Source organism: Arvicanthis niloticus, chromosome Y (genome assembly GCF_011762505.2).
Source record: "Arvicanthis niloticus isolate mArvNil1 chromosome Y, mArvNil1.pat.X, whole genome shotgun sequence".
Lineage (NCBI taxonomy): Eukaryota > Metazoa > Chordata > Mammalia > Rodentia > Muridae > Arvicanthis > Arvicanthis niloticus.
Window position 1 is genome coordinate 9,954,513 of NC_133431.1, and position 72,089 is coordinate 10,026,601.

The 72,089-nt window shown below is 40.4% G+C and overlaps 1 protein-coding gene and 1 pseudogene across 1 annotated transcript; one reads left to right on the forward strand and one right to left on the reverse strand.

Moving 5' to 3' along the window:
* Nucleotides 1-3,239: 3,239 nt before the first annotated feature.
* LOC143437297 (uncharacterized) lies at nt 3,240-56,595 on the reverse strand. Its single transcript, XM_076922105.1, has 6 exons — nt 56,377-56,595; nt 36,716-36,811; nt 34,738-34,864; nt 34,492-34,555; nt 32,770-33,371; nt 3,240-4,144 (listed from the first exon to the last, which is right to left on the reverse strand). Exons 1-6 carry the CDS (start codon nt 56,593-56,595, stop codon nt 3,240-3,242), a joined length of 2,013 nt encoding a protein of 670 aa, XP_076778220.1.
* On the forward strand, nt 6,902-7,239 carry LOC143437331 (translation machinery-associated protein 7 pseudogene; annotated as a pseudogene).
* Nucleotides 56,596-72,089: the final 15,494 nt, after the last annotated feature.

The following is a 72,089-nucleotide window of genomic DNA, read 5'->3' on the forward strand; positions in this document are numbered from 1 at the left end:
CTCATAAATGTTAAAAGTCCAAAGTTCAAAGTCTCTTCTGAGGCCATTCCAATCATGTAACTACAATCCCCTATACTTTCAAAAATAAAGCACATAATATCCATCCAAATTCACAGGATATAGGTCACCATTCCTAATCACCATTGTGAGGAAATACTGGGCCAAAGAAGACAAAAAGCCAGTAAGGCAATCTCCAAACTCTGCATCTCCATGTCTGATGAAAAAGTGTTCTTCAGATCTCCAACTCCTTTCTGCTCTGCTCACTGCAGCACTATTCGTTCTCTTTGGCTGATTATATTTTCTGAAAGTAGTTTTCCTGAGAAAGTATCCCACAGTTCTGTAAACTAAAACTCTTGGGGTCTGCAAAATAACTTCAAATTACAGCTTCTTGTTTCAGTATCTGGGATCCACAGACGATCTTCTGTGCTCCTCAATAGAAGCTGGGTCTCGTCTCCAGTTCTTCCCTCTATCGTACACTAGGTTCTGCTTGACTCCACTCAACTCCTGCTGCTGTTCTTTCTGCTCATCCCACGGGACTTACATCTTCAACATGCTGAGTTCTTCTGTGACAAACTGTCTTCACTATGTTCCTCTCATGCTCCCTTCATGGTGCCAAGCCTTAGCTGCACTGCATGAAACATTCATGCCTTAAAACCAGTGCCACCTGGGTGAGTCTTACACAGGACTGAGTCAAGCTGCACCACAAGGGACAACCTTGGCTACCTCTGGAATACAACTCCTTTCTCCTCTCAGAAAACACTTACCAGAAGATGTCACCTCAGTGATTCTGGTTTCTTCTTCATCCCCACTAATTTTTTTAACTACAGCCAACCAGCTTCAGTTGTCTCAGTTGCCCCTTCTGTTTTTGCCTCTTAAAGCAGAGTCACATGGACAAACCAGCTGAGTTCCTCTGCTTGCTGGGGCTGTAACATGGCCCATTCTATTGCTTCATCACCAGCTTTCTATTTTTCAACAACTTCACTGCCTAAGCTCAGCTGTCCTTGAACTTGCTCTGTAGATGAACCTTGAACTCAGATCTGCATGGCTCTGTCTTCTGTATGTTGAGTAATACATGTGTAACACTTTGCCCTTACTTAAGCTTTTCATTACCTAAAACTTTTTCTGTACTAGGTGACTTGAATCAGAGATCTGCTTGATGTTCATCTCCTGGGATTTAAGGTGTGTACCACCATTCCTGGACCTAAGTATATCCTATATCCTTTTAGACTTTAAATTGAAAACCCAGTATAGTAATCATTATCCGTCAATTGTCAATTTGACACATACTTGTATTTCCTTATGTCCACATAAAAACAATAAACCAGTTAATAATAATGCATAACATTATACAGTTCTCATCCACACAATTTCACATCCATATGTGTAGGTGGATGGAATCTTGCCATAATATCACTATTTCTTTAATACCATTGTGTATCTTTGAACACAGGATTTAGCTTCATTCAACTTCCTGGTGAGATTTTCTCTTTGAAGCTAACATTTCATATTTTTCCTTTCTAAGATTACTAAGCATGAGCAAAACAATCACCATGAGAGTAAACACAGGCCAAAGGCTATGATTGGCTTTCCTGAGACTTCCTTTGTCAATGCAATTAACAAAATAAACCTCTTTATTTTCAGATGAGAGCAAAAGACAACAACATTCTTCAGCAAAGCATTAAAAAACTATATACAAAGTTCAAACCAACCTTAGTACATATGTGTTCGAATAGCATGGCCCATGAAGTTCCACTTAGTGCATGTACAAATCAAAAGTCTAAAAATCCACATTGCTTCCAACAAAAGTATGGTCAGTTCTACCAATAAAAATAGTTAAGTCTGGGGTACCAACTTCTTTCTCAGATAGAATATCTATTGCTAAGAAGAGACATTGTGACCAAGACAACTGTTTTAAAGGCAAATAGTTAATTGGGTCTGTCTTACACTTTCAAGTATTTAGTTCATGACCAACATAGCAGGAAGAATGTCAGCATGCAGGCAGCCATGATGCTGGAGAAGGAGCTGAGAGTTCTGCATTTTAATGAGAGGGCAGTCAGGAAGAGACTGTCTTCCAGCTGAGTGTTTGGAGAGTCTGTTTTTTACTGGCCAGAGCTCCAAAGACCACCACCCTAGGAGTTCACTTCCTTCAAAACAGTAACATCTACTCTCACAAGGCCAAACACACTAACATTGTCACTTCTTAGAGACAAGCATATTCAAATCACCACCGTTCATTCTTACTATACATTCTTTCATGCATTTAAATACGATTAGGACATGCAGATGCTTTACCACTGATTACTTTCAGAAGGTTTTTCTCTAGTATGTGTTGACGTTTGTATTCAGAGAATACTGTGGCAAGTAAAGGACTTTCCAACTTGAGGACATTCACAAGATTTCTGTCCAATTTGTGGTCTTTTATGTCTTTGGAGACTACAGTGATAGGCAAAGGCTTCTCCACCTTTGTCACATTCATAAGGTTTCTCTAAAAACAGTGTTACTTGAAGTATTTGGAGAGAACATTGTCATGCAAAGACTTTTCCACATTCATGGCATTCATTCAATTTCTCTGCAGTTTGTGTTCTTTTATGTATCAGGCGATACATGTGATGCATGTGATGCAAGGGCTTAACACCTTGATGACACTGAGTCACTCTCTTGAATGTGTTCCATTATGCATCACAGATAAAAGTGAATTGTCAGTTTTTCCACAGTGATTACATTAATGAGGCTTCTCTCCAGTGTGATTAATTTGTGTATGTGTAAAGATCTATGACATGCAAAGGCTTTACCACATTGTGAATATTCAAGCAGTTTTCTCTCTGGTATGTGATCTCTCCTGTCACTGCAGATGACTGTGACTTGCAAATGCTTTACAACACTGATTACATTCATGAGGGTCCTCCCCTGTTCCTGTTCTTTTATAATAATTTAGATGCTAAAGTTGTGAAAAGTCTTTACCACGTGGCTCACATTCATGTGGTTTCTTCCAATATGGGATCTTTTATGTTTTTGAGACTAGTGGGACATGCAAAGGCTTTAGCACAATGAATACATTCATAGTTCTGTCCAATATGGGTTCTTTTATGTTTTGTTGTGTAAAGCCTTTACCACATTGATTACAGTCATAATGTTTATCTCCAATGTGTGTTCTTTTATGTTTTTGGAGACTACTGTCACATGAAAAGGTGTTACCACACTGACCACATTTATAAGGTCTCTGTCTGGTATGTGTTCTTTTATGATATTAGAGATGACTCGATATTGCCACATTGATTGCATTCATAAGGTTTCTCTCCAGTATGTGTTCTTTTATGGATTTGGAGATTACTGTGATCTGAAAAGGCTTTACCACATTGATTACATTCATAAGGTTTCTCTCCAGTATGTGTTCTTTTATGTCTTTGGAGATTACTGTGATCTGAAAAGGCTTTACCACATTGATTACATTCATAAGGTTTCTCTCCAATATGTGTTCTTTTATGGATTTTGAGGGAACTTTGTTGTGTAAAGCCTTTACCACATTGATTGCATTCATAAGGTTTCTCTCCAGTATGTGTTCTTTTATGGATTTGGAGGGAACTTTGTTGTGTAAAACCTTTACCACATTGATTACATTCATAAGGTTTCTCTCCAGTATGTGTTCCTTCATGGATTTGGAGGGAACTTTGTTGTGTAAAGCCTTTACCACATTGATTGCATTCATAAGGTTTCTCTCCAGTATGTGTTCTTTTATGGATTTGGAGATTACTGTGATCTGAAAAGGCTTTACCACATTGATTGCATTCATAAGGTTTCTCTCTAGTATGTGTTCTTTTATGGATTTGGAGATGACTTTGTTGTGTAAAGCCTTTACCACATTGATTACATTCATAAGGTTTCTCTCCAGTATGTGTTCTTTTATGGATTTGGAGGGAACTTTGTTGTGTAAAGCCTTTACCACATTGATTGCATTCATACGGTTTCTCTCCAGTATGTGTTCTTTTATGGATTTGGAGATGACTTTGTTGTGTAAAGCCTTTACCACATTGATTACATTCATAAGGTTTCTCTCCAGTATGTGTTCTTTTATGGATTTGGAGACAACTGTGAAATGAAAAGGTTTTACCACATTGATTGCATTCATAAGGTTTCTCTCCAGTATGTGTTATTTTATGTCTTTGGAGATGATTGTGACTTGAAAATGGTTTTCCACTTTGGTTACATTCATATGGTTTCTTTCCCGTATAACTTCTTTCATGTCTGCAACAGGAATGGGCACATGTGAAAGGTTTACCAGATTCATTAGCCTGATCAATCATTTTAGAATATGAATAAATTTTACAGTTTATCTAATAATAAAAAACACTCAAATCTTAAGGTTTTATTGCTTTGATGTTCATGGATGTACTTTCTCACTGCGGGTTGCTTTACCTCTTTGAAAATTCTTGTGATGATGGGAACATTTATTACATGGCTCACATTTATAACATCATTTTTCTATATGAGATTTCTTTATGTTGTTTTAACATGTCATAAGAAATATGGGACAACTCAGAGCATTAAAACACTGATTGCATTCTTAGTTTTTCCTGTAGTGTGCATCACACAACAGTAGCACTGTGAACCAAGGTTTAACAAAAGAATTTACATATTTCTCGTACCCACAGAGATTTTCTGAAGTGTGACGTTGGGGATATTCCCAGTAAAGTCAGGTAACCAATTAATTGCAAACATTTATCATATTCAGAAAGTCTACCAAAGGCAGAATATTACATATCATCTCATTGTTCTGTACTAGGTAGGGGTACGTTGTTTCTTTTAGTATCTCTATGCTCACAGGGTTTCATTCATTCTGACAACTGATACACCCATTAAAAAGGAAGAACAAATGAACGTTTTCCACATTGAATTCACACACATTGACTTTTTGTTCATTGCAGACATGATTAATGTTTCTCCAGGACAACTTTCTTGACCTCATCATAAACTAAAAAGTTTCACTACAAGAACATGAGTATCACCAACTTTATCATGGAGTATTTGCTTATTAGAAGGTTATGGATACATGTTTCTCACTATTCATAGTGCAACATCTAAATGTTATGAGACTATACAAATTGATAGTTCCACAACATAGTTCTAATGGAGATACAAATCAAATAAAGGAATCACTTAAGGCATTGTTTCCTTCTCTTCTTTCTTATGGAACTGCCTTGGAAACAGCAATCAGATAACTGACATTAAGGAACATAGTTTTTGGAGAATATTATAATCATAGCTACAATAAAAGGACTGATATTTTACACACTTGCTTTTCTTTGAAGCTTCCAGATCATAGTAAAATTTTCTCACAGGCGTATTTGTATTAGCTTAAATATTAAAATTACCTTTCATGACTTCTAGAAGTTTGATGTAGTTGTTCTTCAGTATGATGGTCTTCCAAATTATAGCCTGAAACCAAGTTACCAGAAAATAAATAATATGGTATTGGAATTAGGCAAAATTCAAGTTACACTGAATTTTCACAGCAATGAACCTGATTTATTCAACTCAATATTACTTGTTCTCTATTGAAATAAGAAACAATCATCAATAACTCAGAAACATTTCTTTTATATTGAAAAGCAAATGAAAATTCAGTCTTACCAATAGCAGTGAGGTTCCAGTAGGTCTCAAGCATCACATCTTTGTAGAGTTTCTTCTGGGAAGGATCCAGCAAATTCCACTCTTCCTCAGTGAAGTTCACGTGCACATCATCGAAACTCACTGTTTCCTAAAATATCACATACATGTGTACAACACAAAGCCTGATACAGACATTATTGCAAAGTAAAGGTATGCTTCCTAGACAATATAATCTTATAATTTACATGAATCCTCCACTTATTTGCTGACACACAAATTATACTCACCATGTCAGTTTAGAAGAAACTTGAAACATTGACACCTGTATCACTCCTGAACCCTTTGAATAGGATATAGCCTTGCAACACAAATGGCAATTGATAGCGATATGCAGGGGGAAACAGATCAACTATACTGAGCACACATCTGAAAAGCTGTATGAACAATTACTAACTACAAATGTGATGGAAAGCTGTGTGTTTTTGTTCATGTCTTTAATCACAGAGGTACAGGCAGGTGTATGTCATTGAGCTGAATGCCAGCTCGGTCTATGCAATGAGTTTCAGAACAGCAAAAGTTACATGTTAAGAACCTCACTCTGCTACAAAAATAAAGCAGGAAACAAAAATGATAGAATGAACTCACAGTTCTTTACTGAAGTTACTGCAAAGAATTATGCATTCACTGCAGTTCTGTATTCATTTTGCATAAGCATAAATTGATCCAGTTTAAACAGCAACATAAATTAAATTTTACTAAAAGGAAATGCGTTTTAACAGTTAAAAATGAACAGATGAAAATATTAGTATATTTTTTTGTATATGTTTTTGTTTTTGGGGTTTTTTTGTTTTGTTTTGTTTTGATGTTTTCCAAGACAGGGTTTTTCTGTGTAGCCCTGGCTGTCCCGAAACTCACTTTTTAGACCAGGCTGGCCTCAAACTCAGAAATCCACATGCCTCCACCTCTTAAGTGCAGAGATTAAAGTCGTCCACCACCACTGCCTGTCAACAATGACACATCTTAACAGGCAACCTTTCAACCCTTCAGCTGGGATTCCTGAGGGTTTCAGGGTTCCAGTCCATGCACCAAGATATTGTGCCCAAGTCACTGGCATCCCAGAGACCACAAAGAACCTATTGCAATGCAAATACACAAAGGTCTGTACTATGAGCTCGGAAACAAGAATTCACACCAGTCAATCTCACATCAGGTCCAAACTGAGAGACCAAGTCTAAGGGTGCTGAGTATTTATTGCAGCTACAGCAAGCTTGCGGCATTAACATACAGGTCAGCAACTTACTTTTTAAGAAATTGTATGAGGGGCTGGTGAAGGGGCCGGAGACGCCATGTTGGGCCGGGAAGGTAGCAAAAAGAAGCCCCTGAAACAGCCCAAGAAGCAAGCCAAGGAGATGGACGAGGAAGATAAAGCTTTCAAGCAGAAACAAAAGGAGGAACAGAAGAAACTTGAGGAGCTAAAAGCCAAGGCCGCGGGGAAAGACCCCCTGGCCACAGGTGGAATTAAGAAATCTGGCAAAAAGTAAGCTGTTCCTCACATCAGAGGTGATGGTGACCCTCCTCTATCATTCCTATGTAAACATCTGGATTCCCTGCCATAACATCTTTGCCACTACAGCTATAGTGAAATGTTACCCTGTAACCTGTCAAACATCTGGATTCCCTGCCATAACATCTTTGCCACCTAATAGCTAGAATGAAGTGTTACCCTGGAGCCTGTTGTTATACATTGTAATAAACTTTAAAAAAAAAAAAACAATGAATAAAGTGAACAATACAATGTATCATTGTCTCTAGTGTTCAGCTGTTCCTACCTCAGCTGTGAATTTAAAGTGAACCCAGTCTAGAATCCCAGCAGAGCCTACTGTTCCATCATCATTGTATTCTGAATTCTGTACCACTTTGGATTAAACCATCTCATTTAAAGGCAAAAAAAAAAAAAAAAAAAAAAAAAAAAAAAAAAAAAAAAAAAAAAAAAAAACTAAAAAAAAAAGAAATTGTATATCTGGCATAATTGGCAATAAAAAACCAGGGGATAAAACCATATGACAACTATGATGGGTAGGCTAACCTTTTTTTTCCTCTTTAAGATTTATTAATCTATATGTAGCTAAACCTTGCTATTGTACCTTGACTGGCTGTTGATAAGAGGGTTTTGTCATAGGATGTCTGCTCAAGTGGACCTTGTGCAATCTCAAAAACAGAGTTGTTTGGACTTCATAATCTCATCTTTTTGACTAAGCCCCTTATTAACAAAAGATACTACTGTTTACCTGCAAGCCATGCCTGAGAGTAAAACAAGTACGTTATCCAAAGACGTACTTCATTGTCTGTTACTGCAAACCATAATATCAGTTGCCCTTACAACTGGCACAGAATACAAGTGGCCCTCACCATTGGAAAAGAATACTAGTGGAAATTACCTCTCCCCTTGTGCCAGCCTCTTAAAGATACTGCAGACAATCCCCACTTGCCCTTCCTTTCCTGCCTCATCCCTGTATCATAGCCCCCACTTAGGCAGTTAGTTCCTGTTCACCAACATGTCATGCCTAAAAGGACACAAAATAACTTTTCCATAGATCTACCACAATATTTTTTATCCTAAATTCAATTTTCACAGTTGCCTCTAGTACTGTACTAAACACCAGAAGCAGCCTAACCTCACTGATGACAAAGTCTTCTTGTAGATTACTAAGATCATCTCTTCCTGCCCACCTCTTCTCCCTCCCAGCTTTCAACATTAGCAAGCATTCCCTCTAGAACATAACAAACAAACAGGTCAGTAAAAGAGGCAACACTCAGCCAAGGCTCTCTGCAAATCCACACATTAAACAGTAACCCAGGAACAAAACTCCCACCCAAACAAGACAAATCCAAAAATAAGTACATAAATCAATAATCACTTCAAACCCAGAGGCCTAGACACCGACATTGAAATATAATAAATAACAACCAGGAAAGTAAGTCACCAAGAAATCCAAGCTGTCCTATCACTGCAGGTCCTGAGAAATTAAATCATGCAACAGATAAGGTACAAAAGATGTTGTTTGGGGGAAGGGATAGAGGCACAGAAGAGGACCTGCAGACAGGCAGACAGACAGGGAGCAGAGAGACAGACCTGAGAGTAGAGAAAGAGAATAGAGGGGCATGTGCAGAGAACAGAGACAGGGAACAAACAGAGAGAGCTGTGTAGCTGGTGGTCCATGTATATAAAGTACACCTGACAACAGCAGCAGGTGATGGAGGCAGGGAATGACTTAAGCAGTTGCTAAGTCCCTGAGAGCAGAGCATTGAAATTGCCTGGGCACTGACAACTACAGAGACAAGGTACTGTTCTGTGGACAGGAAAGGAAGAGAGAGTCTCAGACATTAAAGGTGAATAAAACAAAATAGATACATCAGTCAAAAAATGTGGATACTAAAAGTTTTCTTGCCCTAAACAACCCGGAATTCTGCAACATATAAGAAGGAAAAAATTACAGATGACTGGAATAAAGAAAAGTGACTATCAACCCAAACGTCTAGAAAAGAGTTTCAATGAAATCATAAAGGAAACTTTTCCTAAACCAAAGAAGATGCCTGTTAATGTACAAGAAGCATCCAAAAAACCCAATGGATTGGGAAAAAAGTCCCTTTACCACATAATAAAGAAAAAGAAACACTAAACATAAAAAATAAAGCAACATAAAAAACTGAAACAGAAAAAAAATAACAAAAATTAAACAAAGCAAGAACAAGTAATGGATGAAAGCAGATCTGTTAGATTCATGCCTGTCTTCATTAAAAACAGTTTTGCTTGTTTGTGTGTTTGTTTGTTTTTGAGACAAGGTTTCTCTGTGTAGCCCTGGCTGTCCTGAAACTCACTCTGTAGACCAGGCTTGGTTCAAACTCAGAAATCTGCATGCCTTTGCCACCCAAGTGCTGGGATTAAAGGCATGAACCACCACTGTGCAGCTATGCTTGTCTTCCTAATGTATACTATAAAAGACAAAAGGGTTTGGACATATGTGCTTCAGAGTCAGAGAAATCACTCATTTCTACAAGAAAGTAACTGGTCCACATGTTTTGGGCAGATTCAGAATCAGCCATGACAGTGAAGTTACTCAGAGGTCTCCTCCTGATCTAACACATGGGGAGCATCACCAGGGACCTCACAGGTGGTCACATATGGCTAACTGTTTCCATGCAGCCCCAGAGAGGACCCAACACATCAACTCCCACTGCTCACCCACCTGCCCCTACCCATTGTGGGCAGTGATCCTGTGCTCACCATGACTCGATTTCAGAGATTCCCTGAGGTCTCCACACAGCACCCACAGCAGAGTTCAGAGCAGGACACAGAGAGCCACTTAAGACTGCACAGGAACAGTGAACTTGCAGACTGGCATCCAGAACAATCCGCCTCCTTGTCTGATTGGCAGGTCTGCATGGAAGCATTGATTGGCCAGTGAGTCTTACCACTCCTCAAGGTTAAAGTGTGCTTTTGAACATGAAAGAGAACATTCAAACAAAGAAACAAAAGCAGACAATTAACACACGTGAGCAGCAAGTAACAAAATAAAACCAGAGAGTTGAATTCAGGCTCACTTATTTCTTGCCGTATTTTTATTAACATGATTTACCTTTCCCGATGCAGCAGATTCCAGTGGTGATCACCTTCATTTCACTTCTGAATTTTTGGAAGATCCTTCTTCCAGCAATGTCCCTCACTGGGTCTCTCTTCTTCTCTCCAAATCCCAAGTCCTAAGTTCCTAGTCCTTAGTGCCTCCAAGTTCCAAGTTATTTCTTCCAAGTTCTCTTCCAAGTGCCTGATACCTAATGTGTAATTCCTATTCCAAGTTGTGCTCCAAGTTGTACCCTCTGAAGTGTCTGATTCTCTGCCACCTTCCTCTGCCTTTTATGTCTCACTTCTAAGCCATGCCTCTAAGTCATGCCTTTAATCCTGCCCTTAGGTCTTGTCTCTAAATCTGATCTCAAATTCACACTCTTAAGTCACACACCTTTAATCTCACACACCTTTAATCTAACACACCTTTAATCTCACACACCCAAGGAAAGTCCTGGGTATCCAAAGCAAGATGTTATCAGAGTGTGCTCAGCTGTTTTAGGCTATCGTAATACAAGTCTCATGCCAGGGTATATGGCTCAAGATGGCTGCAAAGCTTTCTTTCTAACCCCATCATGAGGCATTTTTTATTCTCCCAGAAGAACTGCAACCTGAGTTTTCATCACTAAAAAGCATCAGTGTTGTAGTCATAGTGAAAATTCAGATTTTTTTTTTTTGTTTTCGAGACAGGGTTTCTCTGTGTAGGCCTGGCTGTCCTGCAACTCACTCTGTAGACCAGCCAGCCTCGAACTCAGAAATCCACCTGCCTCTGCCTCCCAAGTGCTGGGATTAAAGGTGTGCACCACCACCGCCTGGCTTGAAAATTCAGATTTTTAATCATTGAGCTTCCAACCTTTTTTGGGATTGGATTGATCACTTAGAGTTTTGCTTTTTTATGTTGAAGTCCTGCATTTTTCTGAAATCTCACCAAAATTATTGGGATTTAGACCCCTGGGCTATTAGACTGGAGTCCCTAAATTAGTCCCTTACTCCCACACATTTTATAATAGTCTCCCAAGCCATAGTCTGACTGCAACTTCTTTTGGTTTTGTTCCCTGAGACTGGTAAACTCGCCCAGGAGCCTGTTTCCAAAGAAACACACCTATTTACTTAAATTTTGCTCAATTGGCTTATCCCTTTGTCGGAGAAAAAAAACGGGAATCATCTTGATGCAGAAATACAGGAAAAGTTGAGTCCCTGACAGGTGGCCCGGATCCTTCCTGGTCACATGAGGATCAATTCCCCCACCCCTCTTTTTTCTTAACTGAAAACATCAAATTCTGGACTTGATAAGTAACCTGTCCTTAGCTACTGCTTAATTCTGGGTCCAGGACCTCACTGGCTCTCCTGCTGAGTCTCCGGAGTCTGCCAGAGTTAACCCTCATCAGAACAAAGACTAAGTCTTTGTTTTGGGGAACCTCTTATAAGATGTATTGAGGTTACTTCCCCTGCATAAACAGTCCTTTCTAGCACAGGTTATCAATTGGGACCCCAATCTCAGTCTCGAGATCTCCAGCAAACTCTGGGAAGATGGGTACTACGGGATCCAAAATTGATACCTCTTGGATGTCTGCTGTGAAAATTATCTAAACTGGGGTCCTCTCAGAACTTGCCCTCCTAAACGATGCCTATTTTCATCTTTGGCTTGGTCCTAATGGACTGTAGATCATTGATCTACGTGGCCACCAGAGGGCACTTTAAACTTTAATGCTCAGCAGGTTTTTTTGTTTGTTTGTTTGTTTGTTTGTTTGAACTGTGCTCCTGCCCCTTCCTCTGTAGTTGGTGCTCAATGGCTCAATTCTTGTTGGCCAGGGTTACAACACCTGTGAATCCTCTTTTATCTGGGGATTTGGACCTGGAGTCATCTGCATGACTGAACCACAGGAGTCATTGCCCCACCCCTTCCTTGATCCCAATCTACTTCTGTCTTCTGAGACACAGGCCAAGGACCAGCCTCTGCCCCCTTACCCTCCTCCTCTGTCTCTCTTCTCACTGTCTCTCCCTCTTCCTCACTGCTACAGGTTTCATTTGATAATCAACTGCCTCCTCTTTACCCATTATCTTCCTATCCTCTTCCCTCCTCAATGCACACTCTGCCCTCTTCCTCTTCTACAACCCTACAACTCACACCCTGGTCTCTGTCCACACATTGGCTTGTCCCACAAGAATTCTCTCCTGTGGTGTCTCACATGCAGGCCTCTGGTCTTCTCTGCTCACTGTCTTCCAGGTGGCAAGAGCTGAGGGGCTTGTTCGAGTCCACATTCCTTTCTCCATGTAGGACCTCTCTCACATTGAAAAATGGCTAGGTTCCTTCTCTGCCAAAACATCCCCCTATACTAAAGAGTTCTGCTACCTTTGCCAAGCCTATAACCTAACTTGGCATGACCTTTATGCCATACAAGCTTCTGCCCTGAGTCCTGAGGAATGTGGATGGGTTCAGGCAGCCACCAGGCAGTATGCAGACCAGACCCATCTGGTGGACAATACAGCCCCTGTGGGTAATGTGGCAGTGCCCATGAGAGAACACAACAGGAATTACCAGCCAGATCAAAATGGCAACCGCAAGGTCTGCTGCCTCCTTCAAGGTGTTGAATCAGTCCCAAAGAAAGTTGTTGACTTTAATAAGCTCTGTGAAATCACACAAGCAGATGAATATCCAGTCATGTTTCTAAATTGATTATGGGAGACTATGATCCGATATACCTACCTGGACTTTGTCTCTTCCTCAGTGGAAGCCACAGTTCTTGTTACTCCTTTTATTTCTCAGCCATGGTCAGATATTCGAAAAAAGCTAAAATAGGCTGAGGGTGGTCTCCAACCTCCCATGCAGGAGTTGGTGAAAATGGATTTTAAACTCTTTAGCCCCTGGCTGAGTCTTCCCAACATGATGGGCTACAGCAGAAGGCCATGCCCCAAGCACAAGCCTTAGCAGCCACCCTGAGGCCAACAGAGGGAACTAGGGAGGTCTGCATGCCCAATCCTTCTAGGGTCAAGCCTAAGTCAACACTGCCAGGGATGTGTTTTAAGAGCAGCCGAGACGGACATTGGTATCTCAGCTGATCAACCCAAGGCAGCCCACCAAGTCATGCCCTGCCTGCTGGCAGCCTGGCTACTGGAAGTCAGAGTGCCCAGGTTTGGCTTGTCCTCTTTGCCCAGCCATGGTGGCCTAGCCCCATCCCAGCGTAACACAACAGGTAGCTGGTAAGTCCATCTCACTCCTGGTGCACTGTGGGACTACCTTCTCTGTTTTAACTCTCCATTCAGGTCCCATGATCCCATCACCAAATCTGTCATGGGGCGGGGTGGCAGGGTGTTGATGGAACCCCCTCATTTCCACCTAAGACCCTGCCATCCCCGTCTTCTTCTTTTTTTTTTTTTTTTTCGTTTTTCGAGACAGGGTTTCTCTATATAGCCCAGGCTGTCCTGAAACTCACTCTGTAGACCAGGCTGGCCTGAAACACAGAAATCCACCTGCCTCTGCCTCCCAAGTGCTGGGATTCAAGGTGTGTGTCATCAGTTATTTATCATTATTGGTTATCAATTAGTATTTCTAATTATTGATTACCATTTATTGATTATTGGTTATTGGTCGGCATTGATTATTGATTGTTATCCCATCAGCGTCATCCCCCTGCCTCTGCCTCTCGAGTGCTGGGATTAAAGGCATGCACCACCACCGCCGGCTAGTTTTGTTTTGTTTTGTTTTGTTTTGTTTTTGTCTTTTGTCATCCAAACAACTAGACCCCACCATATATGAATAGCAGCCATGTTTGGGACCCCTAGCATCATCAACAATTGAACTCACCCAGGAGGCCCTCAAGATCACCCTGTTCCAGCCCATCATGATATACTCTATCCATTGCCTTTCTGACCTGAGTCATTCCTCTCTTTCCCTCTTTTGACCCTTGAGAGTCCACATTTACTGTTCTTGGAAAACTCCCAAATCACATTGGCCTCCAAACCTGCCCTCAGCCTGGCAACCTCCCTGCATGTCCCATCATCCTCTGATACCCCTTCTCATTTCTGCCTAGGGGCAGTAGAGACACTGAGCCTACCTCAGCCCAGTCTTCTAAAGCAACCTCTCACAGACCCCCTCCCCCCAACTCACCCTCTTTATGAACTCGAGCTCTCTCATAGACAATGATCATTGCCACTAAAACAGTTGAGGCAAACCACCTCCCTGTGGTGGCCTCTTCCCAAAAGGCTGAGTTAATTGCTTTAACCAGGGTACTGCAAACAGCCAAAAACCCAACGGGCTAACATGTGTGCCTTCTTAATAGTTTATACGCACTACTTTATTTTTTTTTATTTTATATTTTATTTTTATTTTTTCATTTCTTAATTTATATTTATATTTACATTATATTTTATATTTTGTTTTACACTTATTTTATTTGTTTATTTTATATTTTTATTTTATTTTATTTTATTTTATTTTTTGGTTTTTCGAGACAGGGTTTCTCTGTGTAGCCCTGGCTGTCATGGAACTTACTCTGTAGACCAGGCTGGCCTCGAACTCAGAAATCTGCCTGCCTCTGTCTCCCAAGTGCTGGGATTAAAGGCGTGCACCACCACCATCCGGCTATATTTTATTTTATAATTTATATTATTTTCTATTTTAATTTACTTTTATTTTTATATTTTACATTTTATATTTGATGTATTTTATATTTTATTTTATCTCTATTTTATATTTTTTTCTCACCACCAAGGACACACCCATTGTCAATTCTTCCCTTATAGCAAAAACTTTGAAGGCTCTCCAACTCCCAAAGGAGGTGGTCATAATTCACTGCCAAAGGCGCCAGACCTCTCCAGACCCAGTGGCTTTGGGTTATGCCAGAACTGATTCAGTCACCCCAGGTTTGGCTTCCAGCTCCTCTACATCGAAATGCACATCCTCTTTCTGACATATTCCTACAAACCTCAATACATCAATTGTAAGTGGGCATGAATTAGGTGACTCAATGTACCAAATTTTCTACAATTTGGGAGAAAAATTGGAAAATGATGTTGTTGACTTGTGCTCTTAGTATTTCTGGAAAAATTGTTGGAGGAAAAGAATGAGTTGTATGATAAAACTGAATGGCTGCAAATGCAAATAAACATTCTAAAGGTTTCTAAGTGTGCCCTTGAAGAGAATCTTCTCTCCTGTAGTCATAGAGCTCCAGTTGCAGGAAATCAGGCTGAAGCCATCACTTTACATTTTGCTGAATTACATGGAAAATTCAAGTCTCAGCCTCAGAGGGTGTCAGCAGTGAAAGAAAGTTAAAGAAAGCAAGGGCATTAATTGGCAAAGACTGAGATCCTACAATGTGGGATGTGGATGTGTGGGTGGACCCTGTTGAAGCTGAGAACTTTGAATCTTCAGATTTTCAAGGTTTTACCTCACCTGAGGAAGTAGTACCCTCAGCCCCACCTAACCCATGCCTGTTTCACATGAGAAATTTAATCCCTCAGAGTCTGATAAACCAGCAGTGATTTTCTCTGAAGAAAATGTCAGACAAGACAATACTGATGTTCCTCAAGGCCCACCAATAGTTCCTATAACCAGACTCAAGGCAAAACAGGCCCCTACAGGGAGGTTCGGTTGGGGGGGTAGAAAGTGTAGTCCATGAGGAAATGTGCTATTCTACTAAGGAGGTTAATGAGTTTGCTGATTCATTCAAGCAGAAGTCTGGGGAATATGTGTGGGATAATAGTGGAAGGCAGATAAAACTAGATCAGGCTGAGTTTATTGACCTGGGCCCTCTGAGTGAAGATTCTAGGTTTAATATGGAAGCTCACACACTTAAAAAAGAAAGAAAGAAAATGTGTCAGAAGTTTGTTTGAATGGTTGACTGAAATATTGATCAGAAGATGGCCTACTGAAAAGGAGTTGGACACACCTGATTTGCCTTGGCTTAGTGTCGAGAAAGGGATTTTGAGGTTCAGGGAAATTGCAATGCTAGAGCAGATACATTGTGGAAAACTTATTTCTCTACATTGGAAAAGCCTGAAATATGCCCTTCTCGAATCCTATAAGGAAAAAACTGGTGAGAGGGGCACCAACACATTTGAAGTGTTTTGTTCTTGCCTTTTTCCTTGTGCCAGACCCTAGGTTTGGAGATACTGCTGTTCAATTAGATTAATTAAATGCAGTGGGCTTAATGGAGCTCTGAGATAGCAAGGACCAGGTGGCAGCAATGAATCACTAGAGACAATGCCCCGGCCTTGGGGATTCGATGAGATCCTAGGGAAGGTGGCGAAATAATGATAGAACAAGAGACATGAAGAAGAAGCACAGGTCTGAATGTCTGATCAAGTCCTTGAATTTTATTGTTCAGGCTGCATTTAAAAAGGCAAGCAGGCAGGAGGGTCATCTGACAGTCAAGGTCCAGCATCATCCGTAATTGCAGACTTCTCCAAGCCCACAAGAATTCCTACCCCAAATTACTTATCTAAATATTTTCTCACAAGCAAGAAGGCAATTAAAACATTTCTAAGCTCGAGTTGCTTATCTAATTAATATTTTCTCTCTGACAGAGCAAAATGAAGTATTCCTTAACTCAAGTTATTTACCTAACTGACATTTGCTTCCAGGCAGAAGGGAATCTTGACTCCCGGCAAGACAAGGTGATCGTAATTATCAGAATGAACAGCTTAGACAAAACGACGTTTATAATGACCTAGTCCATAATGGTCAGCACAGGAGAGGTGAAATTTATTTATTTATTTATTTATTTATTTATTTAATGTATGTGTGTGCCCTGTCACTCTCTTCAAATGCACCAGAAGAGGGGATCGAATCCCATCACAGATGGTTGTGAGCCACCATGTGGTAGCTGAAATCAGGACCTCTGGAAGAGCAGTCAGTGCTCTTAACCTCTCAGTCCTCTCTCCAGCCCCTGAGAGGTGAAATTTATAATGGCATGACTCATATGGAACTTTGGTACTGGTTAATCAGTCATGGTAAGCTCAGGTTGATCCAGTCCACTGCTGCTGCTGTTCTTGGTGATCATCTCATGGTACCAGCAGTTCCAATACACTGGGGTTTTCCGCTGCAAACTAGGCTTCACCAATAGCCTCTCATAGGCTCTCTTCATGGTGCCAAGGCTCAACTCATTTGCATGACCCCTTCAGTCCTGGACAATCAACTGCAACTGAGGCTGCACCTTCACCAGTGTTCATCCCCCACCCCTGCCTCACATGGTCACTTGCAGTCATCACCCCTCCTCACATGGTCACTCGCGGTCACAGCTTCTCTGTGCTCTCAGAAAACACTTCCCAGAAGACTTCAGACATCAGTGATGCTGGTCTCTTCTTAATCACCAATTTCTTAGCTCCAGCTAACCAGTATCAATTGTCCCTGTAAAACCTTCTATTCTGGACTCTAAAGCCAGAGCCACATGGCCCAAGCTGCCAAGTTCTACTGCTTGCTGGGGCTGTAACTTCTCCACACCCCCTTATTCTATTACCAGCTTTCTGTTTTCTGACTCCCTCTCTGCCTAAGATTGGCTTTCCTGGAACTCACTCTGTAGCTTGACCTTGAACTCTGAGATCTGTAGGTGTTTCTCCAGAGCACTAGGGCTAAAGGTGTGGTCCACCAAGGTTGGATTTAAGTAGTGGACTAATTGTAACCAGGAACTCTCATTAAAGGAAATCAGAAAATCCACAGATTGGGAGGTGAAATTCATAGTGTACATAATTACATAAAATCAACATTCAGAAAATACAAGTGCTTTGTAAGTCAGGAAGAAAGATCTAGATAACTCATAAATTAGCAAAACAATAGTAGACAACACAGAATAAGAAACCAACTAATGCACAAAATCTGTCTGGCTGAAATCAGAGGAAGGCAAAGGAAAACAGTAAGGCCCGTTACATGCCTCAGGGTGCAAATAGGCAAAGCCCACTGGCATTAGATCTCAAATATAGAGCTCTAATCTCATCTGCAGCAGGATAAAAACTGAAGTGACTAGTTTCACTATTATTGTGTTGTAGTTAATTGTGATTCCAAATCTAGCAGTGGGGAGCAGGAGAGATGGTCTAGTGATAAGAGCATGCCAATCAATAATCACTGCTAATCAATGACCAATAATGATCAATAATTGATGCCACATGCCTTTAATCCCAGCACTTGGGAGTCATAGGCAGAGGGATGACAATGAAGAAATAATGATCAATAAACAATACTAATCAATAATCAATAAACAATTCTAATCAGTAATCAATAATCAATACTAATGAATGACCCATGATCAAGCTTGATCAATAATCAAAAATCAATAATAATCAACAATCAATACTAATTAATGACTAATAATGATGCATGTCTTAGGGTTTGTATTGCTGTGGTGAAATACCATGGCAAAAGCAACTTGGGGAGGAAAAAGGTTCATTCAGCTGACATTTCCATATCACTGTTCATCGTTAAAACCAGTCGGGACAGGAACTCATGCAGAGCAGGATCCTGGAGACAGAAGCAGACGCAGAGGCAGTGGAGGGATGCTGCTCACTGGCTTGCTCCCCATGGCTTCCTCAGCCTGCTTTCTTATAGAGCCCAGGACCACCAGCGCAGGGATCCCAGCACTCCCAATGGGCTGGGCCCTCCTCCATCAATCTCTGATTAAGAAAATGAACTACAGGCTTTGTAAGAAAGAATTTTTAATTTTTTAATTGATGACGCATGCCTTTAATCTAAGCACTTGGGAGGCACAGACAAGGGGACGATAGTGATGGGATAATAATCAATAGTCAATGCTAACCAATAATCAACCAATGGTAATCAATAATTTATAAACAATAATAATTAATAACCAATAATGACTCCTGACTCCTCAATTTCCCAGCTGTGTGCTGATAAAAAATTCACTTGTTCTTGCACAGGACCCAGGTTCATTTCCCAGCATCCGCAATAGTGGCCCACAACCATCTGCCGCTGCCATTCCAAAGGATCTAATGCCTTTTTCTGTCCTTTCTGGGAGCAATGTGTGCATGTGGCGCACATATGTACGTCCAGGCAAAACTTCATACACGTAACACAATAAACACTAAGAATGGTGATAGGCTACAGGATGTAGATGACAGGTTTTGGTAAATTCCTGTATAAATAGGCCCAAGGGCTACAAGTAATTCACTGACTTTGTTGCTGTTGTTTAATGATGTTGCTATTCAAATTCAAGACTCTTGAGATTCTCAAGACTGCTGGGCGGTGGTGGCGCACGCCTTTAATCTCAGCACTCACGAGACACAGGCAGGGGGATGACAGTGATGGAAGAATAATCAATAATCAATGCTAATCAATAATCGATAAGTGGTAATGCTTAATAATCAACACTAATCTATAAACAATAATGATCAACAATTGATGGCACACACCTTTAATCCCAGCACTCGGGAGGCAGAGGCAGGGGGATGTTGATGATGGCACAACGATCAATAATCAATGCTAATCAATAATAAATGGTGATCAATAATTAATAATCAACACTAATCAATAATGATCAATAATTGATGGTGCATACCTTTAATCCCAGCCCTCGGGCGGCAGAGGCAGGCAGGACTTGAGACTAGAGACGGAACATAGTTTGAGGCCAGCCTGGTCTACACGGGAAGTCTCAGGCTAGTCAAAGCCACAGAGTGAGACCTTGTCTCACAAAAAAAGAAAGACAGGAAGGAAATTAAAAAAATAAATGTCCCAAATTGCATTGGAAGTATATCCCAGAGTTAAGCCACGAGGTTGGTACAGGGAGACTGGGAGAAAGAATATGAATATTTGTAGGACTCACTAGCAGGGGAGTCCCACAGCAGTCGGGTCCCACACACACACAGAGTCCTTGCACTACACGCCTTTAATTGTAGCACTTGGGAGGCAGAGGCAGAGGGACGACAATGAAGAAATAATGATCAATAAACAATACTAATAGCAGGGCACTGGTGGCACATGCCTTTAATCCCAGCACTTGGGAGGCAGAGGCAGGGGGATTTTTGAGTTAGAGGCCAGCCTGGTCTACAGAGTGAGTTCCAGGACAGCCAGGGCTACACAGAGAAACCCTGTCATGAAAACAAAACCGAAAAGAAAAAGAAATAAACAATACTAATCAATAATCAATAAACAATCCTAATCAGTAATCAATAATCAATACTAATGAATGATCCATGATCAAGCCTAATCAATAATCAAAAAATCAATAATAATCAACAATCAATAATCAATACTAAGCAATGACCAATAATGACTAGTTTCACTGTTATTGTGTTGTAGTAAATCCATGATTCTAAATCTAATAGTGGGGAGCAGAAGAGATTATCCAGTGATAAGAGCATGCCAATCAATAATCAATACTAGTCAATGACATTCAATCAATACTAATCAATGATCAATAACCGATGTCAATAAATGATCAATACTAATAAATGACTAATAATGGTCAATAATTGAGCACGGGGAAGTCCTCCACACTGGTCACACACTGGGTTCCAATAACATGAGAAAGTCCGGTTCCAAAAGGGATTTCAGAAGCTTTATTGCTCATGGTGTGGAGGATGGGTCTGGATGGTTCATGGCCCCTCAAAAGCCAGGGGAAGGCTGGCTTAAACAGGGAGGGGGGAAGACGGGAGGGGATAACTTAATTAGCCACGCCTGCAGGCAATTAGCCACGCCCCAGGCCTTTAGATTTAAATCTCTTGAAGTGGAGACCTGTTAGTCACGACCTCCACCTGTGTGTCCTACGTGACTGAACTGGAAGGTAAAATGGAGTTTACAACACGTGTCAGGGTCCTGAGTTCTGGGGGCGTGGCCAAACACCTGCTGTCTTGGGGTCCCACACCAACCAAGAACCAGTATACCCTTTCATGACCCAACATTGATTATTGATTAGTATTCATTATGGTTTTTGATTGGTATTGATTATTGGTTATTGATTGATTAGTATTGCTTATCAATCATTGATCACTGTTAATTGATTGTTGGTTAGTATTGATTATTTATTCGTATTGGTCGTTGATTATTGATTAGTATTTCTTATAAATTATTGATTGCCATTAATTGATTATTGATTAGCATTGGTTATTGATCATTATCCCATCACCATCATACCCCTTGCCTTGCCTCCCAAGTGCTGGGCTTAAAGGGATGCATCATCAATTTTTATCAATATTGGTTATTGATTAGTATTGACTATTGATTACTCATTAGCATTGCATGCTGCACAGATGGGTAGGAGCCAAGCAGTGATTTTTAAAAGCCTCAGTTCACTCATAAAATGAAGACAGTACTCAAGGATGCCGATGTCATAGGCTTGTGATAGACGGTGAACATAAAATACCTAACGCATGTGCTTAATAAGCGACTTTCTTCCCTTCCTTTCTTTTCTTATCTTTTTTCTTTCAGAAAGGGTTTACCTGTGTCCCCCTGGCCGATCATTATTGGTTTTTGATTAGTGCTGATTATTAATCATTGATTAGCATTTATTGATTATTGATTAGCATTGATTATTGCTCATTACTCCATCACTGTCATTACCCTGCCTGTGTCCTGGAACTCACTCCTTAAACCAGGCTGGCCTTGAACTCACAGAAGTCTGTCTCCCTCTGTCTCCTGAATGATGGAATTAGACGTACGTCACCGCCACCTGGCAATAAACAATCATTTCTACATTATTTCTTGTTATATGAAGCTGATGCTTTGATATTTAGAGACTTTGTCTCACAGATTTCTACGTCATATTTTACTCTCACTCGATCAGGACGTTTTCATTTTTTTCTCTTTTCCCTCTCAACTCTTTTTTTCCTTTTCCTCTTTTATTAGATATTTTCTTTATTTACATTTCAGATGTTATCCCCTTTCCTGATTTCTCCCACAGAAACTCTCTATCCCCTCCCCTCCCCTCCCCCTGCTTCTGTGAGGGTGTCACCCACCCACCCACTCCTGCCTCCCCGCCCTTGAGAAGAGGCCCTTGGTCCATTTTTTCTTTTTAAACTTTGTTGAGTAAGAAAAAGACGTTTTATATATTGTTATAATCATATTTTACCTTCCTTTATTTTTATAATCTGTTACCCTCGGCTTTAATATTTTATATTTATTTATTTATTTATTTATTTATTTATTTATGGTTTTTTTGAGACAGGATTTCTCTGTGTAACCCTGGCTGTCCTGGAACTCACTCTGTAGACCAGGCTGGCCTCGAACTCAGAAATCCTCCCGCCTCTGCCTCCCGAGTACTGGGATGGGCATGCACAACCACCTTATTGGTTATCAATTAGTATTGATAATTAATTATTAATTACCATTTATTGATTATTGATTAGCATTGATTATTGATCGCTATTCCATTACTGTCATCCCCCTGCCTGTGTCTCCCGAGTGCTGGGATTAAAGGTGTGTGCTATCAATTATTGATCATTATTGGTTATCAATTAGTATTGAAAGTTAATTATTGATCACCACTTATTATTGATTAGCATTGATTATTTATCATGATTCCATCATCATCATCCCCCTGCCTCTGCCTCCCAAGTGCTGGGATTAAAGGTATGCATCACCACTGCTCTGTGGCTTTAAAACTTTAAACACTATCATGTCTTCACATTCCTCCCTCTTCTCCAATCGCCTTTAAACCTACCAATCTAAATTGCTACCATTTAGGAAAGTCCGCCCCCTCGCGGTCATCTTAAGTAAATACAGTAAAACATGCTTCCATTTCTGTGTTCTGCTTCAAGCTGCCTTTTCTTCCTTCCTTCTTTTTCTCCCTCCCTCTCTCCTCTCTCTCTTCTCTCTGTTCTCTTCCTCTTCTTCAATTTATTTATTTTCATGTGTGTAAATGTTTTGCCAGAATGCATACATGCATGTGCCTGGTGTCCACAGAGGTCAGAGTAGTGGGCAGATTCCTAGCTAAGGGCTAAGCCAGAACTCTAGTGTCTGTTCTAAGCTTTAAAGTGGAAACTCCTGAGTTTTGGAGCCCAGACAAGTTAACAATATAAAATATCTATTATAAGATGATGTTATTAACAAACTTTCCAAAGTACCGACACAGTTAACATTCCTTATATACCACCCCACTTAAATGCATTTGTGCACAGGAGTCATCGTTAACACAGAGACTTTCCCTATAAAAAAGTCACAAGATTTGGAGTCCTGGGATGTAGGCCTTCATCTCCACAATCACTGCATGGGTTTATCCAGCCACTTCCAAGGAGCAAGGGTTACAAAGCATTGCTCTTAGGACTTGTCTGAGACCCTGCAATGCTGATGTATATTCTGAATTTACATGCAGTGGTGACTCAGGCTGGAGAGATGGCTCAGCAGTTAAGAACACCAACTGCTCTTTCAGAGGTCCTAAGTTCAATTCCCAGGAACCAGCAACCACATGGTAGCTCACAACCATCTGTGAGACTGGTGCTCTCTTCTGGTGTGTCTGAAGAGAACAATTGTGGTATACTCATATCAGATAATATATATATATATATATATATATATATATATATATATATATTATATGTATTATATATATTATACATTATTATATATTGTATATTATATATTTTAAACCTTTAAATGAAAGAAGTGATTCTAGCCTCTTAAGACCAGTTTGTGTCAGACCCATCTTCCAGTATCCTGCAACACTACAGTATTCCATTGAATATTGTTGAAAAAGCTGGTCTGTGGCACCAGTAAATTTGGTAAGTATTTTTACATCCTCTCATTGCATTGAAACAAACATCTCTCATTGAAACAACCCATTGACAGACTTTCTTCTGTTACCTTCAAGCTGAGTATGAGAGCATAGCTCACCTAAAGTCAGAAAGTACTGGAGTGAGGGCAGAGCCAATAGTTAGGGTGAATGTGGGAAAATTTTGTTCAAACTCATATACTGTTGAGGGAAAGTCTCCAAAATTCACTGTGTGGCTGTGACCTTAGTGTGTTTGGTGGGGGGATGCCGTGGTGTACATGTGATGGCCAGAGGGCAAGCTGCAGATGTCAGTTCCACTTCTACCCTGTGGAACCTGGAAATTGGTCAAACCCAGGTCATCAAGCTTGGCAACAGATGCTTCATTTATCTCTCAACAGACCTTAGTTTTTGAAATATTTATTTTTCACCCCTCACATAGAATTTTACTGTATTGTCATATAAAATCTTTTTTCAAAAATGAACCTTTGAGCTGGACAGTGGTGGCTCAAGCCTTTAATCCCAGCACTTGGGAGGCAGAGACAGTCAGATTTCTGAGTTCAAGTCCAGCCTGGTCTACAGAGTGAGTTCCAGGACAGCCAGGGCTATACAGAGAAACCCTGTCTCAAAAAACAAATAAACAAAAAAAAAGAAAGAAAGAAAGAAAGAAATTTTGTCTTCATTTGTGATTTCTCTTGGACCTCTCTTTCTTCGTCTCTTATGACCATTTTTTCTTACTGAAGTGTCAGAACACTGAGACTAATACCTGATGTGATCTGGCATGTACACGCTGGAACAAAAAACAGACCCCAGTTCTGCCAATACTCTTGTTCTTTCCATTTTGAGTCTGGGAAGAAAAGGTTATTTTAGAAAGAATATGTGGTACTCTGACACATCTTCACCTGCATCCCAGAGGTTGGGACACACTGCCTGGTTTGTGATCACAACTGTACTGCTTTACATCTGAAATCTTATGCGGTTCTTTGTTCCTCCACTTTCTCAACAGAAAAAAAAAATAGTACGACAATAGTAGTTACTCTTAGAGTTGTTGTAAGGCTTAATTGACACATCCAAAACACCAGAGCTTACAATCATAGCTGATGAGAGAAAAGACATGAAATAACGCTGCTGTGAACACAGCAGTAAACACTGCTGACCATGATGGTAGAGAAGGATGGGAGTATCGCAACTACATTTGGCAGTTGTGGTGTCCTTATCTGCCTCAACTGCAAAACAAACCATCTAAGTTGAGTGACAGATCCTGGTGTTGAGAAGGCAGTCACTCACTTCCTGGATGAATAAGCAGCTAAGACAAACTTGAGAGCATAGGACAAAATGGCGGTGGCAGGGCCATGGGGCACATGGCAAAGTTTGCCTCATCACTTGGTTTCCTTCCATATCTAGCATCCTGTTCCAAAATGTTTCTTTTTTCATTTATCCTATTTTACCTTCTACATGAAGCTTTAAGACAGACGTTGGGGCACGATTAACTATTTCATGCCATTTATGGGTCTTTTTCTCTTTCTCTATTTCTCTTTTTATAGGAAAGAACAACTGGAAGCAGCAGCCAGGTACATTTATTTTATTATGAATACCCTCCCCATTTCACCATTGTTTTGCGGGGAGGATTCAGTCCTGCATGGTGGAAAGCTGCTAGGTAGCCATGTTGGTCACAAGTTAGTCTTTGGGGCTCACTCTGTTGCTGACCTTCAATTCCTCTGTCATTTTCATGTGAATTTAGTCAAGGACAACTTTATATGGATAATAGAAACAGCTATGATGTACTGAATATCTATCTCCTCAGAGCTAAGCTCCATAAAGGTTATCACAGCTGATCTGCACAGTCACCATGTAAGAGAAGTCCTAGTATCCTCCTTTGTGTATAAGGAGACCAAGGCTCAGAATGGTTCCTCTACCCCTTCTAAATTCTCACAGGAATTAAGTAGCAAAATGAAAAATCAAAGTCAGACCTGAATGTTAAAAGAATGTTTACCATTGTACATTTTTCTGTTTGTTCATTGGGCTCCTAGATGGCATTTCTGAAAGCAAATCCTGAATGCAATTCATGATCCCCATATACTTGAGGCTTTTCAATAAATTATAAACACTGCAGACTGCTGCAGACGCAAGAAGAGGTTCAGGCAAGTGTATGACTACTTTTCTCAGCTTCCTATCCTGATGTCAAAAGTGCCCAAGGTCTGGACCCTATTCTAGTTTATAAAGCAAGATGGATGATTCGTTTTGACAAAACAGTGTGAGGTGATAAGTGGTGACAACATACAGTATTGATTTAAACTTATGGAGTGTTTTCTGGAAGTTTCCATGTAGCATTGTTGGATTAGAGCTGATACACACACACACAAACATACACACAGACACACATACACACAGAAATACACACACATACACAAACACACACACACAATTTTCTGAAGTGGATTATAGTTGCAAGTAAATGAAACCATGGATAAGTGTACTAAATATTATTCCAAATATGCCTTAAAATTTCTGATTCTGGTTCAATTGGTAACCAAACTAAACTCTGCTCCTCTGCAAGAGTAGCAAGTACTCTTAACAATTGTGCCATCTCTTTGCCCTAGATTATTCTGAAAGTAGAACTTAATAGATCCCTTGCCCTTTCCCCCTAAATAACAAATAAAACAACTCAAGTGTTAGACACTCCACAGGTTACCTCACTAAGTAATACTAAGATTGTCTAAGTGAAATTGCCCTTTACTGGTTAACTGATTGATAATTCTAATGGCTAATTTAGATGGCTTTTTTCTTCAGATACCATTGCATGCCAGCAGAGGGCATCAGATCCATTTGTCATGAGCCACCATGTCTTTGCTGGGACTTGAACACTGGTTTTCTGAGCCATCTCACCAGTATCTGTTTACTGGTTAACTGTTCAAAAAGCAAGGACTTAAAAATTGGATCAACTAGTTAATCAAAAAATAGTTGAACAAGTGACATGGCAAGACCACATTTTTGTGAGGAATAGGTTGCAGAGTGCTTTCTACATGATCCTGAATCATTTAGGTTTGGGCTCCTCTGGAATGTTCCACTATTTTTATGTTATATATCCTTGACAACCCCTCGTATACACACCCCCTTCTCACTCCCCTGATTTATGGTTTTCACTTTTTCAAAAGCCCCTCAGCTTGCTGGTCTTTTGTCAAACTCTACTCCTGGGAAAGTGAGCTGTTTGACTGTTGGTTGCCAACTCTCCTCCCTAATAAACGTCTGCTGATGGCATCCTGGTATGGTGTCTTGTGAGTTTGTGGGTGGCCATTACTTCCCGAGACTAGAGTAAGGGTTTCCCAAGTTTGGGGGGTCCTCATTCCTAACAATAAACTCTGCTATTTATGTTTTATTTCTCAAAATAGAATGCATGTTCCTAACCACAAAAGAACAAATGGCTGTGATAATGTTGACCATACAGCCTACATTCTTTATCATATGACATAAAGTGACAACAACAACAAAAAAATGTGATTGGGAGAAAAATGTAGCTGCAACTTGGCACAGGACTTTGTGGTTTTGACTTTTGGAAGCTATATAACTTTCTGGTTCAGAGTGGGGCTGAGGCTGGGGTATTGCAGCTAAGCTTCTGAGTATAATTTTGTGGCTCTGATTTATCAGTAATGACTTGATTACAATAAATTCTTATCATTGCCCTTGTCCTGTGGTTGAGTTGTGATGGATCTCAATGGACCCTGTGATGTAAAGGCAGTATGTAACCACTGTCCAGTATGAATAGTTCATAATGATGAAGACTACAGAGGTGTGCAAAGGCTTCATTATACTAAACATGTCCATTAGGACTCTGTGGGTGTGTCCTGAGTCACAGAAGGTGTATTTAAGACTCAAGGGTGTGTCCTGTGACACAGGGGGATGTGTGTAAAACTCAGTTAACATGTCCTGAGTCACAGGGTGCATGTTTAGCACTCAGAAGGCGAGTCCCGAGTCATAGGGGCCATGCTTAAGACTCAGGGGCATGTCCAGAGTCACAGAAGGTATGTTTAAGATTGAGGGGGCATGTCCTGAGTCACAGTGTGTATGCTTAAAACTCAGGGGGTGTGTCCTGATACACAGGGGGTGTGCTTAAGTCTCAGGAGGTGTGTTCTGAGTCACAGAGGGTGTGTCCTGAGTCACAGTGGGGCAAGCTTAAGAATCAGGGTGCTTGTCCAGAGTCACAGAGAGTTTGCTTAAGACTCAGGGGAGTGTGTCCTGTGACACAGGAAGCTTGTTTAGAACTCTGCCCAGAGCCACAGGGGGTGTGGTTAAGACTCAGGAAGAATGTCCTGAGTAACTGGAGGAATGTCCTGAGTCACAGGGAACATGTTCAGGGCATGTTTAAGACTCAGGAGGCATGTCCTGTGTCACTGGAGTCATGTCCTCTGTCACAGGGGGCGTGCTTAGACTCTAGCATGTAGTCTTTCATGAGAATCAAGACTAGAGAATTGTGCAAAGGCTTGACCATATTAAATACACTCACAGGGTTTCTATCTTAGTGTTTCCATTGCTATGAAGAGAAATCATGAACAAGGAAACTCCTATAAAAGCAACAGTTTAATTGGGACTGGCTTACAGTTTCAGAGATTTAGTCCTTTTTCATCATAGCAGGAAGCAAGGCAGGTATGCAAGAAAACATGATGCTTGGGAAGAAGCTGAGAGTTCTGCATCTTGATCCAAAGGCAGCGAGGAAGAGACTGTCTGCCAGGGAGCTAGTAGGAGGGTCCATTGTGGGCTGGGTCAAACTTCAAAGGCCAACCTCACAGTGATGCACTTCCTCCAACAAGGCCACATCTCATAATAACTTCCTCCCACTCCCTTAGACAAGCATATTTATACTACCACATTCCACTGCCTGGCCCACATATGATTGTGCAAACACATGATTGTATAGGGACCATATTTAAAAATAGCATAGTATTGTAGAGTGAAAAATTATAAAGGCCATTTTATGAAATATGTGTAGATTTTTTGCCTTACAGAACTGAAAATAAGATTTCAGGCCTTCACATTCCAGGTGAAGGACACTTGCTGGATTACATTCCTCAAGCCTCGCCCAAGGCAGGAAGACATTCCTGATTACAGATAAAGATGCTACCACCTAGGTGGGGCCCTAGCCCTATAGCCGGAAAAAGTAAAGATAGCAATCTGAAATGGCCGGATAGGGCACAATGGCATGGTAAAAACCACATTTTTGAGAAGAATGCAGGGCGATTTCCACATGACACTAATCATTTAGAGTGAATACCTCTGAATTGTTCCACTGTTTTCATGTTTTGTATCTTTAACAACCCCATCCCACTCCCCTGGTTTGTGGTTTTTCCCTTTAAAACCCTCCAAGGACTGGCCAAGGGGGTCGGACCTTGACTCCAGCGCGAGTACCTGGTCAGACCGCTGGCTGCCAGCTCTTTCCCTAATAAACCTCTGCTGATTGCATCCAGGTATGGTTTCTTGTGATCTTTGAGTGGTCGCGATTCCGGAGGCTTGAGGAAGGGTCTCCCGAGTATGGGGGTCTTCAATATAAAATATGAGAGGTTTAAATTAAAAGGTTCCATCATCTATACCAGTCTCATAAATGTTAAAAATCCAAAGTTCAAAGTCTCTTCTGAGGCCATTCCAATCATGTAACTACAATCCCCTATACTTTCAAAAATAAAGCACATAATATCCATCCAAATTCACAGGATATAGTTCACCATTCCTAATCACCATTGTGAGGAAATACTGGGACAAAGAAGACAAAAAGCCAGCAAGGCAATCTCCAAACTCTGCATCTCCATGTCTGATGAAAAAGTGTTATTCAGATCTCCAACTCCTTTCTGCTCTGCTCACTGCAACACAATTCGTTCTCTTTGGCTGATTATATTTTCTGAAAGTAGTTTTCCTGAGAAAGTATCCCACAGTTCTGTAACCTAAAACTCTTGGGGTCTGCAAAATAACTTCAAAATTACAGCTTCTTGTTTCAGTATCTGGGATCCACAGATGATCTTCTGCCCTCCTCAAAAGAAGCTGGGTCTCGTCTCCAGTTCTTCCCTCTATCGTACACTAGGTTCTGCTTGACTCCATTCAACTCCCGCTGCTGTTCTTTCTGCTCATCCCACAGGACTTACATCTTCAACATGCTGGGTTCTTCTGTGACAAACAGTCTTCACTATGTTCCTCTCATGCTCTCTTCATGGTGCCAAGCCTTAGCTGCACTGCATGAAACATTCATGACTTAAAACTAGTGCCACCTGGGTGAGTCTTACATAGGACTGAGTCAAGCTGCACCACAAGGGACAACCTTGGCTACCTCTGGAATACAACTTCTTTCTCCTCTCAGAAAACACTTACCAGAAGATGTCACCTCAGTGATTCTGGTTTCTTCTTCATCCCCACTAATTCTTTTTAACTACAGCCAACCAGCTTCAGTTGTCTCAGTTGTCCCTTCTGTTTTTGCCTCTTAAAGCAGAGCCACATGGACAAACCAGCTGAGTTCCTCTGCTTGCTGGGGCTGTAACATAGCCCCTTCTATTGCTTCATCACCAGCTTTCTATTTTTCAACAACTTCACTGCCTAAGCTCAGCTGTCCTTGAACTTGCTCTGTAGATGAACCTTGAACTCAGATCTGCATGGCTCTGTCTTCTGTATGTTGAGTAATACGTGTGTAACACTTTGCCCATACCTAAGCTTTTCATTACCTAAAACTTGTTCTGTACTAGGGTGACTTGAATCACAGATCTGCTTGATGTTCATCTCCTGGGATTTAAGGTGTGTATCACCATTCCTGGACCTAAGTATATCCTATATCCTTTTAGACTTTAAATTGAAAACCCAGTATAGTAATCACAATCCATCAATTCTCAATTTGACACATACTTGTATTTCCTTATGTCCACATAAAAACAATAAACCAGTTAATAATAATGCATAACATTATACAGTTCTCATCCACACAATTTCACATCCATATGTGTAGATGGATGGAATCTTGCCATAATATCAACATTTCTTTAATACCATTGTGTATCTTTGATCACAGGATTTAGCTTCATTCAACTTCCTGGTGAGATTTTCTCTTTGAAGCTAACATTTCATATTTTTCCTTTCTAAGATTACTAAGCATGATCAAAACAATCACCATGAGAGTAAACACAGGCCAAAGGCTATGATTGGCTTTCCTGAGACTTCCTTTGTCAATGCAATTAACAAAATAAACCTCTTTATTTTCAGATGAGAGCAAAAGACAACAACATTCTTCAGCAAAGCATTAAAAAACTATATACAAAGTTCAAACCACCCTTAGTACATATGTGTTCGAATAGCATGGCCCATGAAGTTCCACTTAGTACATGTACAAATCAAAAGTCTAAAAATCCACATTGCTTCCAACAAAAGCATGGTCAGGCCTACCAATAAAAATAGTTAAATCTGGGGTACCAACTTCTTTCTCAGATAGAATATCTATTGCTAAGAAGAGACATTGTGACCAAGACAACTGTTTTAAAGGCAAATAGTTAACTGGGTCTGTCTTACACTTTCAAGTATTTAGTTCATGACCAACATAGCAGGAAGAATGTCAGCATGCAGGCAGCCATGATGCTGGAGAAGGAGCTGAGAGTTCTGCATTTTAATGAGAGGGCAGTCACGAAGAGACTGTCTTCCAGCTGAGTGTTTGGAGAGTCTGTTTTTTACTGGCCAGAGCTCCAAAGACCACCACCATAGGAGTTCACTTCCTTCAAAACAGTAATATCTACTCTCACAAGGCCAAACACACTAACATTGTCACTTCTTAGAGACAAGCATATTCAAATCACCACCGTTCATTCTTACTATACATTCTTTCATGCCTTTAAATACGATTAGGACATGCAGATGCTTTACCACTGATTACTTTCAGAAGGTTTCTCTCTAGTATGTGTTGACTTTTGTATTCAGAGAATACTGTGGCATGTAAAGGACTTTCCAACTTGAGGACATTCACAAGATTTCTGTCCAATTTGTGGTCTTTTATGTCTTTGGAGACTACAGTGATAGGCACAGGCTTCTCCACCTTTGTCACATTCATAAGGTTTCTCTAAAAACAGTGTTACTTGAAGTATTTGAAGAGAACATTGTCATGCATAGACTTTTCCTCATTCATGTCATTCATTCAATTTCTCTGCAGTTTGTGTTCTTTTATGTATCAGGCGATACATGTGATGCATGTGATGCAAGGGCTTAACACCTTGATGACACTGAGTCATTCTCTTGAATGTGTTCCATTATGCATCGCAGATAAAAGTGAATTGTCAGTTTTTCCACAGTGATTACATTAATGAGGCTTCTCTCCAGTGTGATTCATTTGTGTATGTGTAAAGATCTATGACATGCAAAGGCTTTACCACATTGTGAGTATTCAAGCAGTTTTCTTTCTGGTATGTGATCTCTCCTGTCACTGCAGATGACTGTGACTTGCAAATGCTTTACAACACTGATTACATTCATGAGGTTCCCCCCTGTTCCTGTTCTTTTATAATAATAGAGATGCTAAAGTTGTGAAAAGTCTTTACCACGTGGATCACATTCATGTGGTTTCTTCCAATATGGGATCTTTTATGTTTTTGAGACTAGTGGGACATGCAAAGGCTTTAGCACAATGATTACATTCATAGTTCGGTCCAATATGGGTTCTTTTATGTTTTGTTTTGTAAAGCCTTTACCACATTGATTACAGTCATAATGTTTATCTCCAATGTGTGTTCTTTTATGTTTTTGGAGACTACTGTCACATGAAAAGGCGTTATCACACTGACCACATTCATAAGGTCTCTCTCTGGTATGTGTTCTGTTATGATATTAGAGATGACTCGATAGTGCCACATTGATTGCATTCATAAGGTTTCTCTCCAGTATGTGTTCTTTTATGTCTTTTGAGATTACTGTGATCTGAAAAGGCTTTACCACACTGATTACATTCATAAGGTTTCTCTCCAGTATGTGTTCTTTTATGGATTTGGAGGGAACTTTGTTGTGTAAAGCCTTTACCACATTGATTGCATTCATAAGGTTTCTCTCCAGTATGTGTTCTTTTATGGATTTGGAGATGACTTTGTTGTGTAAAGTGTTTACCACATTGATTACATTCATAAGGTTTCTCTCCAGTATGTGTTCTTTTATGGATTTGGAGGGAACTTTGTTGTGTAAAGCCTTTACCACACTGATTGCATTCATAAGGTTTCTCTCCAGTATGTGTTCTTTTATGGATTTGGAGATGACTTTGTTGTGTAAAGCCTTTACCACATTGATTGCATTCATAAGGTTTCTCTCCAGTATGTGGTCTTTTATGGATTTGGAGACAACTGTGAAATGAAGAGGTTTTACCACATTGATTACATTCATAAGGTTTCTCTCCAGTATGTATTATTTTATGTCTTTGGAGATGATTGTGACTTGAAAATGCTTTACCACATTGATTACATTCATATGCTTTCTCTCCCATATAACTTCTTTCATGTCTGCAACAGGAATGGGCACATGTGAAAGGTTTACCAAATTCATTAGCCTGATCAATCATTTTAGAATATGAATAAATTTTACAGTTCGTCTAATAATAAAAAACACTCAAATCTTAAGGTTTTATTGCTTTGATGTTCATGGATGTACTTTCTCACTGCGGGTTGCATTACCTCTTTGAAAATTCCTGTGATGATGGGAACATTTATTACATAGCTCACATTTATAACATCATTTTTCTATATGAGATTTCTTTATGTTGTTTTAACATGTCATAAGAAATATGGGACAACTCAGAGCATTAAAACACTGATTGCATTCTTAGTTTTTCCTGTAGTGTGCATCACACAACAGTAGCACTGTGAACCAAGGTTTAACAAAAGAATTTACATATTTCTAGTACCCACAGAGATTTTCTGCAGTGTGACTTTGGGGTTATTCCCAGTAAAGTCTGTTAACCAATTAATTGCAAACATTTATCATATTCAGAAAATCTACCAAAGGCAGAATATTACATATCATCTCATTGTTCTGTACTAGATAGATGTTTCTTTTAGTATCTCTATGCTCACAGGGTTTCATTCATTCTGACAACTGATACACCCATTAAAAAGGAAGAACAAATGAAAGTTTTCCACATTGAATTCACACACATTGACTTTTTGTTCATTGCAGACATGATTATTGTTTCTCCAGGACAACATTCTTGACCTCGTCATAAACTAAAAAGTTTCACTACAAGAATATGAGTATCACCAACTTTATCATAGAGTATTTGCTTATTAGAAGGTTATGGATACATGTTTATCACTATTCAATGTGCAACATCTAAATGTTATGAGACTATACAAATTGGTAGTTCCACAACATAGTTCTAATGGAGATACAAATCAAATAAAGGAATCTCTTAAGGCATTGTTTCCTTCTATTCTTTCTTATGGAATTGCCTTGGAAACACCAATCAGATAACTGACATTAAGGTACATAGTCTTGGGAGAATATTAAAATCATAGCTACAATAAAAGGACTGAAATTTTACACACTTGCTTTACTTTAAAGCTTCCAGATCATAGTAAAATTTCCTCACAGGCGTATTTGTATTAGCTTAAATATTAAAATTACCTTTCATGACTTCTAGAAGTTTGATGTAGTTGTTCTTCAGTATGATGGTCTTCCAAATTATAGCCTGAAACCAAGGTACCAGAAAATAAATGATATGGTATTGGAATTAGGCAAAATTCAAGTTACACTGAATTTTCACAGCAATGAAGCTGATTTACTTGTTCTCTATTGAAATAAGAAACAATCATCAATAACTCAGAAACATTTCTTTTATATTGAAAAGCAAAAGAAAATTCACAGTCTTACCAATAGCAGTGAGGTTCCAGTAGGTCTCAAGCATCACATCTTTGTAAAGTTTCTTCTGGGAAGGATCCAGCAAATTCCACTCTTCCTCAGTGAAGTTCACGTGCACATCATCGAAACTCACTGTTTCCTAAAATATCACATACATGTGTACAACACAAAGCCTGATACAGACATTACTGCAAAGTAAAGGCATGCTTCCTAGACAATATAATCTTATAATTCACATGATTCCTCCACTTATTTGCTGACACACAAATTATAATCACCATGTCAGTTTAGAAGAAACTTGAAACATTGACACTTGAACCCCTGACACAGAGTTCACCTGTGTCACTCCTGAACCCTTAGAATAGGACATAGCCTTGCAACACAAATGGCAACTGAGAGGGATATGCAGGGGGAAACAGATCAACTGTACTGAGCACACATCTGAAAAGCTGTATGAACAATTACTAACTACAAAAATGATGGGCAAGCTGTGTGTATTTGCTCATGTCTTTAATCACAGAGGTACAGGCAGGTGGATATCATTGAGCTGAATGCCAGCACGGTCTATGCAATGAGTTTCAGAACAGCAAAAGTTACATGTTAAGAACCTCACTCTGCTACAAAAATAAAGCAGGAAACAAAAATGATAGAATGAACTCACAGTTAATTACTGAAGTTCCTAGAAAGAATTATACATTCACTGCAGTTCTGTATTCATCTTGCATAAATATAAAGTGATCCAGTTTAAACAGCAAAATTAATTAAATTTTACTAAAAGGAAATGCGTTTTAACAGTTAAAAATGAACAGATGAAAATATTAGTAATGTATATGTTTTTGTTTTGGGGGGTTTTTTGTTTTGTTTTGTTTTGTTTTGATGTTTTCCGAGACAGGGTTTCTCTGTGTAGCCCTGGCTGTCCTGAAACTCACTTTTTAGACCAGGCTGGCCTCGAACTCAGAAATCCACCTGCCTCCACCTCTTAAGTGCGGAGATTAAAGTTGTCCACCACCACTGCCTGTCAACAATGACACATCTTAACAGGCAACCTTTCAACCCTTCAGCTGGGATTCCTGAGGGTTTCAGGGTTCCAGTCCATGCACCAAGATATTGTGCCCAAGTTACTGGCACCCCAGAGACCACCAAGAACCTATTGCAATGCAAATACATAAAGGTCTGTACTATGAGCTCGGTAACAAGAATTCACACCAGTCAATCTCACATCAGGTCCAAACTGAGAGACCAAGTCTAAGGGTGCTGAGTATTTATTGCAGCTACAGCAAGCTTGGGGCATTAACATACAGGTCAGCAACTTTCTTTTTAAGAAATTGTATATCTGGCATAATTGGCAATAAAAAACCAGGGGATAAAACCCTCTGACAACTATGATGGGCAGGCTAACCATTTTTTCCTCTTTAAGGTTTATTAGTTATCTATATGTAGCTAAACCCTGCTGTTGTACCTTGACTGGCTGTTGATAAGAGGGTTTTGTCATAGGATGTCTTCTCAAATGGACTTTGTGCAATCTCAAAAACAGAGTTGTTTGGACTTCATAAACTCATCTTTTTGACTAAGCCCCTTATTAACAAAAGATACTACTGTTTACCTGCAAGCCATGCCTGAGAGTAAAACAAGTACGTTATCCAAAGACGTACTTCATTGTCTGTTACTGCAAACCATAATATCAGTTGCCCTTACAACTGGCACAGAATACAAGTGGCCCTCACCATTGGAAAAGAATACTAGTGGAAATTACCTCTCCCCTTTTGCATTCCTCCTAAAGATACTGCAGACAATCCCCACTTGCCCTTCCTTTCCTGCCTCATTCCTGTATCATAGCCCCCACTTGGGCAGTTAGTTCCTGTTCACCAACATGTCATGCCTAAAAGGACACAAAATAACTTTTCCATAAATCTACCACAATATTTGTTATCCCAAATTCAATTTTCACAGTTGCCTCTAGTACTGTACTAAACACCAGAAGCAGCCTAACCTCACTGATGACAAAGTCTTCTTGTAGATTACTAAGATCATCTCTTCCTGCCCACGTCTTCTCCCTTCCAGCTTTCAACATTAGCAAACATTCCCTCTAGAACATAACAAACAAACAGGTCAGTAAAAGAGGCAACACTCAGCCAAGGCTCTCTGCAAATCCACACATTAAACAGTAACCCAGGAACAAAACTCCCACCTAAACAAGACAAATCCAAAAATAAGTACCTAAATCAATAATCACTTCAAACCCAGAGGCCTAGACACCAACATTGAAATATAATAAATAACAACCAGGAAAGTAAGTCACCAAGAAATCCAAGCTGTCCTATCACATCAGGTCCTGAGAAATTAAAACATGCAACAGATAAGGTACAAAAGATGTTGTCTTGGGGAAGGGCTAGAGATGCACAAGAGGACCTGCAGACAGGCAGACAGAGAGGGAGCAGAGAGAGAGAGACCTGAGAGTAGAGAAAGAGAATAGAGGGGCATGTGAAGAGAACAGAGACAGGGAACAAACAGAGAGAGCTGTGTAGCTGGTGGTCCATGTATATAAAGTACACCTGACAACAGCAGCAGGTGATGGAGGCAGAAAATGACTTAAACAGTTGCTAAGTCCCTGATAGCAGAGCATTGAAATTGCCTGGGCACTGACAACTATAGAGACAAGGTACTGTTCTCTGGACAGGAAAGGAAGAGAGAGTCTCAGACATTAAAGATGAATAAAACAAAATGGATACATCAGTCAAAAAATGTGGATACTAAAAGTTTTCTTGCCCTAAACAACCCGGAATTCTGCAACATATGAGAAGGAAAAAATTACAGATGACTGGAATAAAGAAAGGTGACTATCAACCCAAAGGTCTAGAAAAGAGTTTCAATGAAATCATAAAGGAAACTTTTCCTAAACCAAAGAAGATGCCTGTTAATGTACAAGAAGCATCCAAAAAACCCAATGGATTGGAAAAAAAGTCCCTTTACCACATAATAAAGAAAAAGAAACACTAAACGTAAAAAATACAGCAACATAAAAAACTGAAACAGAAAAAAATTAACAAAAATTAAACAAAGCAAGCACAAGTAATGGATGAAAGCAGATCTGTTAGATTCATGCTTGTCTTCATTAAAAACAGGTTTTGCTTGTTTGTTTGTTTGTTTGTTTGTTTTTGAGACAGGGTTTCTCTGTGTAGCCCTGGCTGTCCTGGAACTCACTCTGTAGACCAGGCTGGGTTCAAACTCAGAAATCTGCATGCCTTTGCCACCCAAGTGCTGGGATTAAAGGCGTGAACCACCACTGCGAAGCTATGCTTGTCTTCCTAATGTATACTACAAAAGACAAAATGGTTTGGACATATGTGCTTCAGAGTCAGAGAAATCACTCATTTCTACAAGAAAGTAACTGGTCCAAATGTTTTGGGCAGATTCAGAATCAGCCATGACAGTGAAGTTACTCAGAGGTCACCTCCTGATCTAACATGTGAGGAGCATCACCAGGGACCTTACAGGTGGGTCACATCTGGCTGATGCTTCCCATGCAGCCCCAGAGAGAACCCAGGAAATCAACTCCCACTGCTCACCCACCTGCCCCTACCCATTGTGGGCAGTGATCCTGTGCTCACCATGATTCTATTTCAGAGCTTCCCTGAGGTCTCCACACAGCACCCACAGCAGGGCTCAGAGCAGGACACAGAGAGCCACTTAAGACTGCACAGGAACAGTGAACTTGCAGACTGGCATCCAGAACAATCCGCCTCCTTGTCTGATTGGCAGGTCTGCTTGGAAGCATTGATTGGCCAGTGAGTCTTACCACTCCTCAAGGTTAAAGTGTGCTTTTGAACATGAAAGAGAGCATTCAAACAAAGAAACAAAAGCATACAATTAACACACATGAGCAGCAAGCAAAAAAAAATAAAAACAGAGAGTTGAGTTCAGGCTCACTAATTTCTTGCCACATTTTCATTAACATGACTTACCTTTCTCGATGCAGCAGATTCCTGGGGTGATCACCTTCATTTCACTTCTGAATTTTTGCCAGTTCCTTCTTCCAGCAAGGTTCCTCACTGGGTCTCTTTTCTTCTCTCCAAGTCCCAAGTCCTAAGTTCCTAGTCCCTAGTTCCTAGTTCCTAGTGCCTCCAAGTTCCAAGTTACTTCTTCCAAGTTCTCTTCCAAGTGCCTGCTACCTAATTCCTAATTCCTACTCCAAGTTGTACTCTCTGAAGTGTCTGATTCTCTGCTGTCTGCCTCTGCCTTTTATATGTGTCACTTCTAAGCCACGCCTCTAAGTCACACCTTTAATCATGCCCTTAGGACTTGTCTCTAAATCTGATCTCTAGGTCACACTCTTAAGTCACACACCTTTAATCTCACACACCTTTAATCTCACACACCCAAGAAAGTCCTGGGTATCTAAACCAAGATGTTATCAGAGTGTGCTCAGCTGTTGTAGGCTATTGTAATACAAGTCTCATGTAAGGGTATATGGCTCAAGATGGCTGCAAAGCTGATAGCCGCTTTCTGCTAAGAGTCAGCTCCCAACAGAAATGGGACAAAAAATTAGTCAACCTGAATCCAACTCTCTGTTTTGGTTTGCTTCAGAAAAGGTAATGAAAATGGGACAAGAAATTAGTCAGCCTGAATTCAACTCTCTGTTTTAGTTTTGTTTGTTGCTCACATGTGTTAATTTTCTGCTTTTGTTCTTGAATGCTGTCTTTTTTGCTCGAAATAAAAGGAATCATAAGTTAGAATCCAAAATACAACCAAAGGTTGATAATAATTTGTCAGAGCCAGATTGTGCTGACCAAGAGGAAGAGGAAGTCAAATTTTATGAAGCTGAAATGCCCTCTCCCTATGTGTCTCCACCTCCAAGTGCTCCCCCAATGGAGACAATGGTTGTAGATACCAAAACGGAGTTACAGGACAACATTTCTACCCTTAAACAACTGATAGAGTTAGAAAAAAAGTATCAGGACTTAAGGAGAAGGGCAATTTGCTTCTAGTGATAACCAGATGCAATATGACCCAGGTTTATATGCTCAAATTCAAAATGCAGCCATGAAGGCTTGGGGTAAACTTCCAGTAAAGGGAGACCCTGGTGCATCTTTAACAACAGTCAGGCAAGGGCCTGATGAGCAAATTTCTGACTTTGTTCATTGATTAATGACAACAGCAGGGAGGAATTTTGGTAATGCAGAGGCAGGCATAGATTATGTGAAACAACTTGCATATGAAAATGCTAACCCTGCCTGCCAAGCGGCCATTAGACCTTATAGGAAAAAGACAGACCTTAGGGGGTATATCAGACTCTGTTCTGACATAGGTCCCTCTTACCAACAGGGATTAGCTATGGCAGCTGCCATGCAAGTAAAGACAGAAAGGTATGTTTTAAATGTGGCAAGCCTGAATACTTTGCAAAAGATTGCTAGGTAGAAAATGAGTTAAGCCAGAGACAGTCTGGAAAACAGCCTGGGCTCTGCCCACTTTGCACATATGGAAGGCATTGGGCTAGTGATTTTAGGTCTAAACAAGACACACAAGGTAACACCCTTTCCCATTATCAGGGAAACGGGAACAGGGGCCAGCTCCAGGCTTATGGAGCAGTCAGTGTCCTACCGGAAAACACCAATCCCTTTCTGAACTTAGTCAAGCAACACCAGGAAGCGCAGGACTTGACCTCAGTTCTGCCACCCACACAGTATTAACCCCAGAAATGGGACCTCAGGCCTTACCCACTGGAGTGTTTGGACCACTCTATCCAAATGTGTTTGGCCTGATAGTGGGAAGAAGCAGTGCTACTACGCAGGGACTACAGATTTTTCCTGGAGTTATAGATAATGATTATCAAGGTGAGATTAAGGTAATGGAACAAGGAATTCAAAATATAGTCACCATTCCTACAGGAAAGAGGATAGCTCAACTATTGTTACTTCCATTGTACCCTACTAATCACAAATATAAGAATCATAAAAGAGGGGATCAAGGCTTTGGTTCCTCTGATGCATACTGGGTTATATAGCCTATAGTTAAACAAAAAACTATAATGACAATTTGGCTGTATGAAAAGGCATTCCCAAGCTTGTTTGACACAAGAGCTGATGTAACTACTAAACAAAGTGATTGGCCTGCCACCTGGCCTCTGATCCCAACCTTAACCAATTTAAGGGGTATTGGCCAAAGTCAAAACACACTACAAAGCTCTAAGGGGCTGATGTGGAAAGATAAAGAAGGAAATACAGGAAATATACAACCCTATGTCATCTCATGCCTTCCTATTAATCTCTGGGGCAGAGATCTGTTATCCTAGTTGGGATTGATTATGTGCAGCCCTAATGAAGTAATCACGGCTCAAATGATAAACTCTGGATTTTCCCCCAGGGAAAGGATTAGTAAAAATCGAAGAAGAGATTATCTAACTTGGATTAGGCCGGGCAGTGGTGGCACACACCTTTAATCCCAGCACTTGAGAGGCAGAGGCAGGCAGATTTCTGAGTTCAAGGCCAGCCTGGTCTACAGAGTGAGTTCCACGTTAGCCAGGGCTACCAGGTCCTCTTTTTGAAGAAAATACCAAGGCAGAACTAGCTACTCATATAGCTGCAGTGACTTTATCAAATCAGAAATCCAATTTGGATCAGGCCATAAAGGCTCATGAGGTACATCACCTTAATTCTAAAACTTTAAAAGTTATGTTTAAAATTACCAGAGAACAAGCTAGACAAATTGTTAAACAATGTCAATCATGTGTTAAACTTTTACCAGTTCCTCATTTGGGTGTAAATCCAAAGGGACTGATACCAAAAAGTATCTGGCAAATGGATGTTACTCATTATAATGAATTTGGCAAGCAAAAATATATACATGTATGTGTAGATATGCACAGTTGTTTCATTTATGCAACATTACAAACTGGAGAAGCAAGCAAGCATGTGATCGCTCATATGCTTGCTACAATCGCTGTATTGGGTGTGTCTAAACAGATAAAAACTGACAATGGCCCAGGTTATACAAGCTCCAGTTTCCACCAATTTTGTGAAAAATTCGGAATACTACATAAAACGGGTATTCCATATAACCCACAGGGCCAAGGTATGGTAGAAAGGGCACATCAAACCATTAAATGTCAATTTGAAAAAATTAAAAAGTGGGAATGGTACCCTACCAAGTGATCCCCCAGAAATATCCTTCATCATGCAATCTTCATTTTAAATGTTTAAAATTTGGATTCTGAAGGAAAATCTGCTGCAGATAGATTCTGGCATCCTGATGCCAAAAAAATTTTTGCAACAGTCCTCTGGAAAGACCCATTAACTGGAACCTGGAATGGGCCAGATCCAGTGCTTATCTGGGGAAGAGGTTCTGTTTGCATATATTCCCAAACTGCAGATGCTGCACGTTGGCTGGCAGAGAGACTGATTAAACAAATAGACAACAATAACAAATCCAGGGAGGAGAAACCCTCTGAGAAGTGTATTTTTTCTTCACAGGAAACATGAAGATGCTTCACTATTGCCTTCAAACTGGAACAGATCAATGAGTAAACCTGACCTGAGAAGTTATCAGTGCTGAAGGAGACATCACCACCCATATCTCCAGGGTGGCTCTATTGGACTCTTGATTCCCTGACTTATGATTTAGTGGGGACCTAGATTGTTTTAGATTTAGTGGGAATTTAGATTGTTTAGACCAAGGAGAAAACCCACTACCACAGTTACTATAGTTGTTTTTTTGGGTTTGAGATTGACTAGAACAGGAACAGGGATTTCCTTACTTGTTTTCTTTAGATCAAAGCTATGATCAGTTTTGTATTAGATTCTGATATAAGACATTTATAAACAGAATAGAAGAGGCTTACATTTCTTAATCCTCCAACAGAGGGAGTTATGTGTTGCCCTTAAAAAAGAGTGTTGCTGTCATACTAACTATTCAGGTGTTGTTAAGTCTCTTGTCTTTTGGGTCCATGTGGTTCAAAAAATTGATGGCTTTTGTAGGAGATGCTATTCAAATGAAACCCATACAGGTCCAATATTACAGGCTGGAAGCAGGGGACTCTGAAACTTCTGTCATCAAGACTGATGAGGATTAACCCCTAACTTACGAGCTAAGCCGGATAGTCAATGACAGGTAAGAGAGCATACCGAGACCCTTGCCCCTAAAAGAAGGGAGGACTCACCATCCTAAGACAGGAGCTCAACCAATGGCTGTTGAGTGTTCAAGGATGGGAAAGGGAGGCTGGGGTCCTTTGCTTCAACCTAGGACAGGCACAGTTTCCATAAGTTTTCCCAGTCTTCCCTTTTGAAAAAAAATTTTAAAAGGGGGACCTGTTGGGAGCCGACTTCTAGCTGAAAGCAGCTATCAGCTTTGCAGCCATCATTTTTTTTTTTGTTTAGTTTAGTTTTGTTTTTTCGGGGGGGGGTGTTGAGTCAGGGTTTCTCTGTGTAGCCCTGGCTGTCCTGGAACACATTTTGTAGACCAGGCTGGCCTCTGCCTCCCAAGTGCTGGGATTAGTCATGAGCCACCACTGCCTGGCTTGCTTTGCAGCCATCTTGAGCCATATACCCTGACTTGAGACTTGTAATACAATAGCCTACAACAGCAGAGCACATTCTGATAACATCTTGCTTTGGATACCCAGGACTTTCCTCTGGTGTGTGAGATTAAAGGTGTGTGAGATTAAAGGTGTGTGACTTAAGAGTGTGACCTGGAGATCAGATTTAGAGACAAGACCTAAGTGCATGATTAAAGGTATGACTTAGAGGCATGGCTTAGAAGTGAGACATATAAAAGGCAGAGGCTGATGGCAGAGAATCATACTCTTTAGAGAGACACTTCAGAAAGTACAACTTGGAGTACAACTTGGAGTAGGAATTAGGCATTAGGTAGCAGGCACTTGGAAGAGAACTTGGAAGAAGTAACTTGGAACTTGGAGGCAATAGGGACTAGGAACTAGGGACTAGGAACTTAGGACTTGGGACTTGGAGAGAAGAAGAGAGACTGAAAAATAAATGGGATTGAATCACACTCTGTCTGGTCTCCATTCCTTGAGTCCATCCTCACTCTCTCTCTTGTTGAACCCCGACCTGTGGACCAGAGTGGCAGCTTGGTTACAGTGTCTGACTCAAACGTGGGGAAGCCCGGGCCTCAACATTTTGCTTGGGTCATGACAGCTGGCCAGTATTTGTACAACTTGGAAGGGGAATAACTATTTAGGTAATGCAAATTTGTCTCCAGAACTACTGAGTAAAGTATTTTTACTGTGACTAATTGCAGGATGTCTACAGTTTCATAAGAAACACTTTGTCAATTTTCTTATGTAAAACCAATTATTTCACCATTATCCTATGGTGAACTATGATAATTTTGAAATGTGGTGCCACTGAGAACTTAGAAATAAGGATTATAAATTGCTTCTTTCCCACCCCTGAATAAATATTCTCATGATAGATTGTGAATTTTTTTGTTAAGCATATTGTATGCTATGGTATTAACATTTATAAAATGTTAGATGTAAATGGTTTTGATAAAGGAGTTATATATAAATTACAATGGAAATTTCCCAAATGAGAGAAAAAGAAAGCATACAAAGTCATTGGAAGTTCTGAAGGAATAAATGATGTATTTAAGGCAGTTATAAAAGTTTTGGGAAATACTTATGGGATTAACGTCTCTGTCTTCAGATCAATATTTATGACAAACTGGCTATAATCTAAGTTTTATTCTATCCTGTGACCAGTGTACATTGCAGAGAGTCAAAATACAGGAATGATTCCCTCAGAGCTTCCAAGGGAAGTCACACTCAGTCTAAGCTAAGAAATCAAGTAATGTTCTCTAAGAGGGAAAATAGTAAAAACAAAAGCTTGAAGATACAGAGATTCTTCAGAAGATCAAGTGATAACGTAGACAAGAAATTTCAACAGACCTTAACAGATGGTCAACAGAAGTTGATTTTGTTAAATGTGTAATCTTAAGCAGGCATATGTAAAGTATGATCACTTTCAGAATGCAGTGTGTCTCTTTAGCAAGAGATTTAGCAAGGGACAAGAGTCCTCAAAAATTAGGTTTGATCTCATGAAGTGTTATTTAGAAAATAAATTCTCACTCCTGATTCTCTTTGTCATATATAGATGCATCTCAATATCCCAGATGAAAGAAAAGATCATGAAATACTTCAGCATGGGAGGGTCTATATACAGCTGAGAAAAACTGAACAACCTTATTAAATACTGAGGTCAAATCAAAAACCTATATTTAGCAAATATGAAACACCATCTCATTATCAAAGAGAAGTTTTCAATAATAGATTGGGTTCTTTGTTAAACTAACCATGCCTGCTCCCTGATTTAAATGATGGCAGGAGTTTCTACTACCAAATGCCCAGATTTATAGAATTCTTCAAATATCCTCTCTCATGCCCTTGAACTTCAACTCTCTTTTCTTATAATGCAGCAGATACATGTGCTTCATGTGCACAGGGAATCCAGAATGTGACTTGTGTGCTAAGTTTAAGCAGCTCTGCAAAAAGATATTCATTAGATAAGGACAACCACCTGTGTTCAGGGACATTATCCAGACAAAGTCAGGCAGAGAAATGGAAGCCCTGCTGATAAAGGGAGCCCTGCATTTTGAGCTGAGTTCCACTGAGACTTGTGGCCTGCAACCTTCACACAGGTTTTCCAAAACCTTGATTCCTGAAATCGTGGATCTTGGCTGTGAGAGAAACTGTACCAAATACTGGAAGCTGATTCAAAATACATACAGCCTAGGACCCTGCCCAGCTCTCCAGGTGGCTGTCCCATAATTGGCTTGTAAAAGTGTCTTCTAAAGGTCATTCTATTTTACTATCAGTTCAGTACCTTTATGGTAACAAGGACTATGGTATCCATGATCATTGGCCCACTGTCTCACTTCTCTGCTGTGAAATGAGTTCCTTGGTCAGAAGCAATACTGTGTGGAATGCCATTGTTGTGAATGAGGCACTCAGTATGTCCATGGATCGTGGATTTGGCAGAAGCAATATGTGCATGAAAGTCAAAATCATAAGCAGAATATGTATCTATTCCAGGAAGAAGAAAGCTTTGTCCTTTGCCCAATAGCAATGATCCGATGTAGTCAACCTGCCACCAAGTCACTGGCTGGTCAACCCAGGATATAGTTCCATATTTAGGGCTCAGTGTTGTTCTCTGCTGGTGGTAGATCTGAAAGTCACCAGCAGACGTGGCCACGTCAGGCTTGGTGAGAGGACGACTCTACTGTTGTATCCAAGCATAAACTCCACTGTGTCCACCATGGCTACTATGTTCATGGTCCCATTGGAGAATGATAGATATAGCTGAGGGCACAGCTGACTTCCCACAGAATAGATCACCCTAACTACTTGGTTACTGAGTGTATACTCAGCTGAACTTACCTTTTGATCAGCATTTACATGGAACATAAGTATCTTTACATCCTTTGACCATTGTAAGAGATCTATCCACATACTTCTTCCTTTTATGTCTTTCTCAACAATATTCTAATTGTTCTGTCTCCAAGTCTCTGACAGTTAAGCCATCCCACTGTTTATAGCTGATGATTCAATGAATAATCACACATTTCCAAACAAATGCATGAGCATGACTACTGTATGAAGCTCTGAACTGTGGTGATTTCCCTTTACTCGTGTCTTTCAGGATTGTCCCAGAAACATGTTTTCATGCTGCAGTTGTTCACTTCTGGATGAGGCCTGCATAACAGGCAGAACCCTTAGTAAAGCAGGACCTAGTTATTTCTTCCTCAGTCACTTGATGATAGGGCCTATACCAAGAAGTCCTAGGTGCATGTATAATACCAAGGGCATTGTACAGGAATAGAAACTAGGTTTCTAGGGAAGTCAGGTACCTAGCATTAGTTTACAAGATGCCCCCCCCCAACAAAACCCAAGCCCATCTACACTCTCTAGGCTAATCCCAAACAAGACTAGAGTTTCCACGTTACACCCTCAACAATACGAGGGTCTCAAGGTTATTCCCCCAACAAACCTGCACCTCAGGTTACAAGACCGTGCCTAACAACCACTAACGCAGAGGTGACATTAAGTTTATGATATGACTCCCAGCACCAGCCAATTATGTTAAAGGTCACAGCAGCTTTCTAATTAGATGCTTGCACAATCCTCCCTATTGCAAGTGACATTTAAAATGGCAGCATTCAATCTTGCTTTTCTTAATCAGCCACCATGTTCTTCACTAGCCTAGGCCAGTTGCCAGGAATGGCTGTGGCTGTACCCCCCACTGCTCAGCTGGAGCAGTCTGCTAAGGCGGTCAGAAACACCAACCCTGCCACTCAAGAGATGCCACCATGGGCGATGCCTCTGTCAATCTCCAATGCTATCTTCACAATACTTGGCTGAACCCAGACCATCCTGCCATCCACATGGTCTCAGTCAAATGAGACTCCAATGCTTAGGTTATCCAAAGGCTCTCTATGTTTGGTAATGATCAATAAGAAGATGCCTATACAATCAGAGGGGTAACCCAATACCCAATCTAGATATATCAACTACCTTTGGCTGCTAGAGACACACACACTTCTGCTTCTATGTTTCCCCTCTCTCGTGTCCCCCTCCCCTAGCTCCTCTTCTTCCTCTCCTTACTCCTCCTACCTTAGCTCCTCCTACAATTCCCCCACTTGGTGCTTACAATAAATCCTTTCCCCATAGACATATGGGGTTCCACCATCACCAAAACAGTCTTGGCTGATGCTGGTGCATTGGGGATGGGGCCAAGCTAGCTCAAATAGAATAAAGACCCTGCTAGGAGTTGCATCAGATCAGATCCTCTGTGTTTCTTTTTGGGGATCACTAACATTTTCCTGGCACAACACATTCAATTTCTACAAAGATAAAATAGCAGGCCAAGATAATTCTTTCAAGAGAAGATAGATGGATAGAGTTGATGGTAGAGCCTTGCTCTAATATTCAAAATCTATGATTCATAATAAACACCCGCCAAAGGCTCCAAACAACATTCTTTGCAGCACTGAGCAGCAAAGAAAGGATTGGGTGCTCAATGCAATTTTCAATTACATACAGAAGCAAGCCTCAGCTACACGCAACATTCCTATGAACAGAAATAAATAATAAGTAGGAGTTTAAAAAGGTGGAAAAATTCTTTTTTTAAAAAAGATATATTTATTTTATGTATATGAGTACACTGTTGCTGTCTTCTGACACACCAGAAGAGGGCATTGGATCCCATTACAGATGGTTGTGAGCCACCCTGTGGTTGCTGGGAATTTAACTCAGGACCTCTGGAAGAGCAGTCAATGATGTCACACTGCACTGGAAAGTCTGTGTGAGTGCAGTGGACACACTTTGTGAGTCAGGTCTGTTCACTGGGTTTATGAGGTCACACTGTGTGAGGTCACACTGTGTGGTGTGTGGCCCTACTGTGCATGCTGAAGTCACACCGTGTGCCTGCCCACGCTCAGTGGGCTTGAGGGTCAGGTGTGAGAGCAGCAGACACACTGAGTCCAGCTCTTCGGGTGGACCCTGGGGTCACAGGGGACTCTTGGCAGGAATTGGTTTCATCTGGATCACCACTGTACTCCCTGCCCTTTGTGCTGCTCTGTGTGCCCTGCCCTCATCCACCTTTCTACCATGGGGCAGGCAGGATGGTGAAGGGCAGGAGGGGGGTGGGGCGGTGGGGACCGCATGCAGTGCCGAGTGGTCTGGGGCACAGGAAACTACTGTGTGCACCCTTTCTGTATTTTCCAGAGAGAGAGAGAGAGAGAGAGAGAGAGAGAGAGAGAGAGAGAGAATTTACTTCTTCCCTGGCTATTTGCTTTCTAAAACAATACATGGGAAAATAAAATTCAGTCAGTCAATCAGGACACCATACACCCACTCTTCCTTGTCAAGCACTACACCTTGCCTTCAAGGGCACTTCACAGCCATTAGTCTAGAGATGCACTTTAAAACAAAAACAAATAAACACCTCATCCTCAATTTCTTTTGTTTTTAGTTTGTTTTTTTTTTTTTTTCTCGAGACAGGGTTTCTCTGTGTAGCCTTGGCTGTCCTGGAACTCACTCTGTCGAGCAGGCTGGCCTCGAACTCAGAAATCTGCCTGCCTCTGCCTCCTGAGTGCTGGAATTAAAGGTGTGTGCCACCACCGCCCAGCCTCAATTTATTTTTATAGCAGAAAAGCTAGTATCATTTTAAACATAATAAGTAAAATATCCTAAACTTTCAGAAATGAAATCATGTAACTTCCCTAGGAATTTCTTCATGGTACCGACTGATACATAACCTGTTAACACAATGTTCATTGGGTAATTCTGAAGAGGGAAGTACATCTACTTTTCTATAATGAGAGATCTTTGCACTTTTGGATAATTGATTTTTATGTTGTTACTATTTTACTGCTTTCTCCTTGATTTGGTGTTATTTGTCATGCTTTTCTATCAGCAAAATTACACTTTGTTCTTAAACAACACTACCACTTTTCCCCTGTATTTCTTTCTTTAAAAAATAAAGTCCTATGTTTATCGGCATTGTGCTTTTTTAATTTCTTTTGTATTTCGTTTTGTATTTTTTGCAATATTTATATGTCTGTGCATCAGGTGTACACCTAGTGCTTATGGAAGCAGAAGAGGGTGTCAGATCCTAAAACTGGAGTTTACAGATGGTTGTGAGTTGTTATGTGGGTGCTGGGAACCAAATCTTGGTTCTTTGCAAAAGCAACAAGCACTCCTGACTGCTGAGCCATCTCTCCAGCTCTGCCACTGAGATTTTTATTTCAGTATTAGCCACTCAGCATTTCTGGTGTGAAGTATCATAGCTAAACAATAAACCAGCCACCTGTTTGTCACAGAATGTCATGTCATGTTTTGTTGCTATTACAATTTTCTTCACCTTTCTATGGAGTTATATTTCTAAACAATTATTTTATCTTTTTTGTTTTTTATCTATTTTTTGAGACAATGTCTCTCTATGTATTCTTGCCTGGCTTGTTACACAATGTTCAGACCAGGCTGGACTTGAACCTGCCTTTGCCATCACTCTCCTTTACCACTGCTTCAGGAAGAGATAAAAGCAAATCTGTGTCTATTCATCATTCTACCTTCATGTTTCTATGAAGTACTCTATTAGTACTCCTAATTACAGGGTCATCTCTCCTCATTACCAGTCTTCTGCTTTTTCCCACATAGGCACTCTATAATCTTCACATGTGTCCTGGGGATACTACTCAGGTCCTCGTACTTGCAGGGCAAACACTTTACCAACTGAGCTATCACTCCTCTCCATAAAAGTTGTTTTTGCATTTGTTTTAAATCACATACAAATGAAAAGGGAAAAACCAGGGCTTGCACTAAGAATGTAGCTCACCAGTAGCAAACTTGTCTAAGGTCCTCAGGTTGATCTATAGAACAAAGAGTAAATAAAAACTAATTTAAAAAGAAGAGAAAGTGAAGGGTGGAAATGGACATTTATTTATACTCACATGTATGTGGATGATTGAACACAAGTTTGTGTATGGCCTGAACAAGTGCTATCTATCTATCTACCTATCTACCTATTTATCTATCTATCTATCTATCTATCTATTATCTATCTATCTATCTATCTATCTATCTATCTATCTATCTATCAGTTTCTAAGACAGGGTCTCACTATGTAGCTTTGGCTGTCCTGGAGCTCAGTATGTCGACTAGACTGACTTTGCCTCCTTAGTGCTGGAATTGAAGGTATGTGCCACTATGTCTGGCTCATTTTATCATTTAAAAATTGGTTTATTTACTTTTTTATGTGGGTGGGTGTTTTGCCTGCACATATATCTATCTGTTCAGCATGTGTACGAATTGCCTTGGAGGTCCGAAAAAGGCATTGATTGGATTCTTTAAAACTGGAGGTACAGGTGATTATTATCTGCCATGTGGGTGTTGGGAACTGAACCTGTGTCTTTGGCAGGAGTGACAATACTTTTAAGGGTTGAGTCAAGACTTTATTACTTTTAGATTATGAGAGTATTTTCTTAAATGCATATCTGTACCATGTGTGTGCTTTGTGCTCATGGAGACTAGAAGAGGATATAAGATTCCAGGAAATGGAGCTACAGAGTGTTGTGAGCACATCTTATGGAATAAAAAGAAAATGAAACTGTGTCTAAGATGAAGGTTCATAGCACAAAATCCCTACATGACAACACTGGCAATTTAACACCTTGCTTTATAGTCTAGAACAGAAAGAAGGGAGTGAGCAATGGAGAACAGAAGTAGACATCAAGGTATCGTCAAATCGGGAGCATAAATCCATACAATAGAAAGAGAAGAATACAAAGAATTAATTAAACATGGAGTTGTTCCTTTGAGTCTTTTATTAGACAAAATAGAAACACTTATTAAAAATAGAGAATATCCAAATTAATGAAATCTAAAATGATAATGGTGACAAAATAACAGACAATGAAGAAAGCCAAAGAATGGTAAAGACATAGTTTTAAAATGCCTGTACAACACCAAATTAGAAATTCTAAAAGAAAAGTCTAATCTCCTCAATAGGTTCCACTTACCAGAGTTAAATCAAACTAAGGTAAATAACTTAAACAGATATAAACACCTAGAAAAAGAGAAGTCATTACAAGTCTGCCAACAAATAGAGGCCAGGGTCATGAATTTTAGGGTAGAATCCTACCAGACTTCCAAAGAGGAGTTCATGAAAATACTCCTCAAAGTATCAAACAATATAGAAGAAGAAACCTTAGCTGATTTTATTTTGTGAGCCCATGGTTACTCAAATATCCAATCAATATAAAGACACAGCTACAAAAAAGAATTGCAGACCATTTTCCCTTAAAACCACAGGTGCAAAAATATTTAATAAAATACATTAAATAAAATAGAAAACACTTCAAAAGATCATCCTCCATGATCAATGAGCTAGGCTTCATTAAAGAGATCCAGGAATGGTTTAATATAATGTGCTTAATGTGTAAGAAAGTAAAACAAGTTGTCATCTCATTAGATGATGAATAATTCTCTGACAATATTTAATCCCACTTTATGATAAAGTCTTTGGAGTGATTAAGGATACAAGGGACATACCTAAACATAATAATGTCACTTTACTGCAAACCTGTAACCAATATTAAATTAAATGGAGAAACATTCATATTAATTCCACTATTTAAAAACAAGAGTAGCTGATCCATTCTCTCCATATCTATTAGAAATACTATGTAAAAGTTTAGCAAGAATAATAAAATTGAAGAAGATAAAGGTGATATGGATTAGAAAGGAGGAAGTAAAATTATTTCTTTTTAGGTTTTTCGAGACAGGGTTTCTCTGTGTAGGCCTGGCTATCCTGAAACTCACTTTGTAGACCAGGCTGTCCTCGATCTCAGAAATCCACCTGCCTCTGCCTCCCAAGTTCTGGGATTAAAGGCTTGTCACACCACTGCCTGTCCAAAATTGTCTTTATTTGCCGATGATACAAGGGGACCAAAACTTCCCAAATGTAATTCCTAGACTTGATAAGCACTTTCAGCAACATTGTTGGATACATGATCAACTAAAAAATACAAAGAAAATGCAGTGGCATTACAAATGAGTTTGTAAGTGCAAACAAAATAGACAGACACCATTAAGTTTGAATTGATTGTTGATGCTTGTCACATTTTTTCATCATAATAAATAACCTTGAGTAACTCAGTGTGTTGGGTAAGATCTGACTAAATTCTTTGTAGTGACAGAGTACTTTTGGTATTCTTGAGGGTCCTCAAGGATGACTGATACACAAAGGGTTTAATAGATTGATTTCATGCTGAAGAGTTTACTCTTATATAAAGATACCAGAAAGTACACAACTTTAATGCATTTACTAGGTTCATGGGGTTTCTCTGCATTATGACTTTATCTCATGGTTTCTAGGATGACTGCCACAATGTGGCTTTACCACATTGCTTATTCATAGTGTTTCTCTCCAGGATGTGTTCTTTTATGTTCATAGATGAAGAGTATAAAAGGAAAAAGGAGCATGGGATAGGTGTTTTATTGGGGGTGGGGGGGTGAGGAAAAGGGATGGCATCTGAAATGTAAATAAAATATACCATAAAAAAGCATGGACAACCACTGTCTCCTGTCTTGCTCTCTTGCATGGTCAATGTCTCATGCTCAGCATGCTCTCTCATCCAGCTCAGGACCACTCACTTGCTTTGGGATATTGCAATACTCAGTGGAAGAGCCTTCCTAATCAATCATCAACACTATCTTTCACAGACATAGCACCCAGTCCTTCTGATGAGGGCATGCCCTCAACTGTGGCTCCTTCAGATGACTGTAGCTCTGAAATGCCGAGAACTGAAAACAACAATAACACAGACACAATAATAAATGAGGAAGTTGTTACAACAAAACCCCAAAAATTTAACCATATCAATTACAGGATCCCCTGCCACCACAAGAGGGAGTTGGAGCTGTGGCTGAGCCAGGACAAAATAGGGAGGGCACCTGGCTCAGAGCAGGGAAGGATACACTGGAATGGGAAGCTCAGAGCCTGTGCTGACCTGGGGTGAGCATCTTTAACCCTTGGTTCTCAGGCCAGTGCTACCAAAGAGGAGGCTAAAACAGCTGAAAGGTGGACAGAAAAGCAGATTGTCTCACACAACACATACGATCACCACAAAGGACAGGATCTCTGGTCCAAGGAAGATATGCTAAATTTGTGACAATCAATGAAGAACCACCTCCCATCTTATGACAGCTCCAAGTTCAAAATTACAGAGTCACAGATGAACTGGGCAGAGGGTAGTTCAGGAGGTGGGAAATGAGGTCTTTGTCTTTCTACCCTGCAAAAAAGGTAGGCAGAGCCTGATTTTGCCCTGGATGCTGTCTGGAAGAGCTCTCTGTCATGGACTAGTCAATGGGCCTAGGTTCTGTTCTTAAGAAGGATTTAACCCAAGGTGTGGGGCTGGTAACTAAATCAATTAGGGTGGAGTCTGTCTCATTTCCTCAGGGAGAGAATGACAAAGTGCCACACACAATACAGACAGCCACAAGGGGGCAGTAAAAGCTACCCAGAAGATTCCTCCACTTGGACAAAGGAGAAAATGAAGACAGGATGGCAACTGTGAGCCCTGTAGCAGGGCTCCAAGTTTGCTCTAACGTTCTCAGAAATTAAGACCAGAAAAACACTGTCTACTATACCAGGCTCTGGAACAGCTTTGAAGCACTTCGGGCTCAGACTTTCCAGTGTATCCACTGTAGCAGGGTTCCACGTTGAATTTAGTCATCTCCCTACACAGATACTCAAGAAAAATCTGAAAACCAAGGCACACACACAATTCTGGAAGAAAAGCCACTGACACAGAAACAATGGTGGATATTAAAAATTGGCCTTTCAATCCTTAACTTGGGAGTCCTGAGGGTCTTGGGATTCCAGTCAATGCACTAAAATGTTATGTCCAAGTTAGAGAGACCCCAATGACCAACAAGGAGCCTATTGTAATGCAAACACATGGAGGTCTTTATTATGAGCTCTGTAATAAGGATTCTCACCAGTCAGCCTCACATGAGCTCGAATCTGAGAGACCAAGTCTAGGGGTGCTGGGTATTTATTGCAGTTACAGAAAGATTGGGACATTAACATACAGGTCAGCAGCTTAATATTTTAAAAACTACATGACTGGCATAATCTGCAGGAACCAATCAAGGGGGCAAAATCAACTGTCAACCATGATGGGTAGGCTAACTTTTTCTCTGTAAGGTGTATTAGTTATCGATATGTAGCTTAACCCTGCAGTTGTACCTTGACTGGCTGTTGACAAGAGGGGCTTGTCATAGGATATTTGCTCAAGTGGACTTTGTGCACTCTCAGAAACAGAATTGATTGGGCATTACAAACTCATCTTTGTGCCTGAGGTCCTGATTATTGAAAGATGCTCCTGTTCAACCACAAGCCATGCATGGCAGTAGAAAAGGTAGTTTGTCCAAAGACCTACCTCACTATCTGTTACTGCACTGTCTGAAACAGTTTTCCTGAGCAGGTACCCCACAGCTCTGGAATTTCAAAATATTAGGGTTTCAAAGGTAACTTTAGTATTACAGCTTCTTGTTCCAGTATCTGGGATCCACACATGATCATCTGTGCTCCACAAAACAGATTGGGTCACTTCTCCAGCTCTTCCATCTATAGCACTCTAGGTTCTGCTTGACTCCACTTTACTGCTGCTGCTGTTCTTTCTGCTCATCCCATCAGACTGATATCTTCAATATGCTGGGTTCTACCCTGCGACTAGGATTCACTGTTTTCCTCTCCTGCACTCCCTTTACTGGGCCAAGCCTTAGCTGCTCTGCATGAGATTCATTTATGCCTAAAAACCAATACCACCTGGATGATTCTCACACATGATCAAATCCAGGTGCACAACAAAGGACAACCTTGGCTGTCTCTGGAACACAGCTTCTTTGTCCTCTCAGAAAAAACCCACCACAAGATTTCACCTCAGTGATGCTGGTTTCTTCTTCATCCCCACTAATTTTTTAACTACAGCCAACCATTATCAATTGTCTCAGTTGTCTCTTCTATTCTTTCCTCCTAGAGCCACAAGGACAAACTGCTGAGTTCCTCTGCTTGCTGGGGCTGGAACATGACTCCTTCTATTACACCATCACCAGCTTTCTATTTTTCAACAACTTCACTGCCTAAGCTCGGCTGTCCTGGATCTTACCCAGTTGATGAACCTTGAATTCAGAGGTCTGCATGGCTCTGTCTCCTGAATGCTGGGTAATACATGTGTAACACTTTTTGTGTATCTAAGCTTTTCATTACCTAAAACTTGTTCTGTACCAGGAAGACTTGAATCAGAGAACTGCTTGTCGCTTTTCTTCTGGGATTTAAGGCATGTACCTCCATGCTTGTACTTAAGTACTTTATTTTAGATCTTAAAATGAAAGCCCAGAATAGTAATCACAGTAGATCGATGGTCAGTTTCACACATACTGGTGACCTTGTGTCCTCATGAAAACGATGACCAGTTGACAATTGAAAGATATAAAAATTTATAAAGGTTATGGGAAGTTTTTATGACCCCCTAGAGCTGAGCCAAGAATGTAGGCCAACTGGTTCACTAGCTCCAGGTTCCAGGAACTGGCTGACCACAAAGAATGTAGAACTAAAAATACAGGTCAGCTGGGTCGTTCCGAGAACTGGCTGACCACAAAGTAGATGGTTGAGGAAGATTCAATTCCTGAGAAAAACATGTACAAGATGTTTCCCACATGACCGACTGAATAATGGGCTGGAACTTTCCACTATTTTTATGATACCCTTCCTTGGTTTTCCCCTCACTCCCCTGGTTTGTGTTTTTTTTTTTCCTTTAAATACCTTTCTCCCCCTGGCCTCCTAGTAGACGCTCCTCATTATGAGTCTCGACCTCAGCCCGGCTGATTCCTGAAATAAAGCCTCTTGTGTCTTGTGAGTTACTGAGTGATTGCGATATCCCGAGACTAGAGTGAGTGTCTCCCCTCCTGGGGGTCTTTCAATAATAACGCCCAACACAATACAGTTCTCCTTTGTACAAGTCTGGGGGTGTGTCCATAGGTCCGCCAGCCAGTACCTGTAAGCAACTCCAGTCATGCCCCTGCCTCAGATTCATGGGCAACCTGGGGCCTCCGCTTCCACCCGCCTGTCACGGTACCTGGAGGCTCCAATCATCTCCCTGTCTGCAGCAGCCCTGCAGCGGGTGATCAGATTGCATCGCTTGGTCTGTGACGTCAGAAGGAGGCCACGGATACCACCGGAACAGAGGTGCTTTTCCCAGACTGTGATGGTGGCAATGGTTGTCTCCTGGTGCAGTCACTGGGCTCTGGTCGGGATTTCCATACATCATGCCTGTGCGAAGGTCCAGCGCCTTCATGGGAAATGTAGTCTCCCACTGGCTGCCATCTTTCTTTTTCCTCGTGGCCTCATGGGATATGTAGTTCGAAGGCCGGCTGCCATATTGGAATGAGGTTGATGCGCGTGCGCATTTAGTTCTTTGACCACCATTTTGGCAGGAGTCCTTATGGGAAATGTAGTCTCCAGCTGCTATCTCTGAGTAGCCCTGGCAATCACTGAACTCACTCTGTTGCCCAGGCTGGCCTTAAACTCAGAAATCTGCGTGCCTCTACCTCCCAAGTGCTGGGATTAAAGGTATGCCCCATCAATTATTCATCATTATTGGCTATTGATTAATATTGATTATTGATTAGCACTGTCTGCTGATTATCGATTATTGATTATCAACATTATTGATCACTTTTGGTTATTGACTAGTATTGAATATTGGCAATTAATTAGTATTGATTATTGATTAACATGATTATTGATCATTATTCCATCACCATCATCCCCCTGCCTCTGCCTCCCGAGTGCTGGGATTAAAAGCCACCACTGCCCAGCTACACCTGTCTTCTTTGGTTTTTTGTTTGTTTGTTTTGAGATAGGGTTTCTCTGTGTAGCCCTGGCAGACAAGCCACTGACACAAAAACATGGTGGATTTTAACAACTAGCCTTTCAATCCTTTAGTTGGGAGTCCTGAGGGTCTTGGGTCAATGCACCAAGATGTTATGTCCAAGCCACAGAGACCACAATGACCAACAAGGAGCCTATTGCAATGCAATCACATGGAAGTCTTTATTATGAGCTCTGTAATAAGGATTTTCACCAGTCAGCCTCACATGAGATCGAAACTGAGAGTCTAGAGGTGCTGGGTATTTATTGTAGTTACAGCAAGATTAAGACATTAATACACAGGTCAGCAACTTAATATTATAAAAACTACATGTCTGGCATAATCTGCAGGAACCAATCAAGGGGGTAAAACCATATGACAACCATGATGGGTAGACTAACTTTGTCTCTGTAAGGTATATTAATTATCTATATGTAGCTTAACCCTGCAGTTGTACCTTGACTGGCTGTGGACAAGGAGGGCTTGTCATAGGATGTTTGCTCAAGTGGACTTTGTGCACTCTCAGAAACAGAATTGATTGTGCCTTACAAACTCATCTTTGGCCTGAGGTCCTGATTAATGAAAGATGCTCCTGTTCAACCACAAGCCATGCATGGCAGTAGGAAAGGTACTTTGTCCAAAGACATGCCTCACTATCTGTTACTGCAGATCCTAATATTAGTTACACTTACTTTGAGACAGAATACAAGTGGAAGTTGCCTGTCCCCCTGTGCATGCCTCTTATAGATAAGATAGACAATACCCACCTGCCCTTCCTTTCCTGCCTCATCCCTGTGTCTCAGCCCCACTTGGGCAGACAGTCCCTGTTCAACCTCGTGCTTTACCTGCCAGGACACAGGTAAGCTTTCTATAGATCTACCACACTGTCTGTTATCCCAGATGCAATGATCACAGTTTCCCCTAGCACTGTACTAAACACCAGAAGCAGCTTTACCTCTGTCCTGACTATGTCTGCCTGTGGATGCTAAGATCATCTCTTCAAGCCCAACTCTTCTCCCTGCTCCCAACATTAGCAAGCATTCCCTCTTAAGCATACCCATCCAAACAAGACAAATCCAGAAATCAGTACTGAGATAACAATCACTTCAAACCCAGAGACCTAGCCACCAACATAGGAATATAATAAATAACAGCCAGAAAAAATAAGTCACCAAAAGGGTGGACCTATCCTATCACAGCAGGTCCTGAGAAATTAAAACATACAACAGATATTGTACAAAAGAGGTTGTTTGGGGGCAGGGAGATGAGTGAGAATCTGGGGAAAGGAATGAGTCACAGATGAGGACCTGCAGACAGACAGACAGGGAGCAGAGAGAGAGCCCTGAAAGTAAACAAAGAGAATAGAGAGAAGGCATGAACTGAGACAGGGAACAGAGAGAGTTGTGTAGCTAGTGGTTTGTGTATATAAAGCACACCTGACAACAGCAGCAGGTGACGGATTCAGGGAATGACTTCAGCAGTTGCTAAGTCCTTGAGAGCAGAGCATTGATATTGCCTGTGCACTGACAAGTACAGAAACAAGGTTCACCCACAGAACGGGAAAGGAAGAGAGAGTCTCAGATATTAAGGATGAATAGGACAAAATGAATACATTGGGTAAAAAAATGTGGATCCTAAAAGTTTCCTAACCCTAAACAACTAGGAATTTTTCAACATATGAAATAGGAAAACTACAGATGATTGGAGTAGAAGAAGAATAAGAATATCAGCCCAAAGATCTAGAAAATATTTTCAAAGAAATAATAATGGAAATTTTCCTAAACCAAAGAACATGCATGTTAAGATACAAGAAGCATCCAAAACAACCAAGAGATTGGAGGGGAAAAAGTCCCTTTACCTAATAATAATCAAACACTAAACATAAAAAATAAAGCAACATAAAGAACTGCAACGGAAGAAACTAACAAAAACTAAACGAAAGAAAAACAAGTAATGTATGAAAGCCGATTTGATAGATTTATGCCTGTCTTCTTAAAAACAGGTTTTGTTTGTTTGTTTGCTTTCGAGACAGGGTTTCTCTGTGTAGCCCTGGCTGTCCTGGAAGTCACTCTGTAGACCAGGCTGGCCTCGAAACCAGAAATCCACCTTCCTCTGCCTCCCAAATGCTGGGATTAAAGGTGTGTTTCATCACTGCCCAGCTATACCTGTCTTCTTAATGTATACTGTAAAAGACAAAAGAATTTGGACACATGTGCTGCAGAGTCAGAGAAACCACCCGTGTTTCTACAGGAAAGCAACTGGTCCAAATGTTTTGGGCAGATTCAGAATCAGCCATGACAGTGATGTTACTCAGAGGTCACCTCCTGATCTAACACCGGAGGGGCATCACCAGGGACCTCACAGGTGGTCACATCTGGCTGATGCTTCCCATGCAGCCCCAGAATGGACCCAGCGCCCCAGCTCCCACTGCTCAGCTACCTGCCCCTACCCATTGTGGGCACTGAACCCTGTGCTCACCATGACTCAATTTCAGAGCTTCCCTGAGGTCTCCACACAGCACCCGACAGTAGAATTCAGAGCAGGGTACAGACGACCATTCAAGCCTGCACAGGCACAGCGAACTTGCAAAATGGCACCCGGAAGAACCTGCCTCCTTGTCTGATTGGCAGGTCTGCCTGGGAGCCTTGATTGGCCAGTGAGTCTTACCACTCCTCAAAGTTAAAGTGTGCTTTCACACCAGGGTCAGACCTTTTCCAGATCTCAGGAAGGGTTTGCACTCCATTACTTTTGTTTCTGTCTTCAAAGAGGAATCTCACCCCACCCAGCCCTGGGGGAAAACCCAGCATTCCAGCTCTGGCTGATCAGCTGCCTGCTCCTCCCCTCTGAGAGCAATGATCCTGCACCTACCAGGACCTGACACCAGACCTTACCTAAGCTTTCCTCAGAGCATTTGCCTTCTTCTTCCTGTAATCAAGGTGAACAGCTTCCATAGCCCAGTACTCAAGGTGCAGTAGAGGTATCATTCTGACCCACAAGTGGAAGGATGCCCTGGTTCTTTCTTTCTTTCTTTTTTTTTGAGACAGTGTTTCTCTGTGTATTCCTGGCTGTCCTGGAACTCACTCTGTAGACTAGGCTTGCCTCGAACTAAGAAATCCGCCTGCCTCTGCCTCCCAAGTGCTGGGATTAAAGGTGTGCACCACCACTGCCCAGCTGCCCTAGTTATTTCTTAGCATTGTCTAAACTCCACCCAAGTTACTTGGCAACAGAAAGGTATGCTTCTCCCCATGGTTACCTGGCAACAGCCTGGTAGGCCTGACCCACTATAAAACTGGCTGCTTTCTCTTCCTTTCTCTTTTGATATGTTGCCCATTTGGTCTCTCTTTCTCTTGCCCACTTGAGCTCTTCCCTTCCCCCCTCTCTCTCCACAGGCTCATGCCCGGCCTCTACTTCTCTACTTTCTGCCTCTCTCTGCTTTTCTGTGCCTCTACTACCCTCTTAACTCTCCTCCCCATGCCCTGAATAAAGTATATACTATACTATACTGCCTTCTGGTGGGTTGCTCCTGGGGAAGAGCTGTCTCAGCATGAGGCATGGTCCCTGGGGGTGGAGGAGAGAAATACCTCAAGAGGAGGCAGGAGCCTGCTGAGACATCCCCATCCTCCACACTTCCCCACACACTCATAGATCATATTCCATCTCTCTTTAGAGAGAGATAACTATGGGGAGGAGCATATCTGGCTGTCACCAGGTAACTGTGAGGTAGAGTTTTAGACAGAATGCTAAAACCATTATTATTAAAGTGGGGTTTTAGAAATCAAGCTTCATGCTAGGCTCAGGGAACCTATATCTCGGGTTCACCAGATGATAGGTATCAATCAACCCTGGAGAAAATCTAGAATCATAAGGGAAACACAGTTGAGCACTACTGTCAGCCAGCACATCTTCATCTGTGGCAATGTGAAGAAAAACCAGAGTTGGATTAGTACAGGTTCTCTAGATAAACATAGCTCAAATCATAGAGAGAATGAATCTTTGTATAGAGAAAGGTTATGTAATAAAATGTCCCAATAAAGGCTTTTGGACAAGGTAAATTAGAAAAATCAAGGACTGCTTGACTTCATGTTGCAGGATATTACAGCTGATATTCAGTGAATACCAGAATTTTGAAGAACTAAGTACTTACTAATACCAGTTTCAAAATGCAAATAAACTAACAAATCATCTTTGTTTTGTAAAAAGAAGTAGGGCCAATACAAAAAAAAACCAAAAAACAAAAACAAAAACACTGCCCTGTTCAATGTCCTCTATATATGTAGGTTGTCAAAAGAATCTGTAGCCCAGATCAAAGGTTTATCTGAACATCTCAAAAGAGCAAGATTAATAAAGGGTTTCTCACTTCAAAAGTTGTAATTAAGAGATATGCCCCACAGCAAGCAGGATATCAGTTAGGGTTAGGGGATTAGACATTTATGGTTAGGATTAGTGTAAGTGTTTTTAGTATTCAGTTTAGGAGGTTAGGAAATTAAGAGGTGAGGGTTAGGATAGGGTTAGGCTCAGGGTTAAGGTTAAGGTGGCCACCATTATTCTTGATGGTCCTACTGAGTCAATATTATCCCTATTACACAAAGAAGAAATATCAGGCCTACAAGGTATTCATTTTATATCTAAATGGTTTGTTTTATTCTTACTCTGATAGCTTCTCTCTTACTTAGAGAAAGGTTTCTCAAAAGAACCTAAAAGTTTTTCAGGCCATTTGCCTCCAAAACTAGCATACTAAGAAAGGAAGCAAAGACTTTGATATTCACAGAACCTCACAGATAACCAAAGATCAAGTTTCTGAGAGTCACAGAGCTTGCTGCCAGCAAAGAACATTTATGTTACCCTATTCTGTGTTTCACCATCAGTTATTTCTGCAGTTAATTTTCCTCTGAGATTAAATGTGCTTCAGTACTCTTCTGCTCTAGACATGTCTGGTTTAATTTCTCACCAACCTAAAAATATACTTACTAAAGATTTCTCAGTGAAGTTTTCACTTTAAAATGAAAATTCTGAAACAGAAATCCCAGACAAGCAATAGACACAAAGTCATGGCTTATAAATTTTGACTTTTTATTAATTACATGTAGAATATACACATGAGACTTGGTTTGTTATTCACATGATGTACTTAATAGCAAATGAATCACAAGTAAATTAAACTTGTTTACTTGATCCTAGTTCATTTTTGTTCCTAATGAAAATAAACTTAAAAATTGATTTGAAAGGACAAAAATATATTTAATTCTTATATCTACACAGGTAGAATAAATATAAACTGATAATATGGGTCTGAATCTTTCCTTGGAAGAGGTAACATGTTTTAAAGATTTTACTACTCCTAGACCAGAAGATGTTATTAATATTAGATATTCTCCTCACTCAAATAAGACTAACACATCTATGTTTTAACTATGATATATACATATTTTAAATTGTATGCAGCCATATACATGTTAATAATTTAAAAGACATTTATATCTAGTAAAACCTCTTTAAATCAGATAAATATACAAAGATAGACAGATCCAGCACAGGGCTTATCTTATCTTCTAAATTAAACCACAGCCATTTTCATACCTTTAGCTTTGTTGAATTAAAATAATCACAGCAGGTCTTTTTAAATGTTACTGAACCTCTATCAAAAAAATGACCTGGCTGGCCAGAATTTGTACAACTTGGAAAAGTAATAACTATTTAGGTAATATAAAGTTGTCTCCAGATGTACTGAGTAAAGTATTTTTAATATGACTGATTGCAGGATGTCTACAGTCTCAGAAGAAACACTTTGTCAATTTTTTGTATGTAAAACCAATTATTTCACCATAATCCTAGGGTGAACTATGATAATTTTGAAATGAGGTGCCACTGAGAACTTAGAAAGAGGGGATATAAATTGCTTATTCCCCACCCCTGAATAAATATTCTCACAATAGATTGTGAATTTTTTTGTTAACCCTATTGTATGTTATGGTATTAATATTTATAAAGTATTATAATGATCTAAAGATGCAAATGGTTTCAATTCAAAAGTTATGTATAGAATACGATGGAAATTCCCCAAATGAGAAGAAAAGAAAGAATACACAGCCGTTGGAAGTTCTGAAGGAATAAATGAGGTATTTAAGGCACTTAGATCATAAAAAATTAGGGAAATACATATGGGATAAGGTATCTGTCTTCAGATCAACATTTATGACAAACTAGCTGTAATATAAGTTTTATCCTATCCTGTGTCCAGTCTACATTGAGGAGAGTCAGAATACAGGGATGATTCCCTCAGAGCTTCTATGGGAAGTCAGACTCAGCCCAAGCAAGGATATCGAGTAATATTCACTAAGAGAAAAATAGTACAAAGAAAAGCTTCCTCAGAAAAGATTCCTCAGAAGATCAAGTGATAACCGAGACATGAAATTTCAACAGACCTTAACAGGTCAACAGAAGTTGATTTTGCTAAACAAACGTGTAATCTTAAGCAGGCATATGTAAAGTATGATCACTTTCAAAATGCAGTGTGTCCCTTTAGCAAGTGATGGGACAAGAGTCCTCAAAAGTTATGTTTGATTTTGTGAAATGTGATTTAGAAAATAACTTCTCACTCTTGATTCTCTTTGTCATATATAAATGATTCTCAATATTCCAGATGAAAGAAAAGCCCTTTGCTTACTTCAGCATGCCAGGGTCTGCATACAGCTGAGGAAAACTGAACAACCTTATTAAATACTGAGGCCAAGTCTAAAAGCTATATTTACCAAATATAGAACACCATCTCACTATCAAAGAGAACTTCTCACTAATAGACTGTGTCCTTCACTACAGTAACCATGCAGGGTCCCTGATTTAAATGTGATGGAGAAGCAGCAGGTACAGGCAAGAGCTCTGAGGAAGCAAACAGCTGGCTCAAGTTATATCCTTTTGTGAAGGGCTATGGAATATTGTCCAACTCATAATAGATGCACATTTCTCCTTATAAAACATAGCCCATATTAATAATGATGCTAGGAGTATTTCCTCAAAATTTAATTCTTCATATATTACACTAGATTGTAATAGAAGAGAATCAGTGGTTGAATATAAACTTGTAATGGGTTGTCCAAAATTCCTCAATACTTTTTCACCAAACTGCTGGCCTTATGTAGCTGCATGCGGCCACGAATCAACTAAATTCACCTGAAAGGGGGCTGGGAATGAAAAGGGACGGAGGGTGAGAAGAGATGAAGCCAAGACAAAGTTCTGTGATCAAGGCTCTAAGGTTTAATGTTCAGCTCTCAATTTAAATGGGGGAGGCCCAACCCAAAACCCCTCCTTGTTTCAGCTGAAGATGGGTGGGATAATCCATAATCCATTCCTGATCATGGCCTGAGATATCTCAAGGCAAGTCCAGGGGCAGTTCTGCTTCTATGTTCTGTGAAGCTAAGGTGGGTAACTCGTAGATCCTATCACTTGGTCTGTTGTGGTAAACAAGGTCTCTCAGGCCTGCTCAAGCCTGGGGGAAAAGCACAGCCTTACAAGAAGGCCAAAAGTATCAGTCTTCTAACACCCAATACAAAGCATGACATTGGTTTTTAGGTGGTACTCTTGCCTATTTTCTTCCTATAATAAGCATAATGCTGCCCTAATTATGTTCTTAACTATATCCTGAATAGAAATTATGATGGTCCTATCAGTCTGGCTTTTGTGTATTGTGGATGTTATCTGACTCTCCTAACAGAACCTTCCATGTGTTCTCCCTTCCTTGACTGTTTTATTTGATAATCTTTGTCATCTCTTTTGTTTTATTTTGTCCCCTTAGAAGGATTCTTCTCTGAGGCACCATAACTGCTGCTCTTTCTATATCACCCCTTTGGTCAGTTTAACAATGTAGAAGGATCCATTGTACAAACACCAAAAAGTACAGATATTCTCTCAAAGGTGACTGCAGTGCCAGCCCACTCATATTCATCTTGTCCAGCATCACCAGTGATGGTTTCATGGAAAGACAGGAGAATTTATGAGAAACCTGAAGAATGGGAAAGGCTAAACACAGGAATGCAAAACACACTGACATTTTTCCAACTGGGCCACTAAGGGTGGCAGCTTTGGTGTGGGTCTTCTTTATTCTTGGGTGGTTGTTAGCCACCAACCAGTGAGGACAAAGGGAACAGCCATGGCAATCTGACTTGAGATGGCTGTATTATAAAATTAACTCTGGAGACCAGCACAATGAGTCAGTTCTACTTTATTGTTCCAGAAATAAGGTATATGAGGGCTTTTATGGGTACAGGTGGAAAGGATTAATTGGTCATAATAGTATATCTAAGTAACATGTGGGCAGGGAAGCCAGAATGGGACTTGTGTGCTGAGTTTAAGTAGCTCACACAGGGACAATCTTTTGATAAGTACATCCACCCGTGTTCAGGGACAATGTCTAGATATATTGAGGCAGAGAAACGGAAGCCCTAAAAAATTAAATAAATAAATAAATAAATAAATAAATACATAAATAAAAGAAATGGAAACCCTAATAAAAATAAATACATAAATAAATAATAAAAGAAAGGAATGGAAGCCCTATAAAAATAAATAAATAAATAATAAACAAAAGAAAGAAATTGAAGCCCTTCTGATAAAGGGAGTCCTCCATTTTGAGGTGAGTTTCACTCAGATTTGGGGGACTGTGACCTTCACACAGGTTTCCAACAGCCTTGATTCCTGAAACCATGGATCTTGGCTGTGAGAGGAACTGTACCAAATATTGGAAGCTGATTCAAAATACATACAGCCTAGGACCCTGCCCAGCTCTCCAGGTGGCTGTCCCATAATTGGCTGTGTAAAAGTGTCTTCTAAAGGTCATTTTATTTTGTTATCAGTTCAGCACCTTCAGGGTAACAAGGACTATGGTATTAATGGTAATTAATACCATTATAATTTATGATCATTGGCCCACTGTCTCACTTCTCTGCTGTGAAATGAGTTCCTTGGTCAGAAGCAATACTGTGTGGAATGCCATTGTGGTGAATGAGGCACTAGGTATGTCCATGGATCATGGACTTGGCAGAAGCCATGTGTGCATGAAAGTCAAAATCACAAGCAGAATATGTATCTATTCCAGGAAGTAGAAAGCTTTGTCCTTTGCCCAAGAGAAATGATCCGATGTAGTCAACCTGTCACCAAGTCACTGGCTGGTCAACCCAGGATATAGTTCCATATCTAGGGCTCAGTGTTGGTCTCTACTGCTGGTAGATCTGGAACTCACCAGCAGATGTGGCCATGTCAGGCTTGGTGAGAGGACGACTCTACTGTTGTGTCCATGAATAAACCTCACTGCGTCCACCATGGCCACTATGTTCATGGTCCCATTGGAAAATGACAGATATAGCTGAGGACACAGCTGACTTCCCACAGAATAGATCACCCTAACTTCTTGGTTACTGAGTGTATACTCAGCTGAACTTACTTTTTGATCAGCATTTACATGGGACACTATCGATTACTGATTATCATGACTATTGATCACTTTTGGCTATTGACTACCATTGGTTATTGGCCATTGATTAGTATTAATTATTGATTGACATGATGATTAATCATTATTACATCACTGTCATTCACCTGCCTCTGCCTCCTGAATGCTGGGATTAAAAGTGCACGCCATCAGTTACTGATCATTACTGGTTATCAATTAGTATTATTAATTATGGATTACCATTTATTGATTATTGATCAGCATTGATTATTGATCGTTATTCCATCACCAACTCCCCCTGCCTCTGCCTTCGTATTGATAATTATTGATTACTGTTTATTGATTATTGATTATAGATCAGCATTGATTATTGATCGTTATTCTATCACTGTCATCCCACTGCCTCTGCCTCCCAAGTACTGGGATTAAAGGCATGTGCCACCACTGCCTGGCTTCTTTGACCATTGTGAGAGATCTATCCACATACTTCTTCCTATTATGTCTTTCTCAACAATATTCTAATTGTTCTGTCTCCAAGTCTCTGACAGTTAAGCCGTCCCACTGATTATAGCTGATGATTCAGTGAATGATCACACATTTCCAAACAAATGCATGAGCATGACTACTGTATGAAGCTCTGAACTGTGGTGATTTTCCTTTACTGGTGTCTTTCAGGATTGTCCAAGAAACATGTTTTCATGCTGCAGTTGTTCACTTTTGGATGGGGCCTGCATAACAGGCAGAACCTTCAGTAAAGCAGGAACTAGTTATTTCTTCCTCAGTCATTTGATGATAGGACCTACACCAGAAAGGTCTAGGTGCATGTATAATACCAGGAGCATTGTACAGGAATAGAAACTATAGGCTTCTAGGCAACTCAGGTACCTAGCATTAGTGTCCAAATTGCCCTCTCCCCAGCAAAACACAAGCCTAGCTTCACTCTCTAGGCTAATCCCAAATAAAACTAGAGTTTTCAAGTTACACCCTAAACAATACCAGGGTCTCCAGGTTATTCCCCCAACAAACCTGCACCTCAGGTTATAAGACCATGCCTAACAACCACTAATGCAGAGGGGAGGTGAAGTTAAGTTTATGATGTGACTCCCAGCACCAGCCAATTATGTTGAAGACCACAGCAGCTTTCCAATTAGATGCTTACACACATCCTCCCAATTGCAAGAGACATTTAAAATGGCGACATTCAATCAGGCTTTTCTTAATTCCCTGCCATGTTCTTGAATAGCCTAGGCCTGTGGCCAGAATTGGCTGTGGCTGTACCCCCCCACTGCACAGCTCAAGCAGTCTGCTCAGGTGGTCAGAGACACCAGCCCTGCTACCCATGAGATGCCAGCATGGGAGATGGCTCTGCCAATGCTTAGGTTATCCAAAGGCTCTCTATGTTTGGTAATGCTCAATAACAAGATGCCTATACAATCAGAGATGTAACCCAATACCCAATCTAGATATACCAACTACCTTTGGCTGTTAGAGACACTCGTACTTCTGCTTCTATGTTCCCCCCTCTCATGTCACCCTCCCCTAGCTCCTCCTCTTCCTCTCCTTACTCCTCCCACCTTAGCTACTCCTACAATTCCCCACTTGCTGCTTACAAGAAGTCCTTTCCCCATAGACATATGGGGTTCCACCATCACCAAAACACTCTTGGCTGATGCTGGTGCATTGGGGATGGGGGCAAGCTAGCTCAAATAGAATAAAGACCCTCCTGTGATTTGCAGCAGATCGGCTCCTATGTGTGTCTTTTTGGGGATCACTAACATTTCCGTGGCATGATGTTCAATTTCTACTAAGATGGAGTAGCAAGTGAAGATATTTTTTCCCAAGGAAAAATAGTTGGATAGAGTTGATGGTAGAGCCTTGCTCCATTATTCAAAATCTATGATTCACAATAAACACCTCCAAAGGCTCCAAACAACATTCCTATCTAACCATGAAACTGGTAGCACAGCCTGCACAGCATCCTGGTCCTGTTACAGAGCCTTCTCATGGTTTTGGCCCCCAACAGAAAGCTAGCAGCTTTCTGAGCTACTTGATACACTGTCTGGTGTAACACACACAAGTGAGGAGTGTGCTGTCTCCAGAATCCTAATCAGCAGGTAGATGTTCTGCTTCTTTCTATGCAGTGGGATTGGCCAGGTGCACTGACTTATCTTTCACCTTAGAATTAATATCTCTGAAAAACCTATGCCACTAGATTCCTAAGCATTTCACTAAATTAGAAGACTACTGCCTGGAAGTGGTGGCGAACACCTTTAATCCCAGCACTTGGGAGGCAGAGGCAGGTAAATTTCTGAGTTTGAGGCCAGCCTGGTCTACAAAGTGAGGTCCAGGACAGCCAGGCTTACACAGAAAAACCCTGTCTCGAAAAACCAAAAAAGAAAAAAAAAAGAATACTAAGTTTTGGTTGGATTTATTTTCTGTCCTCTGGTGCCCTTATGGGTTTGCAGTGAGTATAATCTGGTTGACACCTCATGTGCCCTAGGTCAGTTCTACATAATGTGTACTTTAGAGCACTAATATCATATTTTATGGAAGACACAGATGATCAAGATTCTTTCTAACTAAGTTAATGACACAGAAAATGATGAAATACAGATGCAAATAGAAAACCCAAAGGCTAAAGTAAACTATATTTTCTCCACACAGAGAGTTATTTTAATATATTATTATTGATTCTACATATTTCCCAATGCTGTTATACACAGCATTGTATTTATATTGTATTCATATTGTATTCATATAGTAATATGAAAATATTAATTAGAAAGGTATATGTACATATGAATGGATGCATATAACATATTTTTACATCTCCTTTGGATGAACATATTTGAGGTGGAAGTGAGACTGGGTTTAATTTAGCTTAGGCTAGCCTCAAATTCATTACGTAGCTGAGGTATGTCTTGGCCTTATGATCATCTAGCCTTGTCTGTAGGGTTCTGAGATCTTAGGCATGGTGACCCCAGGGAGCAGCCCCTTGTGTTTCAGCTTCAACATCTAATAATGGTTACTGGAACAATCCCTTCCTTTCATCTTCTTTGAGGAAAAGGTGTCTGAAAGCACAGTGTGACATTTTCCAGAAAGAACCAGAGCCAGGACTACTGAGTATCCTCTATCATCTCACTTTCCATTCCATTTCAATCAGTGGACACAAACCATAATAACAGCCATTTTGTTGTGGTAAATATTATTTGGGAGTTTCTTACCCCACTTAAATCATAGAGTTACCAAATAAAAGATACAAAATACTTTGTACTTACAATAAGCAGTAAAGCAACAGAGTTGGGCATATATCAACCCTCTATTTCTATTTTGTCTATTTCCGTGTTAATATCTGTGAGATAACATGTGCCATGTTCTCCCTAGGGGCTCATACTCCCAGGCCAGACCTACTGGCCATGCATTCACACTCTACCTACACCATGGTGCCTCCTTCCTTGTCCCTTCTCTCTCCTTCATGGTCTCTTCCCCAGACACCAAACATGGGACCTGAAGCACCATCTACCTTTCTTCTCCCCAGCTACAGGCTTTAGGCATCTTTATTAAGCAATCATGGAAGGCAGGAAAGAAATGTAGAAATGATGAAATTACAGTCCCAAAAATTATTGTACAAAGTTCAACCAGGCTTTACAGCCATATGTCCAGAGTCTAGAATCTTGTATTGGAGCACATCAAATATTATTTTTACTTTTTGTCTCAGGCTGAACATTTTAAACCTAGAAAATAATAGTCTTTGTAAACAGGGCCATATCATGATACCCATATTTCCTATTTCGGTTGAACTAGTGTAACTAGTGTAAATTAATTTAACATAAGTTCAGTTTTTTAACCCAGATTCTTGATTGCCTAGTGTGCAGACACAAAAAATTACCAATTAGGACATTTGTTGATCATCAAAAATTGATTGACTCACAACTTCTTGCTAATATTGATCACATTCAGGGAAGCTTTCGCCCTCTTTTTCCACCCCTTTGTGTACTGTGACTAATCCCGCTTCAAAGTTGGTCATAGAACTAGACTCTTCCACAGGCCTCTCTTCATTTCAAAACCCAAGAAAAGCCAGAGAGGTTGTAGGAAACTCACTCAGTGTTTTATTTTTGTTTTGCAGTGACCAGTCAAGGATCAGTCTGGAGGAGTTGGAAGACACTCTTTTCATCACTGAGAAGCAGAGAAAGAATTGATGCTCAAAATAATTCTCAATCACATACAAAGAGGCAGGCCTCAGCTACAGACAACATTCCTATGACAAAAAATAAATAATCATCAGGAGTTGAAAATAATAAAAAGAAATTCTAATGACTTGGAATTGAAGGGGAATGAAAACAAAAAGGAGAATATAGCAGTATTGCATTTGAAATCAATAATTGACTTTTAAAACAAATACACATAGAATGAATTAGGTAGTCTTCCTTTTGTTTCTATTTTGTAGAATAGTCCAAGGTGGTCTTAGCTCTTCTTTAAAAGTATGGTAGCATGCTGCACTAAAACTACCTAGCCCTTGCCTTTTTTGGATAGGAGGTTTATAATATCTGCTTTGATTTCCTTAGGGTCTATACTACAGTTTAGATAATTTACCTGATCTTGATTTAATTTGGGTTTATAGCACCTGTCTAGATAATTATCAAATTTTCTGGCTACATATTTCATTTAGATTTTCCAGTTTATAGAAACTAATGATTTTTACAACTTTCCTGAGTTTCTCTTGTTATGTCTCCTTTTTCTTTCTGATTTTGTTAATTTGGATACTGTCTCTCTACCCTCTGGTTAGTCTGGCTAAGTGTTTTTCTATCTTATTGATTTTGTCAAAGAACCAACTCTTGGGTTTGTTGAGTCTCTGTACTGTCCTCTTTGTTTGTAATTGGTTCATTTCTGCCCTGAGTTTGATTATTTCCTGGTGTCTATGTCTCTTAGGTGTGTTTGCTTCTTTTTGTTCTAAAGCTTTCTGGTGTCCTGTTAAGTTGCTTGTGTAGGATCTCTCTGGTATGTTTATGAGGGCACTTATGGCTATGAATTTTTGTATTACCACTGTTTTCACTGTGTCCCATAATTTTGGGCATGCTGTGTCTTCATTCTCATTGAATTCTAGAGTATAGTCTTTTCTTTCTTTCTTTCTTTCTTTCTTTCTTTCTTTCTTTCTTTCTTTTCTGAGCAAGTTTTCATTGTATAGAAAGTTGTTCAGTATGTGGCTTTCTGATGTTTTTGTTATTATTGAAGTCAGGATTATTCTGTACTGATTTCATAGGATGCATGAGAATATTTCAGTCTTCTTGTATCTGTTGAGGCTTCATTTGTGAGAGATTTTTTTTTTGAGACAGGGTTTCTCTGTGTAGCCCTGGCTGTCCTGGAACTCACTCTGGCTGTCCTGGAACTCAGGAATCCACCTGCCTCTGCCTCCCAAGTGCTGGGATTAACAAAGTGTACCAGCATTGCCTGGTGATTTGCGTCAGATTACATGGTC

Coding starts and splice junctions, on each gene's coding strand:
- LOC143437297 (XM_076922105.1), bottom strand. CDS start 56,595: ATGAAGGCGCTGGACCTTCGCACAGGCATGATGTATGGAAATCCCGAC. Junction 33,372..34,491: donor ACTTCTAGAAGTCATGAAAG/GTAATTTTAATA, acceptor TTCCTGTTGCAG/ACATGAAAGAAGTTATATGG. Junction 4,145..32,769: donor CAAAAGACATAAAAGAACAC/ATACTGGAGAGA, acceptor ATAAAATAACAC/ATACTGGAGAGAAACCTTAT.